Source organism: Callospermophilus lateralis, unplaced genomic scaffold (assembly GCF_048772815.1).
Source record: "Callospermophilus lateralis isolate mCalLat2 unplaced genomic scaffold, mCalLat2.hap1 Scaffold_512, whole genome shotgun sequence".
NCBI lineage: Eukaryota > Metazoa > Chordata > Mammalia > Rodentia > Sciuridae > Callospermophilus > Callospermophilus lateralis.
The window spans coordinates 776587-848675 of NW_027514448.1; positions in this window are offsets into that span (position 1 = coordinate 776587).

Consider the following 72089-nt stretch of genomic DNA (forward strand, 5'->3'; position numbering starts at 1 on the left):
CTTCTTCTCTTGTCAGATCAGCAGCAAGTATGCAAAGATTACTGTGGTTGGTAGCTTCCTCTTTCTTGTAAATGCCAGATTTTTTTTTTTTTTTTTTTTTGGTAAATACGTGTGAAACCTCTGTCTGGCCTAGAGAATGGAATGAAAAACACTTGTCAAGTGAATCTTCAAGCCCTTTTCCCCCATGGGACATAAATTCAAAATATTTTGAAATTATCTGTCCCTAGAATGTTTCAGGCATGAGCCACACTCTGGACTGGTTGGCACCAGCCAATAAACCTGCTTTCTGAAAATTCCTGTGGCATCCAGCCTCTTCAGTCCTACTTCATGTCTATTTTAAGTGTTTCTTGGAGGCGACTGGAATATGTGTGAGAGTTTGTAAGTAAGGTTTTTGATTGGAATTGTTTGGATTTTGCTGTGCATTTGTTTTAATTTGGGCATGAGGAACTCTGGGTTTACACTCAGGCATCTGGAAGATAGGAAGTTTATGCTATTGAGGATTTTCAGAGCTCCACAGTGTTGTGTGCTGTTAACTGAGTATATCAGAAAGAATGAGCAGTTTTGTACATTAATAGTGAGTTCTGTGCCCTTTAATAGTGAGAGACTGGCTGCATGTACTTTGGGTCTTTGGGGGTACTGTGGATTTGTAGATTCAGATGGACACGTGTGTTCCCAGACTTGTATAATCTAGGACTGTGAATGTATTTAGGAAGTGTGATGGTTGAGTATTCATTCTCAAACAGTAGATGGGTAGTGTGTGTTTCCACTGAGATAATATAGAAGTTATATTTATATGGGAATACAAGTTAGGAGGATTGGGTACTGACAGTGTATATGGGTTATTATGACATGGTGGAACTTGTGAATAATTATTAAGAAGAGTGTTTGAATGGAGTATTTTGGTGAATACATTTTGATATTCACAAAATATTGATTTTTTAATTTTATTTTATTTTTTATTTAGGGAAGGGTGTGACATTAGAGTGCAGGGTAAAATATGTGTATTAAGGCCACACATGTGTTATGTATGTATTTGGGAAATGACAATGAGTAGATTGTAGGTGACATCATTGTTGTGTACATTTGGAGAGGGTTGGAAAACTTTATGTGTTTTTCGGAGTTGGTGTTTGCGTATCAAGTGATTCTGGGAATATGGACTCATGTTTATGTGTGTATGAGCGTGGTTGTACCTGTTTCAATTAGGGTTAAGAATGTTACATTTTTGTAATCAGGGTATTTCTGGTTCCACTCAATCTTGGGGAAGTTCAAAGAGATTTTTGTGTATATTGTATTTCTGATGAGAGGATCAAGTCTGTGAGATTTTCCAGAGTACTTAGGGTTTTGTTTATGTGACTTCTGGTAACAAATAGGTTTTATTGTGTGTGTGTGTGTGTGTGTGTGTGTGTGTGTGTGTGTGTGTAGGAGGGTTGTATGTTGTATTTCTTTGTGCATGAATACTCAGTGTTTGGTTATATCATGTGCATGCCTTCAGGAAGTGTAGAGTATATAGGAATGTATAAGCCTGCATTTGGAAAAGTATACATTATAATTGCATGTCCGTCACTACCTGGGTGATAACAGGCATGTGTATTTGTGGGTATGGGTATATTTTTTTAGAAAGGAAGTGGTGGTGTGTGTATTCGGGGAAAGCAGGGATAAAGGTGATTTATGCATCTGTGTTTTTGTTGGGATGGCAGTGAGTTGTGGGTCATGCACCTGTTTCTAAATGTGAGGTGTTTTAATGATATCTGTGGTGGAAGGGGTTTTAATGAGTGTGCATCTTTACATGTATGCGCCTCAGCAAGAGGTGTTCACAGGTCTCTGTGGCTGGGTGGCATGTGTGCATCTGTGGCCGTAAGGAATGGCAGAAACACATTGGTTATGGCAAGCCTTTCCCAAGAGCACTGATGCTTGTTCCTGTTGATCTGGAGCTCCTACAGTGATTTCTGCATTCTCGTTCTTATCTGACATCTGTCTACATTAGTTGTGGTGGTGGGTGGATGTGCCTCTTGAATCCTGGGCTGGTGGATGGGAACTGATCAGGGATGGTCCCTCAGGAGTGGTGGGGGGACCTTTTCCTCCAAGATGTAAGGTATGGCCATTGTGATTCAAAGGGACTGACTCTGGAAGAAAACTGCCAGGAGTTTCACAGATCCAAGGACAATTGTTGAGAGAGTTGTTTGTTTGTCCACATGTTGCATCCTCCCTTGCATTTTCCCCTCTGCCAAGACAAAGACAGAGACCCTAAGCACAAGTCTCCACTGGCCCTCCCAGCTTGGTGGTGTCCTAGGCCCATATGTGCACATGACTGGCCTCATGGTGTGCATCTCTGGCAACATCACAAGCTCTATAATTATTACACCACTGCACCTCAGTCAGATTAGGAGAGGAGTTAAGAACTGATTGTACAATGATACTTATTTTAACTTTTCCTGTGGAGCTACCCTCATTGTATTCTTTTTTTCTTTGCATGACCAAGTGAGTGATTCATCCTTTCAACCTGAATGATCCTTTCACATTTCTACTCATAGAGAACTTCCTTTTAATAAGTTTCTACTAGTGGAGAATTTACTTGGTTTTTGTTTGTGTGGAAATAAGCAGAATGAGTTTAATTTTATATACATTTTCAAATATTCACAGTAAAGTTTTGCCATGTCAGCTATTTGGGAAGGCACATCAGTGGTGTTCATTACACTTATTTTTTTCCATTTTTGGAAACCAGCATGCAGCCACAGAACTTTTCTCATGTTGCAAAATTGAAGCTCATTTGTTAGACAGTAATCATCAATTTCCCTCATGCTCTAAGAAGTCACCATTCTCCTTTCTGTATTATTTTAATTATTCTGTGTACTGTACTTCATATAAGTAGGATCATACAGTATGTATTCTCAAGGTCCATCCCTACTCTACTATCGGTCAGAATTTTCTTTGTTTTTTAGACCAAATAATACTTCATCATGTGCTACATGTAAAAAAAAAAATCTTCCTTGGGATAGGAAAAGGGCAAAACTGTAGAATGAAATTGACCATACTATCCTATATACATATATGAAGAGACCACAGTGAGTTTTATCTTTATGTATATCTGTAAAGCACGAGTTAAGAAAATTATAAATACATGGATGGAAGACCAGTATAGAAGAAGAAAGGAAACTGGGTCAGGGAGGAAGGGAGGGAAAGGGCAAGTTCTTGAGACTGACTTGGAACAAACTATATTCCATGCTTTTGTATAACTATAATGCACAGCTAAAAATAAAAATATTCTTCCTCAATGTACCCTTGAGTATAATAAATAACCCTGTAGTAATTACAAGCATATAAATATCTCTTGAAAAGAAGTAGAATTGAAGGGTCATTTGAATGATCCTTTTGATAATTTGGGGAACCACCAATCAGTTTCCCATAGAGCCTGCACTACTTTGCATTCTAACCACTAAGGTTCTGACTCCATCACATTCTCAGCAGCACTGGTGTTTTCTGTTTTAGTTGTGGTGGTGGGTGGATGTGCCTCTTTGTTCCTGGACTGGAGAATGGGAGCCGATCAGGGATTTTTCTGTTTTCTGTTTCTTTCTGTTTCATCATGTGTTTGAAGCTGGATCTCATTGTGATTTTGATTTTGATTTTGATTTCTCCACTTAGTATTGATATTGAACATCTTCCCATGTGCCTCTCAGCCATTTGCATATCTTCTTTGGAGAAATACCTGTGCAAGTCCTTTTCCCATTTTAATATTGATTTGCTGTTTTCTTCTTATTGAGGTATAAGGGCTCTTTATATCATAGATCTTAAATTCTAATCACAAATATAATTTTCAAATGCTTTCTTGCATTTAGTGAGTCATCTTTTCACTAATGAATGTGTCCATTGATGAATCAAAGTTTTCGGGTTGATGTAGTTCAGATTGTTTCTTCCGTTTGGTGCCTGTGCTTTTGATGTGCTTTTCAAAACGTCTCTGTCAAAATCCCTTGTCCTGGGCTTTTTCTATTGTGTGTTATGAGTTTTATATTTCAGATCTTACATTTAGGTCCCCTATTTATGTTGAGTTAATTTTAGTCCATGGTGTCAGATAAGGGCCCAACTTCCTTGTTTTATGTGTTGCTATCTATTCAGTCTTCTCAACAGTATTTGTGAAAAATACTGTCAATTTCCGTGGAATGCTATTGACAGAAATCACTTGAGAACTTATTTTCTTTCATTTCTGAATTTCTTACCCTGTTTTATTAATCAACATTTCTATATTTTGTATTTGTATGACTGCTAAATTTATAGCATGGAGTTTTGAAATTATGTCAGGTTAGACCACCAATTTTGTTCTTGTTCAAAATGTTCCTGAATTTGGTTGTTTTCACATTCCCTATCATTTTAGGATGGAATTTTAAATTTTTGCAATGAATAATTTCTGCATCACGTACAACAAGACTGGGATCTTAATTAGAATAAGATCCATTCCATGTTTTTATGAATAAATCAAAATATTCTCTACTCTCATGTAAAACGAATATGAGTAAATAAAAACATGAAATAAGAATGGTATTCATGAAAAAAAGAAGTTAGGAATTTTTTTAGGGATGGAACAGAAACTGTAGATTTCTTTGGATAGTGTTGATATGTTAACAAGTTTAAGTGTTCCTGCCCATGATCATTTGATATCTTTCACTTTTTGTTGTTATTCTAAGTTTCATTGCTTGTTTTAAAGTCTTCACGTTTGATCTACTTGATTGGGTAGTAATACATTGGGTGTAGTATTACATTTTATTTTACTTGTCAGATGAAATTGTTTTCTTGATTTTCTTTCAATATATATAAATGTTTATTATTAGTGTATAGAAACACAGTTTGTGTGTGGGGGGGGTTTTTGTATTGGCACCTTTGCTGACTTTACTCATTGTGGTGATTATTTTCTTGGAATCTTGAGATTCTCCAGATATAACTTTATCTCACTGATAAACGGAGGTTTTTATACTTCTACCTTTCCATTTGGCATGCCCTCTGCCTGTACTTCTTGCAGATTGATCTGACCAGGATTCCTAATATGTTAAAAAGAACAAGTGAAAGCATGTGGAATTGTCTTCTTTCCATTTTGGGAAGAAAATATTTTGTTTTTTTTGATTACTTAATGTCTTAGAAGGTAATTTCTCATGTGTGATCTTTATTTTGTTGTTGTTTGCATTTTTCATTTTTTTCAGTATCAAGAATTGCATTCATGGTCTCACATATGCTAGACATGCATACTCCCAACAACAGAATTAAATCCTGACATTTTTTAAAATGTTGAGACAGAATCTGATCAAGGGGTTCAGGGTGACTTGGACGTTGAATAGCTGGGATCACAGGTATACACTATATCATCCAGCTGTTTTTCTTTCTTCTATTTCTAGTTGTTTTCAACTGCTAATCATGAAAGATTTTCTTGCAAGATGGATGCAATGACAAGGTTTGTAGTTCAAGGTTATTTTTGTGAACAGATAATTGAAGGAGACACTCACTAGACAGAGCATGAGTAGTTACTGAAGTGAGAGTACACTGCCTTAGATAAGAGGCAGTGGGCTCACCCATGGGAATGGGATGCCTTGAGGCAGAGAAGGAACTGGGGAGCTGACTTTGACAAATAAAGAGACCAGATCTGGGATGCTAAAGTTAGTGATAGGATATGACAATTACTCCATAGGATATGACTACAACTGAGTTTGGCAAATAAAAATTTCTATCAATAGAGAATGTTGATAGAAATTTTGTTTCTGTAGCTTCATTGGGAACTTGACTAATTTTAGATGAGATTATGTAGAAGAATTTGTTTAATACTGCCCTACTTCTCAAATGAGAAGGCTACTGACTGCTGGGGGTAGATTCTTTATGTGTAATGATATGGTGTATATACCTGTTACCCCAGCTATTCAAAGTCCAAGGCAGAAAACACAACCACTTATATGCTACCTACTTCAGGGCTTGGAACACATCATTTGACCAATAAATCCCTTTTCGAACTAAATGGAGGTCAGGAGCCTTACCAGAAATAGGTGAAAGACTTAATCCAAAATTACTGTTCTTTTCTGTAATTTTAGTTTTGGATGGACATATGCCTTATACACTCCTTGGAAGGCAGCTCTGATCATATTTGAAATTGGATGATACATTATGTGACTGCTTGTTGATCATCTGTTCCTCTTGATAGAAGCATTAGGAAAGCAGGAAGCATGTTCTACCTTGTCCATTCTATCCCCTAAGCTTCTTATCAGTATTTAAAGGTTGTTGGGTGGAGGAGGACCTGTTATCAAAGGAAGCTGAGAAGTAGTAGTCACCAAGGAAGAAAAATGAGTCTGCCTGTGTTACAAAAACCCCAGGCAAGATATGGTATCAATTTTGTTATGTGTTGCTCTATCTTTGAATATGAAGATTTAGCTCATTAGTGACTTTATGGTGCCCTATTTCAATGAAGGAACCCAATCATCTGTCCCCTCTGTGCCTGAATCCAACAGAGGAGCATTGCCAAGAAAAGTCTTTCCACCCATCTCATTTATCAACCACCCCTAATACTCCCTGGAAACATCACTAGCTTTTCAAGAAGCTTTCTCTCCAGCACCATGCTACCCATTTCACATCTTCCCTATTGTCCAAACTGCTCATTCTTTCTTTCTCCTCTACAAAGAGAAAGTCACGGCCACTAGACTGATTTCTCTACTTTTCTTCCATCACCTAATGTAAGTAATGGGCCTGCACTGTACCCTACCTCATCTCTCCTAGAGAAATTGTCTTTATCTATAAAAAGCCAATCTGTGCATCTTTGATCTGGACCCTACTTCCTTCTGTCTTCTGAGAGATCACATGGCCTCTGTAGCTGCCTCACTTTCCTGTATTTTCAATGTCTTTAGAGATCATTTTCAGATGCATTCATAGGTGGTTCAGCATCTCTCATCCTTAAAAAGCAAGAAATCACAACGAAGACAACTACACCACCAGTACCACCACCAACAACAAAACTCCTTACCTTGGCCTCCCTATCCCAGTTACTGCCTTCTCTTCGTCTCCACCAGTCACATACTATAAATCACATATGATTTACATTTCTTCATTTCCTATTTATCTAAAAACAATTTTATTAAAATATAATTCATATACTGTATAACACACCCATTAAAACTTTACAATCCATTCCTTTTTTTTTGTATATTCAAAACATTTTGCAACCATAAATGCCATCGATTTTATTTATCTTTACTGTGCTGGGGATTGAACCCAGGGCTGCATGCATGTCGGATAAGTACTCTACCACTGAGCTACACCCCCAGCTCAACACCATCAATTTTACACCAAGTTCATCACAACAAAACGAAACCCAGTACCCATTGGCAGTCACTCCCCACTTTCCCTTCGTTCTTCCTCTCTACCCCCAGCCCAGAAGAGCCACGAATCTAGTTTCTATCTCTAAGGTTTGACTATTTTGGACATTTAATATAATTGGAATTATAAAATATGTTCTCTTCGTGACTGACTTCAGTCACTTAGCATAATGTTTCAAGAGTTATCTTTATTGTAATATGTACCAGTATTTCTTTTCTTTTACTGCCCAGTAATATTCCACCATAGGGCTATATCACACTATATTTACGTGTTCATCAGTTGACAGACATTTGTATTGTTTTCACTTTTGGCCTGTTATGAATTTTCTGCTATGAGTATCTATGTACAGGCTTTGTGTGGGCATGTTTTCATTTCTTCTGACTATATGCCTAGTAGCAAAATGCAGAATGATAGGGAACTTTATATTTAATCTTTTGAGGAACTGACAGGTTGTGTTACAAAGAGCTATATCTTTTACAATCCTAGCAGTAGTGGATGAAGTTCCAATTTTTCTACATCCTCACTAGCATTCATTATTATCTCTCTTTTGGATAGTGGATGCGAAATGGTGTGTCTGTGGGTTTGTTGAATTTTCCTGATGGCTAGTGATGTTGAGTATCTTTTCATGTGTTTATTAGCCATTTGTAAATCTCTGGAAAAGTGTCTATCCACTTTTTAAAATAGAATTATTTGTCTTTCTATCGTTAACTTGTAATAATATATTCTAGATATAAGTTCCTTGTAAGATACATAATATTTGCAAATATTTTTATAGAAAATATTTTCTATTTCCCCAGTGGAAAATATTTGCAAACATTTCTCCCTTCTGTAGGCTTTTGTCTCATTTTCCTCTTTTTGTTTTCCAGTGTTGGGACTGGAACCCAGGGCCTTGTGCATACTAGACAAGTGCTCTACCACTGAGCCATATCCACAGCCCTTCTTTCAAGTTTCTTGATAGTGTCCTTTGAAGTGCAAAAGATTTTTCACTCTGATGAAGAGAGACATAATAGCTTCTCTGATTCTTGTTGGAGGCTCAGGTGAAGTTGGCAATTAATGCACTGACATTGGTATCAATGTGCTCTATCATATCAAAATCATATCAACTGAATAAGGTTCAAGGACCATCAGGTCATTCCAGAGATTGGTATTCTAAAAATATCTCAAACCAACTGTGACTCTCCAGCTTTGTAGGGCATAGAACCCCGAGAGACCAAGAATGGCCCCAAATGACCTCTGAACGAACCCAGAGAGATTCCTATGCCTCATGCTTATTCCTGAAGATCTTTAATCACACCCTTCACTGTGGTGTGTATGTGTGTGTGTGTGTGTGTGTGTGTGTGTGTGTGTGTTCATCAGTATTAAGTTTTGAATTTAAATCACCTACAATCAACTTAAAAAAAAAAAAAAACAACCTCAGCATCGTGAGAAAAGATTTCCATGTGAGAAATGTGAGATGAAATGCAGAAGTATGAACCTTTCCTCTCTGTCCCATCCACTTGTTGACCCCATGGAAAGAGCTATCATTTTGCTCAGATTTCAGTCTCTGACACAGCATTTTGAGTTATGTTGGCCACCTGGAACCGAAAGTAACAAGAAAGGAAGAAACTGGAACAGCAGTTCAGCACTGTCCACACAAACATGCTCCCTGCTGGTTGTGGTAAAGGTCAGGAGAGGGGAATCTGGCAGTCTGTCAAGTAGAGGAAGCTTCTGAGCTGTAGGAAGCCAAGCAAAGAGATAGTCTGGGGGGTTAAAAGTCCTGAGCCCCATGAAACAGAGGCTTCCACTGAGAAGATGTAATGGCTATAAGTAACAGAGCTTTTCTGAGAATCTTAAAAGAATGCTATCAGTCTTTTTCTTTTGTTTTAAGTCACTACTATTAGATCCATATGAAATATGTGTTAATTCAATTAGTATTGGTTAGTTTATTTGGTTTTAATGACATCTACTGGAGTTATAAATAGAGAAGATAATGCAAGTAATGTGACATCTGGTTAAGGAATTGAGGGTGTGTAGGGATTCCTTGCATATACACCTGGATGTGAGATGGATGTGGATGGAGAAAGTTGGTGATCTGACACTTATTAAATGACAAAATATTGTCATGCTTGTAGAATAGCTAATGTCCCAAGCACCCTGCTACCTCAAACTTCCCTGCATCTCTTCATTCACATTCCAGCAGGTCGGGGGTTAATACCAGCAGTGGGCTTCCAGAACTCCAAACCCCACACTAAGATCGCTACTTGGATTGTTTAATAGCCTATACCATATTGGTTGTTAACTGTCCTAATGTCACCCTATTCATAGATGTGTGTTGCATGGAATTACCTGCATCCTATGAATTCTTTGATGATGAATTATCTGCATCAGGATCACCTAAGGCACTTGTCAAAAATGCAGATACTTGAGTCCTGAATCCTGGACTCTCTTCATCTCTAGAAGAGCAAGCACTTGCATTTTTAACTATGTCTCAGGTTATTCTAGAACATCTTATCAAATATAGTCTGCATTTTCTGGCATAGAGCCAACCATAGAGCCATGCCTTCCATGTAGATGCCTCTTTCAAGGGAGAATCCAAAGTTCTAAAACTCTTGGTATTCACCACTGTGCTCAGCCTAGTGCTTGTTGATAGGCAATAAAGAGGAAGGACCGTTGATTCAGACGTGTATGCAGAAAAGATAAATTAAGTTTGATGATGATGGTGGTGGGAGTGGCAACCAATCCCTATGAGTGCATACTGTGTGCCAGGTGCTGTAAATCCCTCAGATGGATTAACTAATTGAATCCATACAATAACCCTAATAGGTAGTCTATTATCTCCATTTTATGACCAAGGAATCTAAAACCCAGAGAGACAAAGGGAACTTCCTAAAATCTCATTGTTGGGAGGAAACAGGACTCTAGTGTTGGCTTATCAGACTTCAAAGCCTATCATTCTTTGTATTTACTAAGCCATATTGGGTCTTAGATTAGAAAACAATTCTATAGATAATTTGTAAATCAGATTCTTTGGACTTAATCTCTTCAATTAGCTTTTTTTAAAAAAAAATTTTCTCATTTCATTACATAAGTGGGGGGGAAGTAGGCATGAAAGACGAAGAGGTTCTAAAAACTATACTCTGCCTTGCAGGAGCAAAGATGGAAGAAATAGAATAGAGAAAGCAGAAAGTGTATATAAATATTGTCCAATATGTAGGAACAATTAGAAACCTTTATGTTAAATAAAAATAAGATAAAAATTATAAAGCATTAATAAAAAAAAAGAACTTTGCATCTGTCACTAGAACTTGAAAGTCAATTTAAGAAGATAAAAGGATTTTGAGGCTATAGCTAGAAAATAAATAGTAAGGAAAGGGAGACAATTGAGAACCCATTGTGGAGAAATAATGAGGGAACTGTAATTTTATGTAAAGATCATCAAGGGGCCAGTTGACACCTGGACTTGACAATGGCCAAGACAAGCAGTATGGATGTGGGGAAATTAGGGCAGCTCAGAAGAGGCAGTGGATTGAAAGGATAACTGAGCTTTATGCGCATTCAGGTTTGTTTTGAAGTACCCTGCCGGGAAGCTGGGATTAATGAGATCACAGAGTATTATAATTTGATTCTGGTTAAACCATCCTTATGTACTGAGCTTAATGAAGAATGACTAATTAACAACTTTTTGAATGTAAGGGGGGAAAAGGGAATATACATCTGAATTGTTTTTTCCAAGGCAAAAACAAGCCCCAAATCAAGATCGGGATTAATGGAATCAGGGTGCTTATTCAGACTTCAATACATCAATGCTGGTGCTTTTCTTTAAATATGCATGCTTTCTATTCATCCTTGATTTATTCATGACATACAGAGAAGACTAGATTTATTCTTACTGGGATCTGGGCAAAATCCCCACTTCTCATCTCTTTTGTATCGGCTTGTGGTGGCACACCACAGCAAGTCATCTTCCAGGCCTTCCCGGGTGCATTTGTGAAACCACTGATGGTTATACTGGAAGGGAAACATGCATGGCATCCCGTGGGCATTCCCTTTGATTGTATACATGTCTAGGAGAAAAAAAAAATGACAAAATCTGATAAATACAGTATCAGCATCATCTCCGCACACTGTCATCTTGTTATGCATTTTTATTGACTGAAATCCTCCTAGCTGCAGGCACTAACTAACCCTCCTGAGCCCCCAGGTTCTCATTGTCCAGTGACTGTAGAAGAGCCAATTCCAGGCCTGGGTTCAGAGGAAGAACTGTTAAATGGTTTAATTATACATTCATCCACTTGTTTATTTACTACAGTGGGCTGCTACAGTAGCACAGAACTTGTGAATGGATGAAAAGGAAAACTTAATGAAGATTTTACTTCAAAGTATCCGCCAGTTCCCCAATACACTGGTGTTGGTATTTAAACCTCAATGGTTTCATAGGAATTTATTAATTTATTCATTCAATAAATATTTGGTGAGCATTTAATGTACCTTGCACTGGAAATATCTTAGTGAAAAAAACAGAAAAATTCCTTTTCATGAGGAGTTTCTGCTTTAGTGGGGAGAGACAAAGGGAAAGCAAAGAAACTAACATATGATAATTTCAGGTCATGGTAAGTGCCATGAAGATAAATAAAATGGGGTAAGAAGACTGTGCAAGCATGCGCAAATGTGCGTGCATGAATGTGTGTGTGTATGTGTGTGCATGTGTGTGTGTGTGTGTGTGTGTGTGTGTATGCACCAATGTAAAGTCTACCTGAGTAAGAACTGGGTAAAATGGGGGTGTTAATTGTGGAAATATTTGTGCCAGCAAAAGGAACAAGAAATGTAAAGGTGTAAAGAAAAATGTGTGTGGGGTGAATGAAGAAGAGCAAGGCGGCTCAGGGGAAGGGGTTGCAGTGAAGTCCTGGAGTGTCTGCTCCCGTAGGACTATCTGCCATGTTGCTAAGGACTTTTCCTTTTTCACTGAGGGTGGTGGAGAGTATGGTGAATGGTCACAGGCAAGTTTTGAAAAGGAAAGTGACAAGATAATATTTCCATTTTTAATTTATTTGTTTATTTTATTTTTTTACTGGGGATTTAATTCAGGGGCACTCAACCACTGAGCCACATCCCCAGCCCCCTCTTTTTTGGTATTTTATTTAGAGACAGGGTCTCATGAGTTTCTTGGACCCTGGCTAATTTTCTGGGGCTGGCTCTGAACTCACTATCCTCCTGGCTCAGCCTTCTGAGCTGCTGGGACAGATTTCCATTTCTAAAGAATCTCTGGGTGCAGTGTGGCAACCAGCCTAAATGGAGAGAGAGTGATGGAGGCCCATTGGCTAGAAAGATGAACACACAGATGTGGTCTGCTGGCTGTGTTCTCAATACACTGCAATCATCCACCATCCTTTGAGTTAAGAAGGAGTCAACAAAAACTTCATGACTCAGCTGGGGCTTCCTATGGTAGGGGGCATTAAGGCCACCCTTAATTTAGTCAACAGGTCCTGGACAAAAGGGTCAGCTATGGAGATTCCCGTCCCTTTCTCAGAGTTGTCAGGGGCTAGACTGAGCTCATAGCACACCACCAGCCTTAGCAGTTACATCTGTTAGGAGCCAGAGGCGTTTTAGGACCAAATGCTTTGGTTTCAATCCCCTGCCTTCTACTCAGAAGCATATATTGCTGGGTCTTCCCCTGTGTTCACATGAGTTTGGGTATATGGCTAAAAAATTGAAGCAAAATATTGAGTTCTTCTTTAGAACTATGGCATTTTGAGTGCTGGTTTGTAGCACTTGCTTTATTGTATGTAGGAAGCCCTGAAAATGTCTTGCTCTTAGCTCTCTGTTTACTCATTCTTTGAAGCCCAGGAGATGATCTCACCTTGGGCCTTAGGAGTTCCATTCTCTGCTTCCATGGATGTTCTAGAGTCCTTCAGAGGATGTGGTTTCATTGAGGCATAATTCTGCAGGGCACCATAAGGTGAGGCACCAAATCTGCCTTTTTGGCTTTTGTAAACCAGGCGCCCAACACTGTGCTGAAGAATAGTTAGCATTTAACAAGTGTGTACAGGATAGATGGATGGATGGAGAGGTGGATGGAGAAGGCTACAAAAGAAACAAACCCTGAGGGAAATAATGTGACTTTTTGTTTGCTGTTTTAAAATGCCAAAAATAATAGAACTATAGAAAATATAAGTCCCCTGATAAATTGTGCCTCCTTACAGATCATGCTTGGTACACACAAAATAGAATGTCATTTATCATCCAGTATCTTTAGCATGACCGTTTCCTAAATACTGCATACCATCCCATGTGCACTTTGATTCAAAGTATTTTTACCTTTGTGAAGATGTTCACAAATGTCCCCACCATCTGACATGTAGGAAATTCACTTATGGAGATGTTTCTTTGAGGCCACAACCATGTCGTCCTGCTTCACCTGCACCATGTACTGGAGTGGGCCGGTGATCATCTTCCTGTTACAGCGCCACCTCAAGGAAACGTAGGTGGCGTCACATTCATATATACTTAGTGGCTGCTCTGGATTAGATAAATTCCGGCCCAAGCAACCACTGCCTCCTATGTTAAAGAGGTGGTGGTTTGAAACCCATTTCCACAGCATGTACTTGTTTGGCTGTTTGCAGTTCTCCAGGGTCAGTGCAGATTTACCTGCTTTAATGCATTTCTTAAGACTCTCACTTTGGATAATGAATATTCCTTTATCTGTAACAAAAAATAAAAGATGTGGTATTTGACTTTCTTATGTAATTAACTAATGCCACAAGGATCCCGTGTGCATATCTAAGCTGTGCTAGGTTGTAGCATCTAGCCGTTCCAGATAGATCTGGAGCTGATGGGTAGGGTCTACTTTAAGGGCTTTCTTGCATAAAACAGGAGTTTTTGGGGAAAATATAAAGGATTTATTGGAGATAATGGAGACCTCTGATCTAAGACTCCCTTGGCCATGGAAGAACAGAACTACCTGTCAATCATTTGGTGGTACTGATGAGAGAAAGCACTCACCACAACTGGACAGAAAGTGATATAATAATGAGAACAAGGGGGAGGGGCATTTGGTGTCCAGATATGTGGTGATACTTTAGGTTTTCTTCAAAGGAGTGCCTGGATGTTAGGAACATGACAACTGAGCTACTGAAATGAAAATTTCTACCACCAAGAGAATATAGGAAAGTGCTAGACAATTCTTCATGCTGGTGAAAAAACAATGCCTCTTAACATTTGCTTTCTGTGCTGGATCCATCAGGAGTAGAAAAGTGTCAACATTTTGCTTTGACAGGAGTAACCTGGTTGCATGGAACTGTCAGCAGCAGGTAAACAGGACACTAGCTAATGCCCCATACCTAGATAAAAGACAGGTGCTAGAATATCACGACAGTGGTAGAAACCAGAGGCCACATTGCCATGTGGAGGAAGTAGACATTTTGTGACATAGTCCTGAACTCTTTCCTCTGGAGCCAGAAGAAGGGATCTGGGTGAGTTTCCTGTGCAAAAGCTAGTGGGACCTGGCCAGGGAATATGCTAGCTCCTGCCTGTTACCTGACTTAAGTTGCTGACTGGAAGTCACCGATTGCACAATCATTATGCCTGTGTTTTCTCACAGATTTTGTTGTTTTCATTTTTTGAAGATGACAATCATGTTCAAGCACAGAGTATCCTGAACACAATGTCAAAGTTCAGTAAGTGCTCAATATTGACTGAAATTGCCAGTAGCTGCTCTTGAGGCCCATGAATTCTGAAGCTCCCCTCTGCTCTGAAAGTCTGATCAGGGCTCTTTTGCTCTCCCCTCAGCTAAGCTCCTGTCTTAGACTTTACTTCCTGTCTCTCCTTCAGAGCTCCCAAAGCACATAGTCAGGTTCCTTTACAATGGCCAGGGTTTAGAGAGGGTTTTGTCATGCAGCAAGGGCAAGATACAGCTTTCAAGAGATTTGAAACAGTGCAGAATGAACCTCCTCATGTTTGGGTATAAGGGAGAAATGCTTCACTTTTGGTAAAGTTCTTTGGTTTCTCCAAAATTAATCTGGCCAAGGAGAACTGATTTATGGTAACAAAAATCACTTAAGACACCATTAAAAATTGTCAATTTATTAATGAAAGCCATACCTCATTTAATAATTGATAACCCTTCTTATAGCCATGTGTTTGAGAAGTTAAATTAGTTGTCAGAAAATTGCTTTGATCACCATACATCAGAGCAAAAGAGAAGGGAGTGGCAGTGGCCATGGTGGGTTAGTGAGAGAATAAATGGTTTTAAGGAGATTTCATTTAGATCAGGAAATTTGTTTTCCTAATGAAGGCCACATCTGCATGGTCATTAGTAATAGTCATTCAAAATCTAATCCACCTTTCATCAACGTGATATGGACTCTGATAATTAACCTTCCTTCCAGCCCTCCTTTTCACCTTTTCATGCCTGGGTAGAATGTTAACTTTAATTTCTCTTGTAATCTACTAATTACTTTCTATCTAGCTCAGAGTTTCATTAAGTTTTCATTAAAGGATAATTATTTTACAATGATGGCACCATAGCCATGTATATTTATACATTTAAATATCTCCAGATCTGGGCCTCACCCCTTAATATACCTAACATAGGTAGGTAGAATAGCTGGTCAGTGGCTAAGAGCTCTGGAGACTAGAACTGGGCAGATTCCTTGATCTCTGAAAGCAATGCCTTTCCAACGCAGAAGATATGAGACAAACCCAGTCCATGCTTCCTAATATTGGGGTACCATTACAATTCCATGCCAGCTGCCTGCAGGATGCAGCTTTGGTAAAGTTCTTCAGAATGTTTCATAAACAAGCACCTGGGGATTGCCTATAAAAATAAACATGCTACCTCCAAATATGTTAAGCTGATAAATGACCTGAGCCTATTTCCTACGAAGTTTATAATAAAATCTGATCCTAAGCACTTCATAAATCCACTAAAGATAAGGGTGTTTCAAATAGACTGTGAGGAGACCCACTATAGGAATCAATATTCTGATTATTACTATATGCACATGAATTGTCTCTAACAAAACTATAATGTGGAAATGGGCCACTAATCCTTAGTGTGTATAGTTGCTGGGTTTCAAAAAGGATGAAAATCAAATGTGGGAGGAATCAATATTGATTATATATGTCAAGGACATCAGTTCTGCTTGAACACTGATTAAGTGATTAATGAAGTACTGCCAGAATCACTAAATCTCTTTGCAGGAAAATGTTATTATGCTTCCCTTCATAATTATAAGTTGATGAGAAGAAGAAGAAGGATTGATTTACTAGAAGTAATTTATAAGCTAATTTCCATCCTTTAAAAAAATCATGGGAGTTAGGGCTCCTGCTTTCTACTTCTGAGCTCCTTCTAGTGGGAGCCATAGATAACATACCATAAGATAACACATACTCTTCTGAGGAGTGGGCTAAGAACGTTTCTTTGGGCAACTGTTAAACTTAAGTTTAGGAAATTTCTTTTATGACATTATTTCAATAAAATATTTCCTTCATTAACTAATTCATTCCATAAGCATTCACTATATGTGGTGTTAGAGATAGAGAAATTATTTGCCTAAATATCTGTCCTTTGAAACTGTATCTATTTGTTCTGAAACCATGGAAATTTTCCTAGTTAATAAAAAGAAGGAAGTTCCATTTGTTCTAAAGGAAATAATATAATTACAACTCAAGATAAGCCCTTTAAAAACAAGTGATAAAAGTCATGATCAAGAAAACAGACCAAAATTAAACACATCTTACTGGACCCTCTGCTGATGTCATGTAAGGGGTGGACAGGGCTCCTTTCTGCGTGGTAAGTGTCCGCACATTTTCCAGGGAGGACAAGAAAGAACAGTGCTAAGGAATATGGGTGTGGAGACTCACTTTACCCATAAACCCAAAACCATGAGCTTCAGAGCTGGATGAGACTATAAAGATTATTTAATTGAATCGTTCTTTTACTCTCACCAAATCCATTTTGTCCTAGAAGCTTTAGACCCATATACCCAGTGAGGACCATGTTCAGTCCAGACATAGCTGTATTGACATGCACTCATTTGTAAGCTAGAAAGAAGAAAATGAACTAGTATAGATTGTTGTTGAATATTTTGAAGTAGGAGACTTGAAATTTCAAACCACCAACATGTATTGGGTACCTAATACTGCATGTGCTGGACCCCGGCAGGTGGAGGGGGCTGTGTTGCAATGCATGCCCTCCAGCCACCCATGTTCTCCCCAGCAATCACTGAAATGTATGGAAGAAATTATAACTCAGTGTCAAAAATGTATTTTGACTAAGAGATAAAAGCACAATGGGGTGTAAATAAAGGGTAAAAGGCAGTAGTTGAGTGTAGAACCGAGAATCCACCAACTGCCTCACATTTTCATCCCACAAACACTTACCAGGGACCTAATGTTTGTAACGACAGGGGTGCACTCATGAACAAGACAGGCAAAGATCCCTGTCCTTGTCACAGTGGTCAGGAGAGTGGGCGAGTGTCAATCTCTAGAAGGAGAGGTGAGAGATCATGCAGAGGAGACATTCCGGACAGAGAATGTCACCAAACTCGGAAAAATGATGCAAATAATCAGCTCCTGGGTGATGACAATCTGGGGAATGAAGGGAAGAGAAGCTGGATGGGAACAGGAGGGACAGAGGAATGAATCTAACATGACTTTTCTACATACATATATGAGTACACCACAATGAATCTCCACATCAGGTACAACCATAAGACTGGCATCCTAATTAGAGTAAGATATACTCCATGTTTGTATAAATATGTCAAAATATATACTGTCATGTATATCTAAAATAAATAACAAATAAAAATTTAAAAAGATATTGACCATAGTAAAATGTGAAGTTAGAAAGAGGTAGTTTGGGATCATTTTATGAAGAACTTGAATTTTGGTGTGGCGGGGGGCCACCAGGGAATGAACTCAGGGGCACTTGACCACTGAGCTACATCCCAGCCCTATTTTGTATTTTATTTAGAGACAGGATCTCACTGAGTTGCTTAGCCCCTCACTTTGGCTGAGGCTGTCTTTGAACTGGCAATCTCCTGTCTCAGCCTTCCAAGCCTCTGGGATTACAGGTGTGCACCACTGTGCCCAGCAAGAACTTGAATTTTATTCAAAAATTTGTATATTCTTCTTCAGGTGAAAGGGAGCTTTGAGACAAGACATGACTGAGCCTGTGGTGTAAAAGATGAATCAGGGTCGGGAGTTATTCAACAAAAACATTACTGAGCACCTACTATGTGCCCAGCATTGTTTTAGGTGCCAAGACAATCAAAGAAGAATGACTAAGCTCCTGCCCCAGAGAAGTTCTAAATTAGGTGGGAGGAGATGGTACCCTAGCACACTTGGGGAAGAGTCTAGAGACTATTGCTGTGATCCACCTGGAGAGACTAAAGGTTTCAGTGCATCAGTGATGCAAAGAACAGGAGAGAGCAGTTAGACCTAGCCAATAGGGAGACACCACATAGAGGGAAGAGGTGAGTGGATTAGGTGATGGGTGGAGTGGGATATGCTATGGTTGGGACATGGTGTGAGTGTGTCCAAGGATTCATGTGTTGGGAGTTTGGTTCTCAGTGTGGCAATGTGATGGGATTTTTAAGAAATGAGGCCTAGTAGGAAGTAATGAAGTCACGGAGGGGCTGCCCTTGGAAAGAACTGATGCAGTTCTCACGGGACTCTGGTTGGTTTATGTGAAAGGATTGTATAGAAAAGGTGCAAAACTGCCTCTTCCCCTCTCTCTGGCTTCCTTTCTTGCCATGGGGGATCTCCTTCTCACATGTATTTTGGCCAAGATGCCATCTGCAATAAGATACTCACCAGATAAACCTGTTTTCTTTATAAAGTCCAAGCCTTAGTTATTTCATTATAGTAACAGAAAACTGACTAATACATGATGATTCTGGAAAGGTACTTGTAATGAATCTTTTTTTTTCCTTCAAGTATTCAAAGGACTGTCAGAGGCCTGCCAATCTCTATAATGCCAAGATGTCAGAGTCTAAAGCCTGGGCTGAGAGTACAGTTTCATATGTACACTGCCAACTGGAGGTTCTTTTAGGAAGTGAACTTAGTACCCCTTCCAATACCTCTCCCTGCCTTCAATACTGTCTTCAACTTAAGATAACTATTCTGGTAGCACTGGCAGATTGAAGGTTTGGAGTGTTAAGTAACTAAGATGAGGTTTGAACTGTTAGGTCTCCATGAAGTGCCTGCACTTTTAACAAAAATAAATAAATAAATAAAAATTGAAACAATAAAATAAAATTCCTAAAGAAATACTATTTTTTTATGGTGGCATTTTAAGCAAGCAAAGGGCTTACTGCTATTCAATAAATTTCATGGTGATGGAGTTCACTGAATCCAACTACGTACATACAGTTGGCCTCTGTGCTGCTCTATGTTTAGAGAACTGAAAGGAAAAGTTCAAGTGTATGGTTCACATCAAGTGAAATGTTTTAAGACAAGCTATTAGGAAGCCACAGTTTACAAGCTGCAATCCAATTTCAATGGCCTAGCCCAGTCCTCTGGGCTCAACCTCCTCCACTCCGTCAGCCCACGTAGCTCATGCTGGGCTCACGTAGTTCCTAACTGCAGCATCTCTTGAGTGGGTCCATTTGCTCGCTGTTCCTAGAGCATTTCTGTTTTGGCAGGGATGGGCCCCATCCTTTTAGTTTATGGTCTATTTCCCCATCATTTGGCCTTATTTAACTGGAAGGTACCCAACAGACTTGGGGAGGGCATCTCTCTGTAACCAGAAGGTGGTCAGCTTTTTCTGGAGCTGTGTCCCCCTTGTCCAGTGACACAGATTTGGGTTTGTCACATCCCCTTCAGTGAACAATGAAGGGATGTTGTAAGCTGCAGAATCAAGTCCTGCTAACTGCTGAGTGCTATGGAAAATCTGGGTTCTTCACATGACTTTCCAAACCAGTAAGTGAGGAATTTCCCATGCCTACATGATGTGGTTCCTGAATGGTTCTTGAAAGGACAGATCCACAGGACTAAGCAAAAAGTGTTCCAGCCCTTCTGACCCTTTCCTGCATGAAATGTGCATTTTAGGTCAAATCTTCTGAGTTTTGGTGTGTCTATTAATAATCTGAAGTTTTTGAGTTTCTGTCAACTGCGTTCTATTAATTAACTAAAAAGTTACATAAGTACTTAAAAAAATCTCCTTGAATCAGGATGCTGAGGCAGGAGGATTGCAAGTTGGAGGTCAGCCTTAGCAACTTAGCAAAACCTTGAGTCAGAATAAAAAAGGGCTGGGATGTAGCTCAGTGGTAGGGTTTGATCTCCAGGACTACAAAATGCAAGCAAGCAAACAAAAACAGAAATAAAACAAAAGCAAAACAACCACCTCTACTCCTCCTGTTGCAGAACATCCTTCTCTTTCCCTGTCCTAGCATTGTCCTTGACTCTGAACCTTCTTTATTCTCCTGCAGCTTCTGAACCTGGATAATCAGCAGCTCCACAGGCCTTTAGGACCCCTCTTTCTAAATCTTTTTACATGTTCTCTTCCTCTTTCTCTCTAATCTCCCCAAATCACTGCTCCAAGTTCCACGAATAACACAATACTCTTTCACATGTGGGAAAAATGAAACCCAGCTTAATCAGCTCTGCTGGGCTGCACTTTTGTGAGGCTTCAAATTGCCTGTTACCAGCCCCCTGTGGGAGGGTTAACACTTTCACACTGTCCTTTCTGCTTGCAATCCATCCTGTCTCCCTCTCTTTGTCCCTGGCTCTGTGCTACAACTTGATATCTTAGCAATGCATTTTTAAACCTAGTTGGAAAACATTTTTTATCCTTTTAGCTTATGGTCTATTCCTCCATCACTTGGCCTTATTTAACTGGAAGGTACCCAACAGACATTGCTGGTATAAAAAAAAACCATTATTCACAGTGTCTTTGCTATTATCCTATAGACAGTGTTGAAAATGTATCATCTCAGTCACCAGGGAGTCTCCGAGTTATGGCAAGCACAAGAAGAAAGACATTGTTCAACATGTCACAGATGCCTGCATGTTAAAGCCTTGGGGGAAATGATACAGAGACTAGGTCACCAAAGCAAACAAAAACAGAAAACAGCTCCACCATCAACCAAAACAGGTCTGGAAATAATACAACATTATTGAAGGTAAAAGCGTTTACACCGAGCTATCTGTCTTAATTGCTTTGAGAATATACTTATTTAAAATATCTATATATTTACTTAATTTCTAGGTAGGAATTAAAACAAAACAACAACAACAACAAAAAAAAACTTTTAGTGGTAGACATAATATAATCTCTGGTGCTAGGGTAGCCCTAAGAAAGGACCATGAACTGTGTGGCTTCAATGACAAATTAATTTTCTCCCTATTCTGGAGGCTTGATTGTAAGATGAAAGAGTGGCAACCTTGGTTTCCTCTGAGGGCCGAGGGGAGGTGGGGAGGAGTTGCTCCAGGCCTCTCTCCTTGGCTGTCTTCTTCCTGTCTCTTAACAGAATTTACTTTCTATGCATGTTTCTCTGTCCAAGTTTCCCCTTCTGATGAGGATGCCATTCATATGAACTAGGACACTCCAATCACCCCATTTTAACTTGTTTACCTCTATAAAGACCCTATCTGCTAACAAGGTCTCATTCCAAAATCATGTTTGGGGGTTCCATCCCTCTTATTTGGACTGCCTGCACGATTTGCAGGGTCCAGGATAAATTGAAAATGCATGGCACTGGATGGATAGTATGCTTCACATACTATCACCACTGTGACAGTAGAGACACTTGAAACACAGGCACAAATTTGCTTGCCACTTTAGACCTTCGTAATTTGGTAAATAACCTAGATATATTTATCAAAAGATAAATAGGAGAAAATGTGAATAGAGAAAATACTATGGAGTGGGTGTGTATGTGTATGTGTGTATGTATGAACATATACAATGAAGCATAGATGGATATGCTAAGTGAGTGGGCTAGGCACAGAAGGACAAATAATGTATGATCTCATTGTATGTGCAATCTTAAAAAATTGTATTCATAAAAGCACACAGTACAATGGTGATTACCAGGGCATTCAAATTGGGTGGAATTAGGGAAGTGTTGGGAAAAGGGTATAAAATTTCTAGTAGGCAGGAGAAATAAGTGATTTTAGTAAATAATAATGCATTTTACCCTTGAAAATTGCTATAAAAATAGATTTTAACTACTGTCACTACAAAAAAGACATAAGTATATGAGATTATGGATACATTAATTAGTTTGATTTGATAATTTTATGTGTATATCAGTATCGAAATATCATATTTATACCTTAAATATATAAACTTTTATTTGTGAATTAAATCATCACAATACAAATTAATGCAAATGTTGAAAAATAATAAGTGCAATAGAGTTAAATTCTTATAAATATTAGAAGTTACTATTAGGAATGATTGATACTTTAACTTGTAGAATCCCAAATAAAAGAGAGGATTGAAGTGCATTCTTGCTTTCTCTTTGAGTTAACTTGTCAATATCTCTGACCAAAAGACCTGACCAGAACATGCCAAGAAGGACAATTTATTTTGGTTCATGGTTTTAGAGATTCATTCCACTGTCAGCTGACCATGCTCAGGTCAACCTGAGTTGAAGAACATCATGGCGAAAGAGTTAAGTAGAGGACAGCAGCTCAGGGCATGGCAACCAGGAAACAGAGAGCTCTGTTCACCAAGAGCAAACTATAATCTCCAAAGACAGTCCTCCAGTGGCCTATTTTTCCAGCTACACACTACCTGCTAACAGTTACCACCCAGTTAATCTACATCATTGGTTCAATCCACTGATTAGGTTAAGGCCATAATAACCAACTCATTTCAACTCTGAACCTTTGTGTTTTGTCTCACACTTGAGCTTTAGGGAGACACTTCATATATAAACCTTAACACTTTCCAAGTTCTTAATATATAAAAATTTGGTGGTATATTTCAGTGTTGTTATCAAATTCCAACTTGTTAATTTCTTTTGACAACCTGTGGGTGGAAAAACAAATACGTTTTCCATGAAAAAAATAAGTTATTCTAATCAATAATAAAGTTCTTTTTTTATGCTTCATCAGAGTTAGGCCATGGAAAAGAATTATACAATTTACATAGGACTCACGTGCCTTTCTCTTTTAAGTGCTTTATATTAGAAACCAGGGCTTTTGAGCCAAAATTTATCAAATATGTCTATTATAGACAAATTTATTTGCTTTAGCCTTTTGACCATTCATACTTGCAACCTTTAGAATAAGGATTAGCAAAGTGAAAGCATTTGTTGTCAGTGTTAATTTCTTTCCTACTTTATTCAAAAAGCAGAATTGATTCAATTTCAAAAAATGTAGAATTCCATCACTGCTAGGAACTTGCCTTCTCAGATCGTTGAATAGGAAGGCAGCCCATCCAGCACTTGCTGTTCTCACTTTGATGACAGTTGGCTCTTGCCAGAGGACACTTGCAACTTTCCTGGAAAGGCAAAACATTTTTGATAATCTTTTATTCCACTCTATCTCATAACTTGAAGACTCCAGTTCTTTGCAAACCTGTGACACAGCCTTTGTAGTCATTGTTTTCATCCTGTGTGATCTATTCTTTCTGCTTTTCTATTTTTTTACAAAATAAAGCTGAAAACAACACATTTGCTGCTCCATTTTCTCTGGAGATTCCTCTCTTGGTTTTTCTCTTAAAGTTCTGTCTTCTTTGTAGGCTTCCCTTTCTGCATTTTATATGTTGATGTTTCCCAGAGCTGTTTTGGCTTCTTCATTTCTTCTTGCTACTGAATTTGAGCAGTGCATCTCCAGAGGTGTGAACACAGGAGTTTTGAAAGTGGGAGTTGGACTTGAATTGATGTTCTACCAGTTAGCACTTAACTTTGTAACTTTGGAGGAAACTTTTGGAAGCACTCTTTATATCTATTTTCCTCCAAAAAATCAATTTAAATGGGATAATAGGCTTAGTTCAGGAGATTATTTAAAAGATTAAGAGAGATTAGAGAAATAATGCATATAAAGTACTTAGGACACCAGAGAACCTGTGTTTATCAGTTTTTTGTTGCTATGATCAAAACACCTGATAAGAACAACTTAGAGAAGGAAGTTATTTTGGTTCATGGTGGCAGAGGTTTAGTCCTTGATGGGCCAATTCCATTGGCCTGGGCCCAGGGTCAGGGGAACATCATGGAAGAAAGGATACAGTGGAGGAGAATTCTTGTAGCCAGGAAGCAGAGAAAGGAAAGGGAAGGAGCCATAGGGAAGCTGAATACTTCCAGTGCATACCTCCAGTGACTCACCTCCACCAACTACTCCATACTGCTTATATTTACCACCTATTTAGTCGATTCACACTATAATAGACCAAGTTACAATTCTCAGTATTCAATAACTTCATGTCTGAAAATCCCTAGTTTAACACAGGAGATTTTTTTTTGGGGGGGAAGGTACCTTACAGTCAGATCATAACAGTGCCCAGACAACAAAAAATGCTCATTGCCATGCTGGATTTCACTTTCCACCTCAACCCTGTTTTCTAATCTACAAATTTATCAACTTCAAATTGATATCTAATAGTATCTTTAGCTCAACAATTTTAATGTCAAAGTCATGATTTTCTCTCTCTCTCTCTCTCTCTCTCTCTCTCTCTCCCTTCTAAAATGATATTAGCTCCTCTTTAAACATTCTTAGTCATGGAATATCTGAGCAAATGAAAATATGACAAGTCTGGCTAAGAATTGAAAACTGGAGATTCATTACAGTGTTTTTCTCCCTAAAGCTATACCTTGATTGGCATACCATGTGAAACAAGGATTTTCACTTTTTACTTACAATTTAGAATATTGTCCTTTACCATAAAATTTTTGGATAATAGATCAATTGCTATTATGTCTTGGAAACAAAAACACATTTTTGAATTATTTTCTCAAACTTATCTAAGATTGAGAAAAAGAAGCAAAACAGTGCTAGGAAAGTGAAGGATTGGCTGAAGCAGAGAAATCTTAATCCAGTGATGGTACTTAACTTAAAAGTTTATTGATGTAAAAGAAAGTCTATTAACTTTTAAAAATAAATAAAATGTATGAGGATAAAAGTTTTCCTTTCTTTCTTTTTAATTTTTTTTTTCAAATTGCAGAATGCCAGAAAATAAATTTAAAACAAAAGAGCCAAATCATGTAGAGCCTACTAATGCATAGTAATTTTGATTCTTCCAGGAAAATTAATTAAACATTAAAGGGTTTAAGCATGATACTGACATGATCCAAATTAAATTTCTAGAATGTCTTTCTTACCATGCTATAGATAGTGAGTTCTAACTGGGTAAAGTTAAAGTTAGGACATTTTGGGGGGCTTAAAGAAATAACCCAGGTAAAATGCAGTGATGATCTCAAGTAGGAATGGACTGGAGACATATTGAAGATAGAACTATCATAATTTAGAATATGTATTGATTTTGGAGGGATAAGAAAAATGAGAAATCAAGCACTATGATTCCCTCCCATCATGTGTTAGAGGAATGTTAAATGTTCCATTTTATTTCTGTAAATTTTGCTTTACTAAAGGGAATTTATAGAAATTGTTAAGCAAAAAATCAGCAATGAAAAAAGTGTTTTAAATTTCAAATGCCATATGTTATTTATATCTATCTATCGATTGATCTATATATCTATCCATAATACAGTCTTGAGGTATGTTTTAGTCAACTTTTTTATTGCTGTGACTAAAAGATATGACCAGAATAATTGTAAAGGAGTCAAAGTTTATTTGAGGGATCACAGTTTAAGAAATCTTAGTCCAAAAGAGGCTGGATTCATTTCTTGGGGCTCAAGGTAGTTGAAGGAAATCATGGTGGAATTGTGTGGCAGAAGGAAGCAGCTCACATGTATAAATGTACACCCCAAAGCCACCCCCTAATTCCCACCTTCCCCAACCACATCCTACAAACTTCAGTTACCACTTAGTTAATCCCTATCAGGGGATTAATTTACTGATTTTGTTAAGACTCTTGCAACCCAATCATTTCTCCTCTGAACCTTCTTGAGTTGTCTCACATGTGAGATTTTGGGGGGCACCATATCTAAACCATAACCAGGTATGAAAGCAATGAGTTTGATTAGTTTGCTTAGATAAGTGAGTAGAGAAAAAATATAAAAGGATCAGAAATTAAATCACATAGGATGTCAATACGCATAAAGATATAGTGAAGGTCTCAAGATGTAATAGGTATCTAGAAATTTTGCAAAATGAGTTTTAGGGGGCTTAAGTATTGCTTAGTGGTAGTGCACTTTTTGGCATTCACAAGACCCTGAGTTTGATCTCTAGTATGCAAAAAGAAATCTATATCTATTCCCAAGCATATGTTAATTTTTCCTGTATAGACCACATAAAGATATAAATCCTTGACTCTTGAATTTATTACAGAATTTATTTTCAGGAACAAGTTTGGAGACATTATCTGTAAGTTTAGCATTTGTTTTAAAAAATGAAATTTTGGGGGGGTCTTGTGGGCTTAAGGTTATCCAGCTAAAGATGTGCATTCTCCCAAACATTTGATTTTATCCAAATTAGGATGAACTATTATCAAGTAGATCCATGGTCATAGTTACAATCCTTTTGCAATGCTATGGTAACACATGTGTATGTAATCTATATATAACATGGTTTCATTCAGGGCTACCAGATAAGTAGAAAATTCTGTCATTTTCCAATAAGTTTTCAATTTTTTTCCCCTGCTGAGTCTGAAACATTCTGATAATAAGGACAATTTGTATTTAGAAAAGTTATGATTAATTATTTTAAATTTATAATTGAAAAATAAGAGTGTACATATTTATGATATATGGCATAATTTGAAACATATGTTTTAGAATGGCTAAATCAAGCTTTAACAAACACGTTACACCACAATCTTGTTTATGATTTGAGAGATAGCAGCAATCTTTCTGAAACAAAAGATGTAAACTTTAACTAGACAAACTAAATACTTCTAAGTATTTATGTAATATTAATAATTTTCCTAAAATGTAGGCTCTTATAAAAATGTGGCCCTAAGAAACTCAACTGTACAAGATAATTATAATTACAGGATAATTGTTTGCATCTTACATGGTCCTTTGGGATCATATTTTGTAAAATACAAAAATTTCTAACTGAGATTTCAAGGATACTGGTCAGTGGTTCTTTATCTATAAAGATCATACATATAGATCATACACATCATACATTTTTGCACATCATGCAAAATGTATGATGTGCACTTTGAATTATATCTGTTGCTCCTGTTTTCATAAAAGTCTTCCTGCTTATTAGAGAACCAATTTCTGTTGTCTTAATATGAAATTTTACAGGAGATTGCAAGAAAATGTACATAGGAAACAAAGTTTAAATTTTGTGACATATCTCAGGGAAGTAATCCTAGAAGGGGTTGTCCCAATTTTTATAAGGCAAATGGCCTAAACAATTATACAGTCTTTTAGTCATTTGGTCAGAATATGCATCAATAAATAAACCTGTTGGAATACATGGCACATGCTATGAAAGCTATTTTTCCCTTCAATTTTCTCTAATGAGTCCAACTCATCATTACACAAGACCTGGAAAGCAATGGTAGTAAAGCAAACTATGAGCTTGACAGCATCTCTGGGAGTTGATTACAAAGCCCTACAACACAAGTGGCAGCAACTGATGATACCCCCATGGGAGATCATATGGAGAGATTAGTCCAGGTCAGAATGCATGGTGCCAGGATATGGGTTCAGATTTCCTCATATCCTATATGCACCCCTCCTATTAATATGAAAGTTCTTATTTGTGCTCATGACATTCTTTGCACGTTAGTCTTTCTGACCAAGGTAAAGTAAATGCTTAAAGGCTGTCTGGTCAGTGAAGCCATTCCTGACAATGCTGTATTAGGAATCCGTATCTATTATTACTTTTGCATCCATTACCTTGCTTTGTTATTCTTCTATAGTATTTAATACTTTATGCTACACAACATGTTCCTAATTTTAAAAGAGGTTCCTCTACCTTTAAACTGAAATATAATGTTTGAAAATGTGGTTTTAATTTTTTATTAGTATGACCTCAGTATCTAGAACATTTCCTGAATTTACTGTTTCATACTTGTTAAATCCCAAAAGGGAAAACAAGCTTTCCCTCTAAGATACCATATTGCTCATGACTGAAATTCATCTTGTCATATTTTATCAGTCTGAGGAAAAAGTCATAATCATACTAGAGGCAATATATACAGCTCCCAGGAATATAATGGACATTTTCTGTCTACATAGTAGGGTTATTTTTGTTTGTTTAAGATATTCAGTGAAAACAAAAACTATTTGTTCTTGAGCATATAACTTGTCTCATATAACAGGGATATTGCTCTTACAAATAATCATAATTCATTTTCATTTAATAATCCAATATTTTTTTCAATAAAATCATTAAAGAAATACAGAGCACCATATATTTCCTTCCATTGTTAATTACTGATAAATGGTACCATCATAAAAGTAACTTCAGTCTTTGAATTTTAAGCCACCTGCTTAAAACCAAGCTTATTGAGTGATACCATGCCAGGCAATTTAAATATACAGGTGGCCAGGCAAAGAGTAAATCAAACTGCTGGCCCAGAAAGAAAAGAATCAAATTACTCTTAATATCCAGCATTAGCAGTGACTCATAAGACCACATAAGCCAAATCAATGGCTGTATACAAATTAGCCATAATTAAAATAATTTTTCAAGGTAGAAATATGGTCAGTCACAGTTCTCTTCTAGTTGCTGCAATTTTAAAATCTATAAATAATTCTATTTATGGTCTATAAATAACTTCCAGAATCCACTTGACTTTTGTGCTTGCCAAATTAAGACCATAATTGGGATAATGTTGGTATTGGACATAGCCTACCTCTCCAATTTCCATATTAGAATTAAAGCTTTATACATCATCTCTAAAATATGTCAATTATGATTCATATTTATGATTTCTTGTGGCTGAAAGACTTTGGGTACTTCCATTTTTCCTGTATAGTGAAAAAGTTGCTGCAGTATGGTTTTTTTTTCTTATGAGTTAAAAGATTTCCCATGAATCACAAAGAATGAATCCCAGCACCAGTTGAAAACATAGGGAAAGCATCAAAATGAAATCACCTTCATAATTTATGTCCTACCTAAATACGTAGTAAAATTCTGCAGCTTCAAATTTTTTCTCTTTAATACACATTAACATAATCTCTTCTTCCAAAAACTACTACATGTTTTGTTTTTACTCTTAATATTTCTTAGAAATATTTGAACTTGAACAGACAGCTATGGTCTCTGCAGACAAATTCCTACAAGCTATTTACCTTCAGGGATTGACTAGGTTTAAATCCCTATGCTGCTGCTATTGCTAGTGTTCAGGTTTTGTTGGAGGCATGTGAGTTTGATGGGTGGGGTTGTGCTTTTTCTGATTTATTGTACAGACTGAGATTGATCTTGGTGTTAGATTCCTAGGGCTATTACAACAAAGTATTATAAGCTTCAAACACCTATTTTGTTTGTTTGTTCTGCAGTGCTGGATATTACAAGTCTGAAATTGAAGTGTGTGCAGCACTATGTTCACTAAGAAATTCAGGGAAATTCTATCCTGTCTGAACTGACCTTCTGGTGGCTTGGTGAAACTCTTTTGGTGTTCAATGGTTTATAGATAGATCACTTCACTCCTCAGTCTTCTCATGGCCTTTGTCTCAAACTTTACAAAATATTCTTATCATAATGACAACAGTCTTATAGGACTAAAGGCACATCCCCCTGCATTATGATCTCATTTTCACTTAAATGATTGCATCAACAAAGAACCTATTTCTAAATAAGTTCTTATTTTGTGGTACTTTGGGTTAGGACTTGGAGAATATCATCTTGGGGAGGACATAGATCAAGTAATAGTGACTTCCTCTCTTTCCTCTTAACACAGCTTCTTGATCTCAGGAGGAGTACTTGTCAATACAGGTAGGGTATTCACCCTTGGCAAATCCACTACAGCAGCAGTTGCAAGAAGTGTCCATGTGTCCTTGGTAAAGACTATGGGCTCCTCAAGTTCTGAGAAGATAGTTGTCTCTATCCAGAGGAGATGATTTTCATGCTGGTGGAGCAAGTCTTTCATTATCTAGCTCCTGTGAACCTGTCCAATTTTAGATTGACCTTCTGAGAAAACTGCCAAAAAAGTAGAACAGGTATACCAAAGCAAATTTATTTGAATTTCAGTCAGAGGTAAATCACTTCATTGAACATTTAATCATCTAATCAGGGCAATGGATATAAGCCTGCAGATTTTCTTCAACAACTGTCAGGAATCTTAGAAGTTTTTCTCTGGCAGGGTAATTCACAAAATGGCTGTTATCTTCTGGTTTTTACTATGCACTGTTTTCATCTTTGGACACAAAACCTCTTGGGGTGCTATGTTACCATGGTATGACATCCTTATTGAGGTCCTCTAAAGCTCCTAATTCTTTCTTTTCCAGAGGGTCTCTACATCTTACTGAACTTTACAACCATGAGATCAGCATGCCACCTGCTGTGCCCAAAAGAAACTGGCAATATATGTTAACTAATGTGGGAGAGATGGCAAGTAATGGAAATCATTATTGAATTCAGAAGGATTTTATTAGTCTTTTAAATAACTTCTGCCTTCGACAAATGTTTCTGTAAGAAGAAAGGAGAATATCTGAGCAGTGAGAAAGTTTGATGATTTCTTCCTGACTACCCAAATCTCTGAAAAAAAGATAATAGTGAATTTTTGCTATGATTTCTAAGCTATTTTATCATTTCTTTTTTTTTAACAAGCCAAACATCATAATAACATTGTGTTTATCATGATGCCTGGAATTGTCTGGGGCTCTGCTTTGAAATTCTGCTGGTTTTATTTGGATCTGTCACATAACTCCATTCAGCTCAGATTTTTCTGGAGGCCATCTTTCAACTTTTGATGCCTTTGTCATATATCTTTAATCATTTAATAGTCTAGTCTGGTTGCCATACAGCATAGCTCCTGCATTTAATAAAATTGAAGCCCTTGCTGTCACATCCTATTCATTAGAAATAGCCACAATTTGGTCCCAAATCAAGAAAGATAAGCACTTTCATTTTTCAGTGAGGAGTCAAATGTAGATAACAAAATGGAGGAATTTGATAGCAACCATATTTGAAGACTGCTGACCTTAGTATCAAATATTTATTTAACATTGCTTCTAATTTCAGTTCTTACTTCATGATAGTGCATCAAGAAAGCTCCTATCAAGAGAGTAAAACAACAGAATAATTTATAAATGTGCAGTTTTATATAAAAGTGTCTAAAACAAGGGATTGGAATTGTGAGAATTTAGCTAGGAACCAAAAAAAAAAAAAATCTGAAAACTAGAAGAAAAACAGATACAAAAGAATGTTATGCCCTAACTCTTGGGTTAAGATGTCCATTGAAAACAGACCCCATCCTCAGTAGAGAAACCTAATATGATGTGAGCTTTTAATGAAAGAATGCTCTATTTTTAATCAATTCCACTGGGGCAGAAATTAGAGACAGTGATAGCATGTAACTACATTTTCCTTATTTAAACCACTGAAATATTTTTTCCTATTAAACTTAGAAATATTAAATAACTAACATTATTCCTTATGGATAGAAGAAAGATATTGTAAGGACACCATCAAGCTCTATATATTTTCATTTTCTCTTTCTTATTGGAACATATACAAAATTCCTCAGAATTAAATATTTGGAGACATTTGTGATGTCTTATGTGACAAAATATACTGACAAATTTCAGTGAAGTTTTCCTAGGGAAAAAAATTACCAGATATCCAAGTCCCCAATACCCTTTGGCTGTGATGTAGTATGTCCTGAAAAGTTTATGGCATCTAAATTCATAATTGTCCCAGAGAGTTTTTGAAGAAATTTTAGTTGATATATTTCTTATATATATTTGAAACACTTAAAAGTGGAAAAATACAACAAATATTAAATAATTTTTGAAAGTCCTTTTGTTTTAAAGTGTCCCTATTAAAACACTTAAGGCAATAAACTACTTTGTTAGTAATGCTGAATTTCATTGTCTCAGATTACAATAATATTTTAACATTTATCTTTCAACCTAAAGGACATGCATATTTTATCATTAGACACTAATGATTTTTATTTTTCTTCTGCTAATTGTATGGAAATTAAAACAATTGAACAAAATAATCACAAACCTATTAAAGACTTAGGTGGATATTAAATAATTAGCTTTAAAATATGCTAGATTTATTACAAGAAAAAGCGAAAATATTTCTCAAGTATTACATGAAATATGACATAAGCCACATTAGCCATCTATTCCATAGTGAAGGATACTGCTGAATCACAGCACTACAAAGGACATCATCGGTCACTAAAAATGCCAGCTATAACAATTATCAATTACCAAGTGCAACAAGAGGCACACTTGTTGAGGAGTCACACTTGCCTTCAAATGCCAAAAATTCATCAATGCTGCAGAATGCTTTAGGAAAGGGATACTCTTAAAAATTGAAAATTATGACTGGAATATGGCAATGTGTTGAAGTTACAGAGGGAGGTGGTTATCTGTGATAACACAGGTAGTCATACCAAAGTAACATAAAAAAATGTTTAAAATTGCATTAAAGAGTTTATTATTTGAAACTGATGTTATAATACAATATTTCAATAAATAATAAGTCTATTTTAATCAGAGATAATGAACCTTGGTTACAGTACAGTCAGGAAGAGCAAATTCTCAATTACTTAAGAGTAACTGTTAAAATTTGAAATAGAATTAAGCTATTGAAGGATTAAACATGATTCTATAGTTTACAGTAACATGGTGAAAATGCTTATATATAAAATATGAATAAAAGAGAAAAAGTAATTATCCCAAAAATTGTAAAAGGAATTATACTGACTTAGTGGAGTTTAACCTAAAAAATACATTTTCTATGAAGATTCATGAAGTGTTTCATTGAAATTTTTGAATGCATAAGTAAAAACGTACAAATCATAATAAAAAAACATTCAATTAAAATACCCAGTGATCACAATACTAACAGATTGAGATTGAAGTGGCAGACTCAACATTTTCTATGTGCAGCTGTACAGACACTTTCAGAGAACACTAGATTTTAGCCAGCTAAAGAGAAACCAGGATGTGAAGTTTGGCTCTACTTGTGAAGAAACATTTTGGAAAATAAAGAAGCAATTATCAGTGAGCTAAGTTTCAGGCTTCTTTTGCTCACTGTTTTTGGATTCACATAATGAATGAACAGCATTGACAAGAGCATTTTGAAATGCCTTAAGATAGGAGTGGCACCCAGCCAGGAAATTCTGCAAATTCAATTCTAACAAGAATAAAAAAGAAATATAGAAACAGAGCTGGAGTTGTATTTTGTATTGTCTTTGTTTCTTTTGTAGAGTTTCAGGATATTTTTATGAATAATTTTCTGTAGCAATGGGACTCAAATGCTAAATTATCAATTTTTTTTTAAAAAAAAGAAGGCAAAAAAGCTTCTGAGGGTAGAGGTAGAAAATGACCTCCAGTGGTGGCAGTAAAATTCTCAGAACAACCTAAATTACATATTTTCCAGCTATGACAATGCCCAGAGAATTACACTGGTACAGAAAGAGCATGCATCACATTCATAACAAAGACATTACTTAACCTGCAAATATGAAAACAAAATGTGACAATATTATTATTTCCATATGTCTCTTTATGAAATTAATTAGTGGACTTCACTTAGTATGTTCTTCAAGAATAAATATATACCCAACTTTAGTATTGAACCTATAAGCAGATTTGTGTCCATGTTGGTGACTGCACAAAACCTGGAGGAAAACCCAAGATATGCAGAGCCCAGAAGACTGAGACAGGGATAGGAGAAAAAAAGGAGTCATAAATGCATTTTTTGGGTGGAAGCAGAGTGATCTATGCATGCAAAGAATAGAAGAGAAGATTCCTCATAGAAATTGAGGAGGTGAGTTCATATAGAAATATTCCTTATGTAAAAATTAGCAGATTGTTTTATGCCAAAGAATTGCCATTAGGTAGAGGAAAGCTGTTGTTAAGAATCAAGAGGAAATAATTTTTGAAGGAGGGTAAATATCCTTTCAGGTAAAACTTTTTGATATTTATAAAGTTAATATTTGGTTGCATATATGTTTCATTTTCTCAAATAGTCTGTTCTTACACTCATCATTTCTGCTTTGAAACAAGACTTGTTTGAAGCATTGAAGCACATTCTTGAACTTACACAAGACCATATATTCTAAAGAACTGGAGAAAAATAAGTTGGAAAACATGCTCTGGCCATGCTCAACATTAATTTACCAACAATAAGAATTCTTGATAAGGCATAAAAAGGGGATGATATAGAACCCAAAAGAATTTTGAAGGGAAATATCTACAGTCAAAAGTTCTTGAACTTTGGCAGCCAAGTAACATTTTACATAGGAAATACAATGCATATGTCTTTAGATACAGATACACCCTCAAAGTGGAAAAAAAAATCTGGACTACTCTCCTGAAGCAAAAATTTTAAAAGCGAGATAAGTTCTTTACACTTTGCGTGGCTAGCACTAGTTAGAGGGAAAAAAAAGAGAACACTATCCCTAAAAGCCCAAAGCAGTCAGTATGCATAGAAAAATAAAATTCTTTCTCTCCTAAGAAGTCACTACTAAAGTGCTTGAAGAAATAAAACAAAAACTCACTTTATTTTGCAAATGATAAACCCAGTGATTTCTGGAAACTTTGAACAGTAAATTCTCTTGATCTTGAAGACAGTTCAGAACATAAAAGTAGAATTTGGAGCAGTATCCCTACATTCGCTGCCTAGAACTATTTTCTACAGGCCGAGCTGGGAGACAAGATAACATATTCAAAATTATTCCATCACCTAAGTTCTAAAAGAGCTCTGTGTGAAAATTCTCACCTCTAATGCTAAATCTGAAGACATAATTTAATATGTGGGCTAAATTGGTCTTTCAAACTCTTTATCTCCCCATTTGCCATTCTAGGATTTTGAAAATCCCATCTGTTATCTGAAAAACCACTTACACAGGTTGAAAACTACAACTACTTTAAGGAATGAGGGTGAGAGGAGGAAGAATCTGACTCCCTCACACTCAAACAATTTAGTAGATTTAACTCCTATTGTGGGCAATGCATGCAACACACTTGGACAAGAGTTTGAAGTGAGAAAAACATCCCAGGAGTTCAGGAAATGTCCCACTTAAAGAAATTAGGGGAATGAAGAAATGACATTGTGCAATGTTGAATATATTAAGTTGAAAATTATGTTATTTAAAAAAAATTAAAGGGATCATTTAGATAAATTTGCACAAATGATTTTATCAGTGCAACTTGGGATTTAGGTGTCATAACATTTTTGTATATTCATTTGATATTAATCTTCCATCATAAAATACCATGTAAACTATTTAGGGCAGAGGGCTAGGACTCAGGCTGCCTGATTACATTTTCACCACAAACTTATTAAGGGTTTTTCAAGAAAGATGGATAATTATATTAACCACTACACTTGTTTCTTGTGGTAACTGAAATGTTGGATTAAATATGAAATGTTATTAGAAGAGATATTTCAAGCACATTGTAATAATGTTGGTTGTTATTATTATATGATTATAATGAATATTATGCAATGATAGAAAGTACCTTACATTTATAGAACAATAAACATATAAAAAATCAGTACATCCAAAAGAACAAGAAACTTTTATTGACAAGAATTATAGTGACTTCCTTTTGTTTTCTTTGCTTCAACATCCATTGGGTTAGTCCCTCTTGAGAAAGTTTGTATTTCTACAACTTCTCTCAATTGCTCAATGCTTGTCAACCCTGATATCTGTCTTATTCAATTATCCCCTTGTGACATCCTTCCTATGGGACAACTATGAAAAACCTAACTTGTTCCACTGACCCCCACACCCCATGTGCACTGAGCGGAGTTGCCATAGTGACTCCACAGAGTGTGCTTTGACTTGCTCTGAACCCATCAAGAAGAACTCACACAGGGTGATTTGCATGCGTAACATCCTAGACCCCATTAAAACCTTCAGCCAATGTGTCTCTCCCTCTCTTGTTCCCCATATACTGGGTGAACATGAGAGTCTGGGAAAGCTACCCGCTTCTATTTTGGCTCTACAGGGTTTACTCACCTCTTGTCTCTGGGATCAGTGAAAAGTAAACTGTTCATATATGAATAAACCACAGTGAAACTCCACATCATGTACAACCACAACAATGGGATCCTAAGTAGAATAAGATTTACCCATGTATGTATGACAAAATATACTCTACTGTCATGTATATATAAAAAGAACACATTTTTTAAATTAAATTCTTATTCCTATCTCATATGCTTGGTTGAGTTGCCTTTTCCTCACCTCACTTGACTGACATGTCAGATTTAATCTGTTCCTGCTCAGAGCTCTCCTAGGGAATGGCTCCCCTGGCGGAAGTAAAGTGAACCCACTTCAGTCAAGTGCTACAAGGCCATTTTCCAATAAAAATACTTATCTTGTGAGAAAGACTCCTGGTCAAGTTTGAACCCTTACATGTTAACCAGCTCAACAGGATAAAGCAGCATCCTATGAAAGGCACATTGTAAATACTTAAGGCCCCAATCCCTTACAGCCTGACAGGAAAGACTAGAGTTCATAACTACTCTAAGAAGACCTCAATGCCAAACAGACAAAAAAAATACAGTACTGTTATTCTAAATTCTTGATACAATTTATTTTATAAGTAATCATCCTCAACATTTAAGCATTTTAGTAATTTTTTCTAGGAATTTCTGCATGTATATAAATGTATGTAACTTTATAATTTCAATAAAACATATCAAGTATTAATAAATATAAAAGAGATTCCTTTATATGATGTAAAATACTTATATTTACTTCTAATTTGTAATAAAATGGACTTTTTATTAGCATGTTGTTAAAACACAAATTATAATTTTTATTAACTCTAATACTTGAAAAATTCTCTATTTGTTTGAGTTCCATGACAAAAAAAGTTACTCTTAGTGAAAAAATATGCCTCTTTACCTTAAGTCACTAAAAATACTATTTAGATTTGTACAAAGTATTTCCCCAAACTCAGCACAATTAAATTACAGAAAAAGAAAAAGAAAAGGATATCTCTTATTTATCAATGATTAAATCCAAAAAGATGCATCTTGAAAAATGATTAATTTCCACAGTGTTGCACATACAGATATACACTGTGTTGAAACATGACATCTGTGTCACAAATTTCTCTCAAAATTTAAAGGTAATTGAAAAACAGCAGAAAAAAAACCCAACAATTTAAGATAATAATGGAGGGCTGGGGTTGTAGCTCAGTGTTACAGAACTTGCTTAGCATGTGTGAAGCACTAGGTTTGATCCTCAGCACCATATAAAAACAAATAAATAAAGTAAAGGTATTGTCTCCATCTACATCTAAAAAAGTATTTAAATAAAAATAACAATGGAAATCTTAAAAATAAATAGATTAATTTTTTGGTCAGATGATGAATACACCATGATATCTCAAGTATATTTTACTTATCTCAATATTGGAAAATATTTTATGGAAATGTTAATTTAGCCAAACAAACAGAAAAGCTTTTTCTCATATCCAACTGTGCAGTGAAATAAGGAGGAAAAAAAATAGCCAAGATATATCCATGGAATAGTGAACATGAAATTGATTTGATGAAAATGGGTTTCCCACAAATTTAGATTAATCATTATTAATGTAAAGAAGTAGATATTCAGGGGAGTGGGACCCTGTGGAAATTTTCTTAAGCATGTTTTCCAGTGAATACACATTTGCAAAAAGCTCACTATTCAGATTTACACATATAATGAATACATAAAGATCTTTGATAGTACCACTTTGCTGCTACTTCTCACAAGGCTATAAAAGAGACAATGAAGTTGATTACTTCATATCACCTCCAAGACTTTCAAAACTAGAAATAAATATTTACTAATGTTACATAATTAAAATTCATTTTCATATTCCCATACCATTTATCACTGTTTACAATTTTGTTTACTCTTTCCAATCATTTCATCTAAAATATTCATTCATTCAGTTCCAAAACAACATTAAGCAAACAGTAATTCCTTTATGGAACTTCAGCCTGTGTTTTGGCTCTCTGGAAATTTTACCCCTGAAAGAACCACCAAACAATCTTTAAAAAGCAAAATAAGTCTTCAGTTAAAATAGTAACCTGGTTGTCTTGACCACCAGGTGCACCCCCCATATCCTCAAAAGGAACACTGGTACCATGCTTCAGTATGCCCCTAAAAAACTCTATAGTAGGAAATAGCTTCCTCCCTCATTTGTATACTTGTCCATTGAATATGCTTTTAGATCAGTTTGCCTGACCTGCACTAACCTGAAAACAGGGTAGTATTTTATGTTTGTCAATCCAAATTAGTAGTGTGACCTCTTAGATTCACGCATGAGGCATGGTCATAAATCATAAGGTAATTTGTTATAAGCACAATGCTGAACTAAAAATAATTTATCAAACCATTAATCCTACTATTAAATATAGTGATGTTGCACGAATAAAAAGTAAAATTTTAAAAAATGTATCATCTCTAGCACTAACTCATTGTGTTTAGAATAAACTTGCTTTGCTCAATTTTTTCCTTTAGAAGCAGTATTTTATGGGGGGGGGTTCACTGCACAAATGATTCAGGTGTGCTGGTTTTACTTTGTTTTGTTTTTTAAACAGGATAGGCATGTCTTTAATTTACTTCTGGGCTAAATCAATGTTTCACATCATTTTTCATCTCATATATTTTAAAATTTATTTTAAGTTTTTGCTCCAAAACTCACCTTGTTTTATTTTATTATTTTCCAACTGGGTTTTATCTTTGTAGTTCATGCCTTGATTTAAAACTTCTGACAGGGATGCTTCATCACTGTCTCATTTGAATTTCTTCAACCCTTTACATTTATTTTCTTCTTATAATTTACAGTACAATCAATGATTCAGTTTTTTAAAACCAAATTTATACAATTATATTTCACACATATTTTTTATAGCCACAAATAACTTTGTCTTTTTAAAGAAGTTTGTTTTTAAAATTTTTTATTCTTATTTCCTACACATTTTGATCTATGAATCATTTTTAGTAAATTTGCATGTTTTGAATTAAATTTCATGGTTTATTTTCTCCTCCCCTGAAACCAGTTGCCACAGCACTATTTGCTGAACAGAATTTATCTCCTCCTTTGAATTACTTTGACAACTTTATTGAAAGTCAATTAACCAAATACCTAAGAATCACCTATTCTTGAACTTGCTATGCCATTCTATTCACATCTATGCCCTGACACTAATACTCCTGTGTTGTTACCCTTACCTTATAGCTCAGCATGGAATCACTGAGATGAAAGGTGAAAGATATCTCTGTTCTTTTTTTCAAGTATTTTGCCTAATTTATGTCCTTTGCATTTCCACATAAATGTTAGCATCTGCTTGGCAATCTGTAAGAAAGTTTCCTATGACTTCGACTCAGATTTTATTATATTTATAGATCAATACTGTCTGGACAAGAATGTTTCACAGTCAATGAATATGGTATATAGCACTATATATTAGGTTTCTTCTCATTTCTCACAGGATTGTGTTATAATTTTCAGTTTAACACTTTTACATGTTACATTAAATGCATCTTTCAATGTTTTTGTAATGAATTCTGTTATAAATTGATATTTTATTCTATTTTCTAATCAAGTCTAGTTGTAGTATTTGAACAGGCAATAGAAATTTGTATGCTGACAAAGTTTCTGGTGAACCCACTAAATTCTCATATTATTCAGTGTTTGTGTGAATTCTTTTGGATTTTTTAAACATCTATTTGTCCAAAGCAAATAGAGTTTCACTGCTTTACTTGTAATCTACACATCTTTATCCTTTTTTCTAATGCACATAGAGAATTCCAATGATTGATATTGCAATATTAAACAAATATTGCATTCTAAACCAACCATCACTTGGTCATAACTGTAATTACTTACATATTGCACTAATTTTGTTCTGAAGACATTTTGGTTCTATTTTTGCATCTATGTGTACATCAATATTTTCATCTTTGCTATCTTTTACATTTTTTCTGATTTTAGTACACTTCCATTTTTTTTCTCATAAACAAACGTTTTCCTCTATTTCTGAAGTAGGATATACTATTCACTTGTTAAATATTTATTGTGTTTACAAGTCAATCCATCTGGGCTGTGATTTTTTTTTCCTTTGGTAGAAAATGTTTTATTAACAATTTTGTTCCTTTACTAGGTATAAGCCTTTAATTTTCCTCTTTCTTCTGCAATCAGTTATTTATTTACCTATGAATTTATTTTGATACTGGGTATTTAAGCCTTGGATTCTTTACCCCTGAGCTACATCCCCAGCCCTTTTATAAAAATATTGTATTTTAAGACATGGTCTCATTAAGATGCACAGATTGAGTCAAATTTGAGATTTTCCTGCCTCTACCTCTGAGTGGCTGGGATTACAGAAATGATCCACTATGTCCAGCCATGAATTATTTTTAATATTGTTTTTTTAAAGACATTTGCCAGTTTCACTTAAGCTTCCAGATTTATTTGCACAAAGTTGTTCAGTTATATTTTTTTAGCAGTCACTCTTTGTTAGATATGTAATGGAGTCTATTCTTTTATTAGATTCCCTTGAGCAATCTCATTATTATTTAATTAAATTTAATAATTTCATTAAAATAGTAGACTTTAGGTTTGCTAGTTTCTTTTATTGTTGTTTTATATTTTTTTCATAGATGCCTACTTTAATTTTATGTTCCCTCCCTTCTATATAACATACAAACACATTTTTTTGACTCTTAATTCTTTGTCTAGTTGTGAATTTTACAAAACTTCTCTACTTACACCCCATAAATTTCAAGTTTTTTTTTTCTATCTAGTTAAATGTTTTCTAATTTACCTTTTGAAATTTCTCACCAGTAAAATAATGGGAGCCTAGGGTAATGAAAAATGCAAAATAGATATGTGAGAACTCTGCCTACTTATAAAAGACATGGCTGCCTCTATACTAACAATGCAAAATCATCTAAGTATTATTAGTATAATTTAGTAATTTTGAAGAATTATGTGTGTGTGTGTGTTGTGTGTGTGTGTGTGTGTGTGTGTGTATACACACACACACTTTGGAAGATTTCCATTAGAGCTCCAGCAAATAAAGTATTTGGAGGTCATTATTCCCAATATAACAATAAGAAAAAAAAGGAGAGGCTAACTGTTGTCAACTTTTCTTGGTCTAACTTAAAAGTGAGGTTTCAGACCATTTTAAGTAACCTGGTTATAGAGGCATCCTGAGAAATACAAAATTCAGATCTCCTTCCCTTAAGAAGAAGCTGCTGGATCTATAAGTCAATATGGTGCCATAAAGGATAATTGTGATGAATTGCTGTAAATTGAGATTAGATTAGTATGACAGTGAAATATTCCTGGGAACTGCAGACTTAGGAAAAGGGATGCACACTTTCATTGATCCTATCTGCAAGATCCCCATTTGTTCCATAGTTCCTCTTAGGAATCTGGCAAGGTTAAGGCAAGAGTAATATTTTTGAAATGCACTTGTCACCTTCTCTAAAAGAAAGACCAATTCTCCAGGGGTAGTGACTTTCTCAGAGATAAGAGAAGGGCATTTCTTCCTCTCTGATCTCCCCTAGCTCTTCCTGTACAATCAAGGGAAAAAAATTGTTGTTTCATGGTCAAGGTTTTAAGGACATAAATTAAAAACATTACACCTATAGGAGATATTGGGTGGAAAGTGGAATAAAAATGTGCTATTGGAAGACATGCTGCAGACATAGCATGTAGGTCCAGTAAAACATGGAGGTGTTTCAAAGGTCATAAAATATTCCATCCATGTCAGATATTAGTATCACACTAAAGCTCCAGTGTAATAATGGATTATGTTTAAAAAGCTACAAAACACAGTCTTTCCAAAAACCTGTGCTCATGAGATGAGCTGGTTCAGAGGGGCTAGCTGCAGTAGTAAACTAAGAAAAGGATGAAGAAATCACGCAACACAGGGACATGAGTTTCTCAGATAGAGGGTGGGACTGCTCTGCAACCTTAAGGGTCACCTTCCACACTGGAAGGCACCAGAAAAAGGGAGTGTGCACCCAGAATCTGTTTATTTTTATAGGAGGGACAAACAAAGGAGGTTCAATAGAATGTTCTTCACAAATAAGGCAGGGAATGAGGTTTCAAAGGTGGAATTTTGCTTCCTAATGGCTTGTGGTCAGCATATTGATTGACACTTGGCCAGTCACACCAATCTCAGGTGCTGTGTGGAATCACAGGCAGAGGGAGAGTGAGAGGAGAGGAGCTCTTGCATTGCGCACAGCCCAATTAGCTAGGAGAGCAATGCCGGACCTGTCCCTGCATAGAACTTCAGTGTTCAGAGCTTACACACTGCCCATGGATGGCTTGAGACAACATATATTCTCACTGTGGGAACTTATAGTATAACAGGAAACAGAATCAAGAGGACAACAGAGTAATTAGAATTCTTTGAAACTTACAAATAGAGCAAATAAACATTGCCCAACATAAATCCTTACACTAAAGACCACTTAACCTCAGTTCTTTCTATCCCATACAATATATTCAGCTTTTGACAAAAACAAAAAATAAATAAACAAATAAGCAAAAAAAATAAAGAAAAAGAAAAAAGAAGAAAGAAATGCAAAGCATGCCAAAATACAAATGCATATATTTTTCAATTTTGATTTTTAATTGTAGATGAGAATAATATATTTTTTCTATTTATTTATTTATTTTTCTGTAGTGCTGAGTTTCAAACACAGTGAAGTAAGTGTGACAGGCAAGTGCTCTACCACTGAGCCACAAACCCAGCCCACCAAATGCCAATTTTAAAGAGAAAAACAAGAATCAGAACTATGTTCTGATATGAAACAGTTCTTAGATTCATTTTTCAGAGAAATTAAACTAACTGAATTTTATGCTAAGAATTTTAATAGGAAAAAACAGCTGAATAATGTAAAATGAAAGATGAAAAAAATCTAAAGATAAGAACTTCTGTGGTGAGGGAACAAGAGAAAGAAAAGTTCTCTTCCATAATTCATTAGTTGACTTATATGACTGACAAAAGAACCAGTGCACTAAAAGTACATCCTTAGAAATTTCTAAAACTGAAATTGAAATACTTGTTATGAAGTGTCTATACTACAATGGAAGTGATATTTTAAAAAGTAGTTATTTAAAATGCTAGTTAAGAATACATATTATAAAAACCAGGCAGCCACCAAATAACTTTTTCAAAGTATCATTTATATGAAAATGGAGAAAATAAAATCAGATAGTAACCTCTGTTTAGATTAGAGTAGGCAACAAAAAAAGGAACAAATAATGATTGGAATGAATAGAAAACGGTTATGGAAATGTTAGATACTAACCAACTATAATGATAATCACATTAAATGTGAGTGATCTAAAAGTAATGATTGAGAGATTGCATGATTTTTATTCACTGAAATTTGTTAATGCATACTTATGTTCCAAATGTGGTCTAACTTGATACACATTCTGGATGATACTAAACAGATACTTAGGCATTACATAATAGTAGAAAAATTATAATTCAAAAGACTAACAATGTTGTTTTTTTAGCAGTTAATTGAAGGAATGGAAACTTTCATACATTTGTTGTCAACTGCATGTTAGCATAATTACACTGGGTAACCAGTTGACATTCTCCACACTATTTGAAAATACTCATTTTTATTGCCTCCTGGGGACATAATTAAAACACATGATCATGGCACCAAAAGATATGCATGAAAATATTTATGAACAAATTAGTGAGAATATCAAAATATCATAAGAAAAACATAAATAGTATAATGAATATTTTGAGGCATACTTTATATAATGACTACAATCATGAAAAAATAAAATATAACGACACATTTAAACACTAATAAATCTCAGAAATATCTTTTTGAGAAAATTATTCAAGAACATAAATGGCACACTTTACATAATGATAACTCATGGCTTTATAAGTCAAGCAGTTCTTCAAACTGGAATGGAGAGAGAAGTAGTGATCAGGAGGTAAGGTGAAGGTGATACTCTATATGGGATGCGGGTGAAGTTCCATTTCTTGACCAAAGTGCTAGTCATCTGAACATGTTTGTTTTGTGTAGTAAACTTGACATTTTTTTGTCTATGTTACACGTAAATTTAAAAAAAACATCAATTTTAAAAGTACTTCTATAATTGGCTAAATACACTGAGTGACTCATTTTATGGTCATTATGCATACTATGGTTATTACTTAGTTTTTAAGTGAGGATTGGCTAGCATGAATACTCCTCACACTCTCACTGCTGATGTTTCTACAGATAATGTAGTGCCTCCAACCTTCATTTTCTTCCTCTATAATAAGAAGTAATTTAAAATTTATTTTTTTGTCTAAATTTTCAAGATAACACATATCCAAAGAGTCTCAAATTAAGATCCTTGTTAAAATCTGTATTTTATTGCATTTCTAAATTACATACAGGTGTTGATTTTTAATGTACATTTTAAAACTATTATTCCTAAGGACACAAAGAGAAACACTGAGCATTCTATCCATTGTGTAGTATTAGGGTTAATAATCCATTCTTATACTAAAAGGCATGCAATCAGTCCAGTCATGGAGAGATTCACAATGAGAGATACCTTTGTCAAGAGTTTTTAACATTTATAAAATAGTGTCAAGTAAGCAGAGGAGGAAGCAGCATAAGTGGACATGAATATACAATAATATCTTTACAACTCAGCCAGGTCCCCAAGGGGGCTAACCGAGCTTCTCTTCATATTCAATAGGTATTTAATACCTTCTAATATTTAAAAAAATACTCTTTATCATGGTGACTTGTTTCACATGACTATCAAACTCAATAATGCCCTATTATCTATCATCTCTAAATGACAGAGAGAGAGAGAGAGAGAGAGAGAGAGAGAGAGAGAGAGAGCGCACAAAGCAAGAGAGTGAAAGCAAGAGAAGAAAGAGAAAGAGAAGGTGGTGGAGGGGGGAAGAGAGGGAGATTTCAGGCAGAAAAGTGTTTTTATAGTCAAAATCTAATGGGGTCTTTGGGTCTGCAAACTGCCTTGTTGGCAAACAGTGATTGGATCATACAGTAATTCCTAAGGGTGTCATTTTCTGCCCTCAGACAGACCCAGCAGGGGCCAGGTGTGGCTTTCCATTGCACAAGATAGGTGGGGCCTGAGTGTTCAGCTTTGAGTGGAGTTGAGTGTTCAGCCTTGTGGCAAACAAGCGATAAGGAACCAGAAGGGTTACTGTCAAGTGTTCAGCCCACCCTGCAGATGACATTTATTAAGCCTGCCCTGCAGCTAACATATCTAACCTTTGACTTTGCATGTAGTGACTTAATTTCTTTTGAATTTTAATTCCAAACACTTTTTGGAGTCACATTTTCCCTAACATATTGTTGTGTTTATTTCCAGGGGATGGGACCAAGACACCTGCCCTTATTAAATATTCACTGTCTTGTTTACACATCCTTCTTTCAACAAGAAATTTAAAAATCAAGGTGTCCTCCAGGCCCTACGACAAAGACAGCTCCTTACAATAATGATCTGGGGGCTCTGAGAAGTAAGCTCAATTGCTAGTAGAAAATTAATTCTGACACATTTTAAAATAAGGAACAAGTTCCTGCTACACATGCTCCTTTATGAAACCAGTGTGTATTATATAGGAAAAATACCGTTGTTCAGGGGTTTCAAATAAGTAGCTAAATGCATCCATCACAGGGATGAGCAGGGAGATCTGCCACCATGAGCACTGAGTGCTATTACTACTCCCATTTTTCACTCCCTTGTGTAAATCAGCACAACCAAGCCTGGAAAGAGTCATCTCTATCTAGTCCACTTCTGGAGCTCCAAAGACTCAAGATGATAAAAGATCCAAAGTTTTTTTTTTTTCTTAATGAAGGAAAGGAATATATATATATATATATATATATATATATATATATATATATATATATATATATATATAATATATAATATTATATATAGTCAAAGAGCAGGTGGTTAATGACAATTGAGGAGAAAAATAAAGAAGAGATGGGTGTTAACCTACCCCTGGGAGCTGGTGAACCTTATCAAGAAAAAAATTCATCTCTAATTTTAGTTTTGATGAGATAATTTGAACTGCACAGTCCAAAGAGAAGGCCTAATCCCATGTGACTTTTTAAGTATATACACAAACTTACACTTTAAAAATTATGTGTATTTTAATTGTGTGTAATTTTGTTCACTTAGACATACTACTCATGCTTCAGTTAATCAATAACCACATGGAGCTCATGGCTTCACACATATAAATCATTTCTTTCATTGCAGAAAGTTAGAAAGTTCAATTTGACAGTGCTGAGTTTGTCAAATAAGGAAATAGGAACAGAAGAAACAGAAGAAATTTTCCAGTTAGAGATTCATGAAACAATATATTTTTCCAGAGAATTAAAAACACTTTTTATTAATAAAACTTAAATTTTAAGGTCATAAATAAAGTGAAATGTAATTGGATTTTTAGCCAAATGCAAGATTACGGCCTTTTATGTCATTCTAAGTAACTGAGAATTTGTATCCCTGGACAGGCATTTTTCCTCAATAATGTTCCTGTAAACAGGAATCCATGAGATTTTAATGGTACTGAAAAAAGGAAGGGGTGGGGGCGGGTCAGGAAGTGATGTAGAAAAAGAAGAAAAAAATTCCACAAACAAAACTCACAGCAAAAAGAATTTGCTCCAAATCCCCCTTTTTGTTGACAATGAACATTATCCATATCTGGAAATGCCATTTTTTAAAATGGTTATTGTAGATCTTTTCTAAGGAAAAGAGTGAGTTATTCAACTTCCACTCATGGTAGTGGTGCAAAGGCGAAGTGCGGGACCATGTAAATGCAAATACTTTTGAAAACTATCTTGAAAATTCATGAAGATATGACAAAATACTCAATTATACTGGGATGCTATTGAATAAGCAAAGAGCTTAATTTTTTAAAAAAAGTTGGAAGATAAGATTGGAGAATGTTGGTAGTAAGTTAGACACATAAGGAAAGAGAAAATTCTTACATGACTTCTGGTTTCTGCACTGGGTGATTGTTGTGCCATTTCATAAAATAGAATATCATAGAAAAGTGATTATTGTGGGAAAATGCAGACAAGCATTCTGAAAACAAAACAGTTTTTAAATAATATTTTCCATCATGATAAAGCTAGGTAGTTGTACTTGCTATGTACCACTCTTTTTCTGCCCCCAAGCTGACAGAGAGATCATCGTTTTCATTATTATTACACCATCATTGCTCAAGACATTAATGTGCCTGCCATATAAGAATAAAAGTTAGGAGCAATAGAGGAGCATTGCTTTAAAGAAATACAAGCTATTTAAAATTTGTCTTCTTTTGATTATTTGCCAGTTATTACTCTCCCATTTATTTTAAAATCCTCTTTATTGCCTGATATACTTCACCTGTATTCTTAGTTCTCATTCTTATATTCCTGTGAATAGATTATATAGACTAGTTTAATTTTCTATTTAGCTGTGTCTCCTTCCATTCTTCGTATTACAGCATATTTTTTTTTTGCTATTTATCTATATCATTTTCTAATCACAGACAACTCCATTGAAATAACAATAAAAGGCCTTGTGAAGTTTCTTCCTTCTCTATAACAAGTTCTAAAGTTTCTGATAGGTTTTGTTTAGATATTAGAAATAGCAATTTGTCCCTTTCTATTTTAGTGATGTCTTAAATATTAAACATATTTCTGTTTAAGCGATATATTCAGGTCAACTATAACATGTCACTTTATAATACATGCAAAATATGAGGTCCCTGTTGTCAAGCAGACCCTTGGTGATAACTGTGCCAGAACATCGAAAACTAATCAGCTAGCATCCTTCTGTTGGGTACTACAGCCTGCAGATTTAATAGCTATAATTAAGTTTGTTTCCTTAGGAGAATAGAATTACAGATACTTGTTTTGTCCCTCATGATCCAACTGATTATGCTCCATCAAGCTTGAATTTGCTTGGATATAATTGGAGTTTCCTCAGCTGGTGAATTTTTTGCTAAATTAGTAATTAAATACACTTTTGTAACTCCTGGCTACCAATGAATATTAGGCTACTTGATCTATTTGTAGTTATGATATACCCATTTATGTTTGCTGCTATTTTGTTATTTATTTTCTTAGTGAGATTTTAGATTTTCCTTTTAACATTAGTTTACTAAATGTAAATGGTTTTCTTGACTCTTTTGTATGTACTTACTATTTGAGTAGAAATTGAATGTGTAAAGTATGCTTTTATAAAATCTGGGTTATTTTATGTCATAAAATACTAAATTAAATTTCATATAATATTATAGAAATAACCATGATTTTTGTCACACATTTTCTCATGTTTAAATAAGCTGAACTTCTTTTTTGTCTAAATGTGAAAGCATAGGATATTTTTTTTTTCAATTTGTTGTTTCTCTCCCATTTATTATTCCTAACTACCAAAGATGTTGTGAGAGAATCAAGAGATTTAATACTGCTGAGAACACTTTGAAAATCAGCAATCATGCATATTAACATATGTTCACATCTGTGTGAATAAGAATGTGAAGCTAAAATGTGCTGAAAACAAAGGAAGATGTCCAATTTACTATGTTGGACTTGTTAAAAGCAAGTAAAAGTGAGATGATAAAAATGCATTCATATTAAAATAATCTCACAATGGAGAAAGTTTCTGATTGAAAATTTGAAATTATCACCTCCACTTAAAAAACTTTCCATCTGAAAGAAACACTTATCCTTGTAAACTTATAATATCCTTTGCATTAAAAAAAATTTTAAAACTGCCTACCACATAGTCTATCTCTTCTGCTAGATTTACAAGTACAAACAGGCTTGGCTGTCAAAATAAAATAAAATAAAATAAAATACCTGGGAATTTACTTAACAAAAGAGGTGAAAGACCTCTACAATGAAAACTACAGAATACTACATAAAGAAATTGAAGAAGACCTTAGAAGATGGAAAGAACTCCCATGCTCTTGGATAGGCAAAATTAATATTGTCAAAATGGCCATACTTTCCAATGCACTATACGGGTTCATTGAAATTCCAATTAAAATCCCATTGTCATTCCTTGTAGAAATAGGAAAAAAGCAAAGGTAACATGCATTTGGAAAAATAAGAGACCCAGAATAGCCAAAGCAAAAAGAGTGAAACAGGAGACATCACAATAACAGAACTTAAACTCTATTAGCAAGCTATAGTAACAAAAAACAGCATGGTATTGGCATTAAAATAGACACGCAGATCAATGGTACATAATAGAAGACACAGAGACAAATTTGAATAAATACAGTTATCTCATACTAGACAAAGACACCAAAAACATACATTGGAGAAAAGATAGTCTATTCAACAAATGGTGCTGGGAAAATTGAAAATTCATATGCAGCAATATGAAACTAAACGCCTATCAATCACTATGCACAAAACTCAATTCAAAGTGGGTCAAGAACCTAGAAATTACATGAGAGACCCTGCACCTAATAGAGGAAAAGTAGACCCAAATCTTTACCATGTCAGATTAGACCCTGACTTCCTTTACCAGACTCCTAAAGCACAAGAAATAAAGTCAAGAATTAATAAATGGGATGGATTCAAACTAAAAATCTTCTTTTCAGAAAAAGAAACAATCAATGTGGTGAAGAGAGATTCTACATTTTGGGAGCAAATTTTTGCCACATACATATCAGATAGAGCACTAATCTCCAGGATATATAAAGAACTCAAAAAATTAACACCACCACCAACAACAACAACAACAAAACAACCCAATCAATAAATGGGCTAAGGAGCTGAACAGATACTTCTCAGAATAAGACAAATATTTGTCAACAAATACATGAAAAAAATGCTCAACATCTCTAGGAATTATAGAAATGCAAATCAAAACTACTCTAAGATTTTATCTCATGCCAGTCAGAATGGCAATAATCAAAAATATAGACAACAACAAGGGTTTACAAAGAAGTGGGGGGAAAAGGCACATTCATACATTGGTGGTGGGACTGCAAATTGGTGCAACCAATCTGAAAAGCAATATGGAGATTCCATAGAAAACTTGGAATGGAACCACCATTTGACCCAGTTGTCCCATATCTGTATACCCAAAGAACTTAAAATCAGCATACTATAGTAATGCACCCACATCAATGTTTGTAGCAGCTCAATTCACAATAACTCAACTGTGGAACCAATCTAGATGCCCTTCAATTGATGAATGGATAAAGTTACTGTGGTATAGATTTACTTAAATATTGTTAAGAACTTTTGTATCCATATTTAAGAGATTATTGATCAAAGTGAAAAAAAAGTCATTGTCTGGACTTCAGTTAGCAATAAGTGAAACTCTAGGCACACACAAAATTGATGCTAAATAAATAACATTGGGAAACATTAGTCCTGATAATAAAGGGATTAAAATGATATTGGAGATCAAAACAAGCTTATGATGCCATTTCAGGGAGTAAATGAAATCTGTTGACAGATCACTAAGCTCCTCCATATAAGGTACACAAAAACCAGACATGTCTAGCAAATTCATGAGCGTTGTGAGTTGAATGCTTTAATAATACATTTTACATCATAAATATTCAAGTCAATATATGAGTTTATTTTCAAATGTATAATCAGTCTGGTACTTTTGAATTATATTGACAAGCTAATTTATTTGTGTTTTCCAATCTTACAATCCACAACTTTGAAAATCAAAGTGTACTAGATATTTTTATATTTTCAATTTTGTAGAATTTTTTTTATACTTCAACAAATTAGTTATTAGTCTCAACTACCCATTCTGTGGCTATTGGTACTGGGTAGGAGCTAAGAGAGCAATGTGGTTTGCTGTCTTTGCCTAAGTATGCAATTTGTGAGAACAAAACATGCACATCAACAATTTATCTCAAAATCCATTGTCATGTTATATGCATCAAGGCCTTTTGCTTTCTCAGTTTTACACCAGTATTGTTTCTTTCTTTGTTTCTTTCTTGGATTAATGGTCCTGTTGTAGGTTACAAACTAGCTTTGAACTTCATTTGTCCTCTTTCTCAGTCCTGAGGGAAATGATCTGTTGAACACTATGCAATAGTCACACGCCAATCTTCCCCCCAATCCACATGTATACCACCCTTCCCAAAACTCTAACTTAATGGTAAACCAGGGTCATTAAGATATTTTTCTTAGCACTTCTTTGCCAGTCATAACTGATTGACAACCTCTGAAATTACTTTCCTTAAATTTTATTTCTGATGTAATTCAGCATTCATGTTCCTTTTTATCCTTTGTTTGCTTCAGAAATTATGGATTTTATTTGCTCCATTTATTTAGATGTTATTAGTTACTTAAGACTCTTTTTGCAGGATTTGATAATGTATGTCAAGAATAAACACATATATCATTGATTTAATTATTTCATTAATATTTATTGACCATTTTATATTTCTCAAATACTATACTAGGCATTTTGAAAAATAGTGAGATAAATAAATCAGGAATTGTTGTGCTTCAAAAAGGGTATATTTCAGTTGTACAGGTTGAAAATAAATGTAAATATCAGTTAACAGGAAGTAGAAATTACAATAAGACAGGTGTATATTTAACAAATTCCCAAAAGTTAGAGATAATTTCTGATTTGATATATTAAAAGAACCATTCTGAGTAAGGTGGAGTTAGGTTGGGCTTTGAAACACAGACTACTATAGGAACTTAGAAATGTCTTAAAATTAATATGTAATTTTGCCAAAATAAAAATTAAGTGAAGTCACATTTTAGGATATACAATATTTCAGTCAGATAATACAACATTTGTCAAGTGGAAAGTGCATACCATTCACTGGAAATAGGTGTTAAATAGAATTTAAATGAACATAGAGATCTGCATACTTTTCCTATAACACATGGAAGTAAATGAAACATTTTTGAATGGAGATAGAAAATAAGAAAGATAATTTTTTAATACATTTTTTTGGAGGACATACTCAAACCATAGAGGTAACTCTCCGGAGAATACTTTGCTGGAAAATATCTAAGATAATGTCGAATAAGAGTTTTTATCACTTAACTTAAACTATAAAATTTGGTCAATCAAAGGCACCCTTCTGTAGTTACATTAGTTTTTAAAAATTTTTATTGAAATATAATATTTCTAGGTTTAAAAGCTACGATGTGATGTTTTGACTCACACAACACACACACACACACACACACACACACTCACACACAAACACACACAGTGTAAAAATCAAGTCAGAGTTCTTAAAATATTCGCTACCTTAAATTTTTGTCATTTTGATTTGTTAAGTACATTTAAAATCCTCTAATTGATGAATATACAGTTCATCATTTTTATTTGTATTTATACTTTCCCATCAACACCTGAGTGGATTCTTACTATTGAAATTCATATCCATCTACCATCCTTTTCCAATCCCATCTATGCAATCTAAATTATTCATCATTTTAGGTTTTCATTAAATGTTTGAAGAAAATAAAGAACATAAAGAAAATAAAGAACATGGTATTAACAATTCCTCCTCCTGTGTCCTGTAGCATCGCAGAAGAGTAAATAGATGTAGTTTCTTTCAGAAGTGCACCAGTTAAAAGATGTTAAAGCTATGTTAACCTGAATTAACAAAAATATTAAGATTAGAATAATGGTGATTTCAATATGATAAACTGCATATATTTGTTTAACTAGAGTAAAAAACTATTTATTAAAATACGATTTTATAAATATATGCGGTTTATAGAAAATTTTAAACTCCTATAATTTCTAAAACTGGAACTATCTCAGCAGATTTTGCAAGTCATAGAACAATTAATATCCTTTTTAGTCAAGAGGATAATCAAAGTGTGAGACATTATCCCAGAAGTAGCAAGTCTAGAAATGTCAACCATAACCACATGTAAATTTAGATGATTAATTAATAATAAGGCAAATTAAGGAATGACAGATATGCCCCTAAACAAATTGCTTGAACCATGTGATTTACTAAAAAATATAGAAAAGATTCCCTACTGTCTCCTATAGAAGAAGGAGAGGGAGATGGATTAGTCACTGTCCGTTTATTTGGCTTCTTTTCAACATTTAGTTGAAGCCTCAGATATAGAAGAAAATTGAAGCCACACATGGCAATATTATGCACAACAACAACATTATTGTATATGCATAAGGTGACATAAGACTTCCTTCAAACATCAAAAAAAAGGTCCCAGCATAAGAGAATCATCTAAAGAATTGAAGCAGGATCATCTAAAGAATTTAAAAAGACAGAAAGCCTACAACCAAGAATGAATGGGTCCATCAATAACAGAAATAGCACCATGTAAGGGAATGATGTACAAATTGCAAGGCAGAATGAGATTATTTAACAGCACCTGGGAACTTATCCAGGAATATTTTATGTTTTCTCTGAAAGATCATTTAATGTGCAGAGAAATAGGGCAATTTTCATGGCAAAGTCCTAAATAGAGGGAACATTGAAATGTCATCAAATTATGCTTCCTCCAAAGCTAAAATATAAAATGTTCTCCCAATTTTTTGTCTAATAAAATATATATGATTTGTGTGTTCTCTTTGATTAATTCTTATAATAAAAGCTCCTATTTTAATGTATTATAAGAAATTATGATGATTGTATTACAGCAGGGAGAATATTGTTTATTTTGTTGTAATTACAATATTTAGTTACTAAACTTGCTAAAGTGAGTATTATACACTACCTTCAAGTCCTTATTAGATTACTAACACAGGAATCAATTTAAGAAATCAACTTGCATCAAAGTTAGAAGCACCACTTCTTTTTCTTCTACTTCTTGTATTTAAAGTATATTTATTGTATATGTCAACATTTAAAGAAATTTTATTATTGAATAATAGATATTTTCACATATGTGTACAGTTTCTTCACCTTGTTTAAACATATTTATCTTCTCATAACATTTTTAAGCATTCTTTATTCAGGACTTGAGAAAACATGCAGTCCATGTTGAGCTTGTGTATTCTCTCTCTCTCTCTCTCTCTCTCTCTCTCTCTCTCTCTCACCCTCTCTCCCTCTCTCCTTCTCTCTGTCACACACACACACACAAACACAAACACACACACACCCAAACACACACAAATAAGAAAAAAATATCTTTACATAAAACAAACCAGTTGCCTAGATTTTGGTATGGCACTTTGACCTATATATTGTAGCCATATCTGCAAACCTAGGGATGAATATGGGTGTGTAGGTTTTGGGGTGTACTGAAATTCTTTATCGCATGATAATTACCTTAAACCATATCAGAAACACATGGGGATTATGAACAAAAAAATGTTTCAGAAAAATGTTGAAATAAAAGCTAAGGCTTATGCACAGGAAAATAAATATGTAGAAAGTTATTTTTGTGGCCACAAATAACAACACCCAGAATGGTCTACACATACTTAAGAGAATTCTCCAACATAGAGAAACTATATGTATAATATGTTGGCTTGTTGGCTTCTGCCACTTGGGAATTTACATTCATGCTATAATAAGAGGAACTTAGTTTTACTCATAAAGCCATTTTTAAAAATCAGTATTTCCTATTAATTGTCTCCCTGAACTTAAAACTCTATTTTCTGTAAACTGACATTGTTAATTCTTCATATTCACTCCTGAGACTACATTCTGGAGTCTGAATCAGAGTTTCCCTACCAACTTTAATACCATGTTCCAAGAAGAATGAACAATTGTTTTCTCAAAACTCGTTCTTTTTTAAATTTCTGATGTCATGAAATGACACAAAATACAAGAAATTGTCACAAGTTGTTTGCTCATTTTCTACTATATGCAATGAATCACTTAATCATCCCAGAATTCTCTCAAGTCACCTCTTTTCTATCTGCAGATCATAGCTTAAAGTCATAGTCACCTTGTCCTGCACCTGGGTGACTACTTTAGCACTGAATGGTTTTTTGGATCTCCCATCTTGTGGGCATTCTGCAATACCTTCATCCTACCATAGTGCTTTTGAACCAGAAGGTGTTTGGGTCACTCCCCTACTTAACACCCTTCAATGGTTTTCAAATATCTTTAAAACAAAGTTGGTATGAGTGAAGAAATAAAACCAAAATATTTTTCCCCTGGAAATACCTGGTTCCTACCTGATTTAAAGTTGCTCTATTCATCAAGTCAATAGTATTCCATGCTTCATAGAAGGACAGAATTGGGCTGATGAAAGGGAAGCCATTGCTTTGCTCTGAATATCAAACAGTTTTGGTTTAAGTTCTATAAGTCCTGATGAAAAAATAGGTGAGAATAAGTCCTCTCAATATTTTAGACATCTTTGTATGAGAAAAGAAGGACATTTCTCAGAATTCTCCAAGTAGAATTTTTATATGCTAAATTCCAAATCTGTTATTTGAGAATATTGGGAGTGGTATTGTTGCTGTTTCCTTTTGATTTGTTTTTATTGTTGTTTGAGCAACTTATACAGGATAGGGTTTCAGAAAGTATTCTGCAGCAAAAGAAGAGGTAAATGGATCTTTCTTTGTTGTTGCTACTGAAAGACAATCAAAAAGAATGCGAGTAAAAGAAAAAAACATTTGCAAATCTTGTTTTTATTTTCAGATTTGACAAAAACTTAGTTTAAAATAAAAATTTATTATAAGAATGGTATTTGATGTCTCTCTTTCCTCCCTGCAATGCTAAAAGTCTCAGATAATCCTATAGCTTCCTGATAATTAGTTGAATATAATACTGGAGGGTAGGAATATTGACTTTTAGAGAAGTACTTATATAGTTGTACGTTGGTAGTTCCCTTTGGTCCCTACTGACAACACACACCACATAGAAAAGTCAAAGATTTCTTGTGTGCCTCAGTTGGGAAAAACTAAAAGCTAAGGATATTGGAGGGAAAGCTAATAAAGAAGAAGGAGTCTAGTGTTGGGGAGGTATAATGAGTAGGTGAACACATGGACAAAACAAAGGGTTTTCTATCATCATGTCTTTCTCTTTGACTTGACCTTGTTGCCTCTTTTTTAAAACCTAGTGACTAAACTGGTTGTACCAAGATATTTAATCATATCTGCTATTGCCTTTTAGAATGTAAGGTATAAAAATAAACAAGTTTCAGGAATGAAGACAGGATATGGGGGTTTGGAATTAGGCAACCTATCACTCTGCAGTGATTTCTATTTGGAGTTTTTTAATTTTAATTTTTTTTCTTTTTCTTTGCAGAACTGTGGATTAAACCCAGGGGTATGCTACTATTGAGATACACCCCCAGACCCTTTTGTTTTATTTGTGTTTTGAGACAGAGTCTCACTAAGTTGCCAATACTGTCCTCAAACGTGATCCTCCTGTACCAGTCTTCCCAGTGGTTGGGAATGCAGGTGTGCACAACTTCACCCAGCTAGAATTTTTTTTTATTTTTTTAAGAGTAAATGATACAGGAAAAAGGCAGAGATAAAATAAAGAAGAAGCAAAGTAAAGAGAATGGGAATGATAAAAGGAAGGGAGTGAGAAAGGGAGGGAAGGAGTGATGAAGGAAGGGATGAAGAAAAGAAAACTTATTGGTGAATTGCTAATAATTCAATGGACAAATTAGCTAGTGCTGCAACTATTTTGAAAATGAGATTCCAAATGACCTCTCCAACATATATTTATTTACAAGAATACTAACATTAATATGTTTTAAAGTTAGCACGGAATTTCATATCCTCTTTCTAAATGATTAGAAGCAATCTTAACATCATTTAAAAGCAGTCATATGCTAGCTTTAACAGATGTCTAAAGTATACTTTTAGTTTTCTGGCAAAAAAATATGCTGTTACCAGGTAGACATCAGAAAATGAGACACATAGTATGTTCCAGAGAATGCTCTTAGATGTGCAATATTATCCCTCAATTTGTCCTACTGAGTTAGAATTACTGATCCTCAGGACATGAGAGAGATCTCTTATTTTAACATTTTACAAAGCATAGTCTAATGTATAAAGCCTGAGAGCAACCATAAAAAAAGAAATCTTCTAAAACCAGGATGCAATTTCTGCTTATAGGTTATTATTTAAAGGATTACTTATGTTAAATAGAAACCTATTTGTATTTATTTATTTCAACAATAAAAATGCATGGACTATTCCTAGCACTGAATAGGAAACTAATACTCTCTTATTGCATATAACACTGATTCTCTGTATTTTTTTCTATAAATTGTGTCATCTAGACCCTCCATCAATGGTTATATACATTTACAATTTCACCCTAACATACAATTTTTATTGAAGAGGTCATTTGCTGTTGAGAGTATTTATCTTTCTTAGTTCCTCATAAAATCTGTAACTCTTTATTTATATCATTACTGAAAGAAAATCTGCCATATATATTAAGCTGCCTCATTCTAGAAATGTACATGTTTTTGTTTGTTTTGTAGCAAACCTCACACACAGTCTAATTCAGTCCAATACCATTCCCTTCAAAGTAGCAGCAATATTTTCAATACTTTTAAGTAATATTTGCAGAGAAAGAATTGCATTCTACTATATTACCATGTTTTTCCTAGATATTTCTAAGATATTTCTTGATATTTCACTAAGGGAAGAAGACCCACTTGTCTTCCATTGACATTCAATAGTTCACATTTTGCCTTTTGTGCAGAGTTAAATGTGGAATCTAAATATTTTCATTATACTACTAGTGATATAATTCCTAAACCACTGCGGGTACAAAGGCACTCCCAACTTTCAAAATATTGTCAACTTTTTTTTCCCTGATAATTTTTTTTTTAAACACGTGATTTACCATTTCAGTGCATTCCTGCCTAATCCTACAATGGCTTCCCACTTCCTCAGATTCAATCTACACTTTTTATTTATAGCATACAAGGCTTAAAACAACCTTCCTCTCCACTCACAATAGTGAACTAGCCTCTTACTCTCCTTTCTCACCCTGTGTCAGATGTTTTGGTTAGCATGCTTTCCAAACATGTAAATCTTGATATTATCTTTGAGTTTTTTCAATGGACTCTGCCTTGTGAGCAGGCTCATTCCCTTACATCCTTCCAGTGTCATTAGTCTTAACAATATGTTGAGTATTGCAAGCCCTCTCTCTATTTTTTTCCTCTCTTTGTGTAATGCATAAGCAACTAGTTTCAAACATTGTGTATCAACTTCTACTAGAACACAAATACCTTCAAAACACTGATCCTTTTTTCTGTGCATCTGTGCTTGTATTTAACTGAGTATCTCCAAAGCATAGAACAGTGCTTACACCATAGTTGTTAAGTATATGTCATACGAATTTATACTCTTTGTAGAGAGCTTTATAGTTTGACTATATGTGTGCCTTCAAAATTTATATTTTGCAGCCTAATCTCCAATGCTGCCATTTTAAGAGAAAAGATCTTTCAGAAAGTTAGAGATGATTAAATAATGAGGGCTCTAACTTCATGAATGGACTATTACTCTCATAAAATATATTGAAAGGAATATCCAAATGGATTTTGCCCTTTCATCTTCTTTGGCATGTGATGACAGACAAAGAAGGTGCAATCTTGGAAGCAGAAAACATAAGAATGAGTCTGTAGGTGCATGGACTGGAATTCTCAGTATTCTTAAGTACAAGGAATGAATTTCTGTTCTACATGTCACCCAGTGTCTGCTTCTTTATGATTGCCACACAAATAGACTAAGACAGGAAATTTTTTGCTATGTCTTATCTGGATTAGAATTATCTTCTATTTGGTTTTCCAAATTTTATTTTAATTCTCAATAACCATTTGAATAAAAGTATTTACAAATAGAGAAAGTGAACAATGAGAGATCCCTCAGAATATTCAGGTGCCCAAGAGAAAGAAACAGGATATCTTGGGAAAGTAGTTCTTTATAAATTGATACTGATACATGAATTTGACAGAAAATAGATTCTCTGTTTCTTCTGGTGAGTGGAGTCTGCATAAGCTGTACTCCTCTGCAATTTCAGAAAGCCCATTTTAATATTAGCAGGTAATCACAGCAGGGAATGGCTGCTAAAGTCAGGTCTGAGGGTCACATCAAGCAAAACCAAATTCTTCTCCACTGCAATAGAGGGTTTCAGTTTTTAATGGTGAAACCTAGAAGCTGTCAATTTCTTTCTGGATTATTTTCCTGCAAATTTGAAGAATAAAATCCATGGACAACAACAGAAAGCAATAGTTAAATGAGTAAGATTTATCTAAGTGGGAATAAAGGAGATAGAACTCCACAAAATGAGAGAGTACCTGATAACATGTTGCCACATATATGTACTAGTGGCTTCTGTGTGAGGGCATTGATCAAAATCCATCTTAAACAAGTATTGAAAAAAATGCCAAGGTAATTTTTGTTCAAAATCTAGGATAAAAAGATATTGGAAAAATGTGAAGGTTACTGGTTAGGCTTTGATTTTATGTAGCCTTTACTGAGACCTGTCCTGCTTCCTTTTTCCCCTCACCACAAGACAAAGGAATTGGCTCAATATTTAGAATATTTCTACAGGTTAACTCCTTGGAGTAGACTTTATATTTTAAAAAGCCTAACTTGGAACCAATTAACTAGCCTATCTTTTTCAGTGCTGTCATAAGTACATTTCATAGGAAATATTGCTACCCAAAAGGAGGTTTAATGCATGTATAGTAAATTCCATTATAAAGACAGAAAATATCCTTCATATGTACAGATTTTGTTTTGAAATTTATTTGTCTTGTTTGCCTGAAAATCTACAAAGGAAACTCATATGATGGTAGGAATTTTTTTGTCCTAATAGCCCCTTCCACTAGAAAAGAAAATGAAACATTAATCATTTTGAAAGTAAATCAGCTATATTGTCTCTATAAAGTCAGAATATTGTACTTAAATCTTATTAATGTTCTCTGTATCCATTTTCTGCCATGGGAGCAATACCAACATAATAATACTAACTAATTGTTAAAGCATCAATAGCACAAAACAAATACACAAGAAAACCTGCAGTGAATGGAGTTGGGTTTTTTCCAATCATAAACCTCGGGTGGTTAGCATTAAAGTTGAGAGTACCCTGAGGTAACACAAATGTTTCTGGTTTAACATAATTATTTTCAGTCAGAAGGAAATTTTCAAAATATTGGAGAGTTGTATTTCAAAGTGTGACTTGAAAAAGGTTATTAATAATGTGGAAGCCAAGTTTTCCTTAAAATACTGAATAAATCAACATTATTTGAAAACCAAAATATGTCTTCATGTAGTTGGTAATAAAATGTTTCCAAAATAATAAATCCAAGTGACAAATATTTAAAGAAAATGATCAATATTACTAATCATTAGGTAAATACACATTAATACTCTAATGAGATACCATCTTACCCCAGCTATAGTGATTATTATTAAAATAATAATGGTAACAGATGCTTGTGAGGATGAGGACAAATATAAACTGTTGGTGGAATTATAAATTAATACAACCTTCACAGAAATCATTGTGGAAGTTCTTCAAAAAACTAAAAATAGAACCACAATATACAGATCTCTCTCTCCTGGGTATATATGCAAAGGGAATTAAGTCATCCTAAAAGAGATACCTGCACACTCATGTTTATTGCAGCAATAGTTAATAGTTAAGATCTGGTAATAGCCCAATTGTTCATCAATTGATTAAGGGAGAAAGTATAATACATATAGTTAATGTAATTTCTACCTTCCCACAAGATGGGAGATCTGGAAATCCATTCAGTCAGTACTAAAGTAGTCACCCAGGTGCAGGACAAGGAGACTGTGACTTTAAGTTATGATCTGCAGATAGAAGAGAGGTGAGATTCTGGTATGATTAAGTGATTCATTGCATATAGTAGTGACAAATTCTTGTCATTTCATGACGTCAGAAATAAAAAAAAAATTTTGAGTAAACAATTGTTCAGTCTTCTTTGAACATGTTATCAAAGTTGGTAGGGAAACCCTGATTCAGACTCTGTCAATCTTCTTACAAGATGCACTTTTACTTAGAGAAAACTAGTTCTACTCTGATATAGTTGTGTAAGAATTTGAATACAACTGTAAATACAAATAAAACCACTTATTTCTGTTGATCTCTAAAATTTTGATGTTTTAGTCTCTCAAGTTTTCCTCCATAGAATACCTTTCTTAGACTGCTCTGTACTTTTTAAACTTTTTATTGTAATTTATTTTTTATTGTAATTATCAATGCTTATTAATTTTTCAAGTTAATGGCTCTCAGTGTATCATTTTCATAAGTTCTTACATTGTGCTTTGATCATGTCTACCCTCTCTCATGCTCTCTATTGTCCTCCTCTCTTTACCTGCTTCCCCAGTCCCATTTCCCTTCCCTGTATTCCTATTCTACTTTCTGGTTATTTTTTTTTTTTTTTGTTAATTTCCGCAGGTAAGAGAGAGGATGCAACAGTATTCATTCTCTGTCTTATTTTTTTTAACATTATGTCCTGTAGTGCCATCTGTTTTCCTGGAAATGACATAATTTAATTCCTATTTATGGTAGAATAAATCTCCATATAAATGCAATGGAATATTACACACACACACACATATATATATATATATATATATATATATATATATATATATATATATATATAATGAAGAAAAATATGGTATATATATACACACACACATACTATATATGGCAATGAAGTATTACATATAGATCATTTATATGCAATGCAATATATAACATACCATATATAATGTAATGGAATATTATATAAAAGTATAATATATATATATATATATATATATATATACATGTACATATATATTTTATATTTTTCTTTATTCATTTAGCTATCAATAGGCACCTAGACTGATTCTATATCAAGAGCATTATCAATAATTGCACAGAAAGCATGTATATGCAGGTATACAAGTATCCAGATTTCATTTTCTACAAAATAAATACTCAGGAGTGGTATAATAATATCATATGGTAGTTGTATTTTTAGGTTTTTTAGGAACTTCCCTCATGTTTACCCTAGGTGACTGTATCAATTTACATACCCAACAATTGTGTAATAAGGATCCTTTTTCTCCACATCATATCCAGTATTGCTTTTCCATTCTAACTGAGGTGAGATGGTATTTCAATAAAGTTTTTTTTAATTCTTTTAGATGGAAAGCATTTCTTTATTTGTTCAGTTTTATATGCGGTGCTAAGGATCAAACTCAGTGCCTCACACATTCTAGGCAAGCGCTCTACCACTGAGCTACAGCTCCAGTCCTCAATATTTTTTTGATGTGCATTTCACTGATGGCCAAAGACATTGAACATTCATTCATTATTCATTGACAGTTTGTATTTTGTTTTCTTTTGAGAAATGTCTGTTCACATTATCTGCCTACTTTTAATTGAATTACTTGCTCTTCTGTTGTTAAAAGATTTTTTAGTTCATCACATATTATGGATATTAATCCCCTCTCAGATGAGTAGTTGGTAAAGATTTTCTCCCATTCTATCGGTTATCTTTTCATTTTGTTGATTGTTGTTTTCTTTGCTTTGCAGAAACTTCTTAATTTGATCTCACTCCATTTTACAATTCTTGCTTTTGTTTCCTAGATATCAGCGTTCCAGTCATGAAGTTATTGTCTGAGGAAATATCGTGAAGTATTTCCCCTGTATTCTTATTGAATATTTAAAGTTTCAGGTCATTGTTCTATTTTGAGCTGATTCTTTTTTCCCATGGCAAGAAAGCCGCATCTAGCTTAAATCTTCTTCATGCAGATATCCAGTTTTGCCACCATTGTTTGCTGAAGAAGCTGTCTGCATATGGTGTGATTCTACACTTAAAATACCATAAGGACATCATCAAAAGACTCTCAGAACTGTTACACAAATTCAGTGAGGTGACAGAATACAATATCCACATACAAAACCAGTAGATTTTCGATGCACTAATAATAATTTACTGAGAAAGAAATCCTATTAACAATAGCCTCAAAAATACATCATAATAAACTTAGTTATGAAAATTTTAAAACACTAACAAAAGAAATTGAAGAAAACACTCAAGGATGGAGCTTCATCCCATGATCATATATTGGGAGAATTAATATTCTTAAAATTACCAAACTACCTAAAGCAATCTGCAGATTCATGAATAGTCAAAGCAATATGAAGCCAAAAGGATAATGCAAAAATATCATAATGCCTGATTTCAAAATGTATTACAAAATATAGTAAAAAAAACAACTATGGTATTGACATAAAAACAGGTATGTTGAATGGTGGAATAGAATAGAGAGCCCAGAAATAATCCCAAATATCTCAAGTCAATTGGATCTCAACAATGGTGCTGAAACATACAGTGGAGAAAAGGCAGTCTCTTACATTTGACTTCTGATTCTTCATCTGCTACTCTGAACTAATCCCTACTCTTTCATTTCTCTGTATTTCTTTATTTCTTTACTTGTTTACTGGTAAACTGAATACACTCCAGGAACATTGACCCCCTGTTCTTTTATTGGCTTAACCTTTCTTTTCTGGTTTCAGTACCTATGTACTTTCTGCACTAGCCTGGCATGTTCTTCCCTAGATACCTGCATGGTAACTGACCACTGCCCCTCCAAGGGACGAATTGTGATGCAAGACTGTACGTGTTTATTTGAAGGGGATCAAAAAATGGCCTACAAATAAATTGGTGCAGTAATTTTCCTTCTTTGCAGAGTTAGTGAGATCTTATAGGAGTGGAGGCCCTGTGGGGGGGCGGGGGGCGGTGAGGGGGAGACCAAAGAATTCATCTTGTGGATTTCCTCATTTCCTCTTTTTAGAATCCAGGTCACTCCATAGGTGTGGGGCCATTGAGAAAATCAACTACATAAGAAAGGTATCAGAGGAAAGATTGGAAACATTTGGATTTTATGAAAACGTAGATCTGAGCTTATGAGTTTCATTCCTCAAGGATTGTCTTAAAGAATGTCTTGGGAAATAAAATCCACGATAAGATTAGATTCCAAAGAGATTAAGTAAGATTGCAGAGGAGGCAGAAGTGTGGTGAGCTTAATATATTGTGTCTCAATTAGCAGCCAACTGCAGGCTTTCCAACAGATTCTAAAAGTCATCTTGGTATCACTTGTTCTATGATTGTCACTGGAGTATGTAATTTGAAAAATAAAATTCTTCCTTCTCTGCACAACAGTCATCCTAAGAGGGATGAGAGATTATTTGATTGTATGGGAGGCCTTCATCTTTAGAGTGTGGTTCTTAGTAAAAATCACCTGCTGAACTGCTAAAATATATCCACAGATAGAACTCTGAATCAGAATCCTTTTTGTTTTAGTAACTAGTATCATCTTTGTTTGGTCATGTAGATCTAGTTTTTGGAACTGTTAAAATTTTAACTATATGTTAATGAACAAATTTATTTCCAGTTTCAAATTTACCTGTATATTTACTAAAAACAACAACAAAAAAAATTTCAAATATACAAAAATTGAAAGTCTTATTTAAATATGTATTTAAAGTAACTTGGAATTTATAAATTATCTCCTTATATTATTATTTATCTTTGAAACTTTATTTTATAAGCTAGTAGCCACACTTGATCAGGTAACCTCCTGGGTATGTTATATTTTATAATACTTTGAAATTCTTTTATAGAACTTTACTTTCTTTCTTTTTTTTTTCCTTTTAAATGGGCTCCTTTAATAAATAAATTTGATTGACCTCAATTTCCTCATCTGTAAAAATTCAAGCACTTAAAAATACATTTTTTCAGTTTTCTAAGGATATTATTTCATATCTATCTTGAGATCACAACAAATGTGATAACATAACTTGACATTCCATGAAAATATTCTCTTAGATTATGTTGATAGATATCCTGACATCTAGATGTTATTGCAAACAAAATTAAACTAAGCTTTTTAAATTTCTTTCAAAATAATACTCATTATAATTTCCTTCTTTCTTTCAAAGACCTTTTCTTTCAATCATTTTCATTCTAAATTTTGGAATCAACCCTGACTTCAAATTTTATCAATTTCCATATTCAGTTGACTAGTTCTTTTAATTCACACCAGTATTTCTCAACTAGTTCTAGGCCTTTTATTTTCTTTACCCTGACTGATATAATATTTAATTGATGCATAGGCCATCAATTAAACTTTCTGCTTATATAAAATAAACTTCACTTTCTAGTAAACAACTTTTCCAAGATATTCCATCAAACAGTTACAATAATTCACAGAAATTATCTATGCACTGGTCACTATTCTAATCACTTTAATTTAATTGACTTTAATTTAATTTGTCTTTCATTAGTAATTTCACAAGATAAGCACCATTATTATCACCACTATGCAGATAAGAAAACTGAGGTAAAACTTTGCTCATGATATGCTGTTACCATCATAATGAAGATTCTAATCAGAACAAATTAATCCAGACTATAAGAATAACTGTAATAGGATGTGACTCTAACATTTTCTGTTTCTGATTTTCTTCTTTTGAATATTTTTATTACTGTATTACAGTTATACTTAATATTTGGGTTCAATTTGACATAATCATACAGACATGGAATATAATTTGGTCAACTCAGTTCCCAGCATTTCCCCTTTCCCTTCCTGGTTCCCTCCCCCGTTCCACTTCTTCTGCTGGTATTTTTTCTATTTATTATAGCTGTTATTTTAAATTGGGCCTTTATGTACATACATAAAAATTAAATTCAGTGCAGTATATTCTTATATGTAGATGTCATAATTTAGTCCATTTCATTTGTTGATACATAGATGGAATTGAATGTTTATTCTTACTAGTATGTTTGTCTTAGTCCCTTCAGGCTGGTACAAAAAAAATAAACTATGTGGCTTTTAGTAAACAGAATTTATTTCTCACAGATATGAAGACCTAGAAGACTAACATCAGGAATCCGGCAGATGCAGTGTTTGGGAGAACTGCCTTTGGCTCATAGATGGCAAATTCTCCAGCGCCCTCCAATAGCACAAAGTGGGAGAGAGCTTCCTGGAGCCCCTTCTTTAAAGGGGCTAATTCCCATTCATAAGGGTCCATCATCATGACATAATCATTTACCAAAGCCCACCCCACTAAACACCTTTCATCAAGGATTACTTATCAATATATAAATTTGTGGAGAAGGTGACAGGTGTTCAGCTTGAAACATTTGATGCATTTACCATACTCTCCCATTAGCACTTTCTATTTAGGCATATTTATCCCTACAGCCCAAGTTGAGGAATATTCCTATATTTGTTATCATCACATTTCCCACAGTGTTGTCTCTCCTATACTTTTTATCATCTACTGTCTATAGGAGTTACTTGTTATTCATTTATAATGTTACTTTTTATTGAAATGCAATAATATTTTTGTATATCTTAGTATTATGTAAGGATGAAATGTTTTTCTTTTCACAAAAGTATCATGTAAAAAAGCTTTAAACATAAATGTTATAGAATAGAAATTATTATAAATACATAAATTAACATGTTGCAAGAAGTTATAAAATCTATATAGTATGTGCTTTGCCACCATATTCCATTTCTTGTGAATACAAAACGAATAACTAGATATAGTAAGGAAAAGCTTTAATATGCATTTGAGAATTCTGCACTATTCTATACCAGAGTTTTCAAAGAGCATTCTTTGTAACAGTGGAATAATTTAGGATTCATAAGTTTCACCTCATTATTTTGTGGAGAATAATCACACACCTACAAACAGTTATTTTCTAGACAATTTTACACTGATGATTACTTCCCTTATACTTATAAGCAATTCAACCTGTTAGTTTTTTAAGAATGGCCAATGGAAAATCATTTATAAAATAAATTTTGTACATATTATATTCAAAACTTCCTCACAAATTTATACAAAAAATTGAAAGTTTGTACTTGTTCAAAAGAACAACAGTGTTAGTTCAAAATAATCATAAAACTTAAAATAATTGTCTGAATATATAAACTGGAAAGAAGTATTGATTGTTTTTATGTGCTTACTTAAAATATGAAGAAATCAACAACTGAGTGGTTAATTTCTATTCTTAAATTTGTCTACATAAACTAGAAAGAACTCTAAGCTGGGTGCAGTGGCACAAGCCTGTAATTCCAGCCCACTAATCCATTCGACTTTTAGGATATCAAAAAATAATATTTTATATACTTTGATATTCTGCATTTTATGGTTTTTCTTTTTATTAAGAATATATTGAAAACAAAAATTTTATTACAGTGGACTTATTTAGAAATCTGACTCCTGCCAGGCATGGTGGCACACACCTATAGTCCCAGCAACTCAGGAGACTAAGGAAGGAGGTTCAGGATTTCAAAGCCAACATCGACAGATTAGTGAGGCACTTAGAAACTCAGTGAGACACTATGTCTAAACAATATAAAAAAGGGCTGGGTACATGCCTAGTGTTTAAGTGCCCCTGGGTTCAATCCCTTGTATCAAAGAAATAAAAAAAGAAATCTGACTCCTTTCTTATTCCAGTGGTGATCTTGACATTTGTATTCATACTCTTCTTATGAAATGGCAATGGGATTTAATTGCCTAATCACTTCTTTCATATAAATTCTCAAAGAGGCTGTAAAATGAGGCATGCATTAGGTTATGTTTCTGAAATTATGTTACTACTTTCAAAGTTTACATTTTAAAGAAAATACGGCGTGCTTGAGGATATTTATTTTTCTTGAGTTTTTGTTTTAAAAATAGAGTTCTTGAAACATGAGTTGCCTGGAATACGTGAAACATTGGAGTTCAAGAATGCATATGTGAAATTTCACAGAAGAATTACAAGAAGATGTGCCTGTGCTTGAAGACAAATAGATCATGGGGCCAAGCTCCTGGAAGGGTTGTGAATGACCTAGAGTGATCATTCATAGCAATGAAAAGAAGAGGACAATTACTATGTCCTGATTCAAAGCAGGAAAAAAGTAATGGGAATTTGATAATTAGTCAACAATTTTAACATAAAAAGTAATTTTATGTAGATGAACTTGCAGTAACGAACCAATTCACATTTTCACATACATTACATAAAAAATATTCACTCTGTTCAGTTCCTTATTCCCCCAGGAACAGATCATGCTGTTATAGGAAACAGAAGGAAGATCAATATGAAGATATTTCATCTGAAAAGTAATAATTAATATTGAGTTGAAACATAGAATGTGATTCTGTTAACATACTTTAGTAATAAACAAACAAAAACTCAATTTAGAACAAGTTTTTTTTTTGCTATAATTGAAATTAACTAAGATTCTCAAAATGCTTGTTTAAATATTCTGTGAATATGTGTGCATTTTATAGCACATCAGAAATGCCCATCATGATGTTTTGCAATCTCTGTATAAAATTCACATTAAATTGCTTTCAGTTATCATTTTTCATTTTATGTTCTATTTCTAGTTTATTGTTTTCTTAAGTTCATTTTGAAAGTTGCTTTTCCCTTTCCTTTTAAACAATTTTGAGCCCTTTCATTTTTCTGTCCCTTTGTTCCTAGTGGAATTTCTCTCATCAAAAAGCATTAGATTGACATGGTAGTGAGTTATTCTTCTAAATTTTTTTTCTCTATGCCCAACAATCCAAGAGTATTCAATTGTGATAACAACATTTGCATCAAAAGATATATACTGGGGTCTAATTTAACTTCTGTTCATTAAAAATGACCTTCTTGCACTGAGGCAGGCAATACCACAATTTCAGCCTTCACAGAGAAACATTTGGAAACAGTGGAGAAGGATGGGATCTTTCTGACACTTCTGAACTTCTCTGACACATGAATCAGAAAATATTAAATTTTAATGGTCTTATTAGCATAATCATCTTTAATAAGTTGATCTATTTGTTCAAAGATGTGAAGATCTGCTTTTTTGCCCACTGAGTACTTTAATATTGGTAGAGATCTCCATTAGCCTATAACATCAATGTCCATACTTTTTCTTTTGATAACTGTATGTGTTAATAGAATACCCCAAAGTCACATTTTCTTGTAATGAGATGTACTATAATCAGATGCACTATAATAACTCACAGTGTATTTTCCTTTTGAAAGAAAAAGAGAAATTTTGAAAATATAAGTTAATTGCAGATGTTAGTATTTAATTTTTTTTCTTACGTTTTTCTTCTTCTATAGATCAAGTACCTGAGTTATTTTAAGATATGTGCTTTACTAGCAGTATAATTTTATCAAGAGAAATATGAGTTATAGTAGTAATTGGTAAATGTATTAAATTATATAACCCATTAACAATTATAGCTCTATTTTTCTAGAAAAAGTAAATTTATAAAAAATACTGTACTAATGCAAATTTCCTTTCATAATTTACTTAGGTTCATATGCCCCATACAATTCTATATATTCATTCCATTTGAAATAAATTCAAACTGTTACTTCATATTTTAAACAACTCTACCATCTCCATAATTTTCTTCACTCCTCTATTATTATTTGTTCTATCTCTTCATCATATACAAAATAAATATAACAGGTATGCTTAGGAATGTTCAGTTATTCTGTGGAAACATGACCCTAAATACATGAATCAAATTCTAGTCTCTATCCAGTGGAAAAAGGGAGTGCAAGTTACCTAGTTAGAGGGTCTCACATCATATTTAGATGTCAAATTCTTAATTTTGAAATCTATATTTAAAAATATAGAGATAATTTTTATGTGTTTAAATTAAAGGAACTTATGTAAAACACGAAAAATGAAAGGGTATGTTTAGGAGTAAAATGAATTTGAACTTAAACTTTAAGCTGTTACTTGATGATATAGATGAATGATATCATATATCAAAATGATGTAGATTAAGATAAGGTTTATGCCACTATTTTAGAAGAATTGCTGTGCTGTGGAACTGGGTCTCACTAATACTAAATCTGACTTCTTTATCACCTTGTGTATATTATTTTACTTTTCTCGGCTTCAGTTTACCGTTCCCATAAATTAAATGAATTAGACTAGTGTAAAAATTCTCAAAACTGCATGTATCATGAAATTAACCAAGAAGCTTTTGAAAAGATATTTCTACCCAAGTCCAATGATCAGATTTTGAGGTGGTTCTAAACATCAATGTAATTTAAAACTTACCAGTTTGATTTTATGGTTACAGTTGACATAATTAATTTGATAGTCACTAATGTTTCTTGAAAAAGCATCTGAATAGAGACCAATAAAGTAATAAACTAAATGTTGGATGTTGAAAACACTTAGCATCTAAAATTCAGAGAACCTAAAATATACCCTCCTTGAGATGTATATACTATTTTAAAAAAAGGTAATTCTTATAATTCCTGTTCATTTCTTACTCTTATGTACCGCCGCCTGTGAGCATCAGCATGCATTTCTAGGAATAGATTTTGCCAGGAGTTTTTAATGACTGAAGCAGCCCACACTTGCCACTCAACAGAGACATAAGCCCTGCAGGGAACCACTGTAAGGCCTTCTCATGAAAGCCACAGCAATTCACTAAAGTATTACAGTGAGTGCAGCAGAACATAAGTTTATTACCTCACTGACTCTTCAGTGCTTGGGAGAAAACAAGGGAAAATAAATCTATCCCTAGCTGATGTTCCAGAGACGCTTCTTTATCCAGCTCAAGAATGTGATTTAGAAGAAACCAAGAATTTCAAGGAATTTACAACACTCAGCTTTTTCCAGCACAAATATAGATACAAAGAATAAAGCATACTAAGATTAATAAGGTTATTGCTTGTAGAAAGCTTGAAATTCACATAAAAATCATTTTCTTAACTATTATAAAATAATTCAATTAATTTTAATATAAGCTATAATTATTTTCAATGAGTACTGGAGTACTTTTGTTATTTTGATAAAAACAAGAAACTTTACATTTATATAGCATGATATATATAGATATATATATATATATCTATATATATATATCTATATATATATATTATATATTAAATAGATAATACATTTAAATATACTTGTATACACAGTACATCAAATCTATAATTATACTTTACATAAAATTCATTATGTAAAATATACAGTTGTGTATAATTACATATAACTTAAATAATATAGATATTTAGAAAGTTTGGGTAAATTAGTGAAGTCTAATTTTAACAAATGGGCTTATCTCCTAGGAGGGGGGAATATATATATATATATATATATATATATATATATATATATACTTTTATAATCTAATATAAATTTCAATTACAAATTTATCAGTTACTTGGTATTGCAAACAATATAAATACTGAGTAGATTTTAGAAAAATTTTTGTTTCCCACAGCTCATTTTGGGTTGAACTGTCAATTATTGAAGAAATTGCGCTTTCTTTCTGTTTACATGCCCATAAAGGTTCTTGCCCTGGTTCTGTTTTCTCCATCTTTACAAGGCTGGAAACTTCAAAGTGGCTTAGAATCAGTGTAATTAAGGAAGAGACCAACTTAAACAACTGGTCACCTTTAGAATTAAGGTCTCTGGTCTTAATTCTAGTCCCATTCTGTTTGACACTGGCAAATACTGTGGATAATTATTTTTAGTGATTATTTTTAGTAATTATTTTCTCGATAAGAAGGTAAGCCCCACTCTAGTCTCCTCAAATACTGAGGGATTCTACACTCCCAGAGAAGAAATTCTGTTCTGTGCTACACATTTAAT